At 38.2% G+C, this 72,089-nt stretch overlaps 1 protein-coding gene across 1 annotated transcript; it reads left to right on the plus strand.

Annotated features, from left to right (window-relative positions):
- Nucleotides 1–13,814: 13,814 nt before the first annotated feature.
- Nucleotides 13,815–53,464, plus strand: NAF1 (nuclear assembly factor 1 ribonucleoprotein). Its single transcript, XM_082641921.1, has 8 exons — nucleotides 13,815–14,206; nucleotides 16,618–16,786; nucleotides 31,372–31,465; nucleotides 34,516–34,598; nucleotides 39,777–39,937; nucleotides 42,874–42,925; nucleotides 46,047–46,149; nucleotides 52,592–53,464. Exons 1-8 carry the CDS (start codon nucleotides 13,953–13,955, stop codon nucleotides 53,047–53,049), a joined length of 1,374 nt encoding a protein of 457 aa, XP_082498047.1. The 5' UTR covers nucleotides 13,815–13,952; the 3' UTR covers nucleotides 53,050–53,464.
- Nucleotides 53,465–72,089: the final 18,625 nt, after the last annotated feature.

Raw genomic sequence — 72,089 nt, forward strand, 5'->3', positions numbered from 1 at the left:
CCTGAGTCTCCTGTTTCTTGAAAATAACAGCCTAGATTAATCCTCTGTCAAAGATACACATTTAGGGGTGGCAAATTGTGCTGCCCTGAAGTCTCATGTTTGAAACTTCTCCAAGAAGTCTCAGAGTCCAGAAGCTGAGTTGGTAGATTGTTCCATCCCCCCGAACCAGTCTCTTAGTCCTGACAGTAGGTCTTTCCAGTTAAATTCATTTCAGGAAGTGGTGATGGAGATGGGCTCTGAAAGCTAGGCCTTTAAGTTGTGAGAAATCAGGTCTTTATTAAATATTCTTCTTAAGAAGAATTTCTCTAGAAACAAGATAAAAACAAAGGTTAATGGTTGAAGCAAATTATAAACTCAGTATCTGAGTCCTGAGAGCTGCAAGTTGAGAAGATCTCTAGATGTCAGTGTCCAAGTACCTTTTGTAGTTTGAATGTCTCTGATGATGTCATCAGGTGTTCAGGTAAACTTCTGAGTGACCCACACAGCAACAGGCACAAGGATTGTCTAAACATGGACTATGGTGGTGATCTCTCTTAAGTTGAAATCAACTTCTTCAGCTTCAGTTTGCAGAGTTTCGGGAAAATAATAATTTTACTTCAAAAGTGGGAAAAAATGGATACATTAGTTTGTAGTCAAATATTAGAGGAAACTAGAAGAATTCAGGATCCAGTCCAGTTAACAGGTGGAAAAACAAAACTTCAAAGATGATTAACAGAACTAAAATCTAATATCCACAGCTGTGTATTATAGTGCTACTGAAACATATTTTTTCTCTAAAAGCACCCACATTTCTACAAAGATAAATTGAGGCTAATTTTTTTTTTGCAAAATAAGCTTAGTTTCATTAAACTTGAATTGATTATTTATGTAAGTCCAGCAAGAATAGTAAGTGACCTTACAGATTCTTTTAAATATGCTTTGCTAGAACTTTTCATAAGGAATCTCCAGATTGAACTTTGAATAGCATTTCAAGGTCAGGAAGCCATGCCAAGGAATTACCATCAGACTCACCTGTAATACCTATAGATTTGGGTTAATTCCTCTCTTCCTGAGGTCCCCCAAATATCCTGAGTTTCCTGCACCTGCCAGGAAGTGACCTTCCTTACTCACCTGGTAAGGCTGCTAGGAACCCTGTAAACAAGGTGCCAGGCTATTTTTTCAAGGGGCTTTATGGCTCCATAAAGTCAATCTTAGTTCCTTAAAGCTGTCTGGTCATACCTGAGGCCATACTTGTCTCTCTTAAAATATGATATGCTGGTCAAAGCCTTAGTAATATAACCAATGTTTCCAACTGTGTCCAGTTCCAAGGAGAACATATTCTTAGCGAACTTATGTAAATAATTATATTGCCATGAAAATAAGAACACTCACTAAGAGTTTCCAAATTCTGGAGGGATGAGGCAGGGAGAAAAATATAAATATTTCAATTCTGCTTATAAAGTTATAATTCAGCAAATTGCTGTAAATCTTAGTTAGCTTAAGAGAAGATGTTTCCTTATATCTGGAAAACAATGATTGAAAGGCAGTAATATTTCAGACAAAAGTCTTAAAAATTACAATCATATTCATCAGTTCATTCAGTCCTATGTAATTAATTCTTGTTGATCTTGATCTTTTATTAGAAGTTTTATGAAACCACTCATTTTTCTACCAGCGTTCTGTAATTTCTTACTTAGTTTAGTGATATGATCTGAAAGTTATCAAAAGCCCATATTTGTCAAAAAGTCCTTTCTATGAATCTTTTTTGAAGATGAAGCATTTTTGTAAAAGCATCAGAGTAAAACAATAGTTGTCTGTAAATGACAAAAGACATGGTTATAGATCTGATTATAATGCAATTGACAGGAAAATCTGGTTATTTCTGTGACATACAACAGTTTAAAATGATAACTAGAATTATGATTGATAACATTTTACCAGGACATATCAGATTTTGGGGAATTTCATATAATTTTTACAACACATATTACAAACATTCATCCATTCAATATAACCTAAGAAGGCTTGTCATCACTAATTTGATAATGCTTCCATGTAATTATTTAAAATGTTTATTTTATATTGGAGTAGAGTTAATTAACAATGCTGTGTTGGTTTCAGGTGTACAGCACCGTGATTCAGTTATACATATACATGTATCTATTCTTTTTCAAAACTTTTTCCCAGTTAGGTTATTACAGAGTACTGAGCAGAGTTCCCTGTGTTATACAGTAGGTCCTTGTTGGTTATCTATTTTAAATATAGCAGTGTGTACATGTCAATCCCAAACTCCCTACTATCCCTTCCCCCGATCTTTCCCCACTGGTAACCATAAGTTGGTTCTCTAAGTCTGTGGGTCTGTTTCTGTTTTGTAAGTAATTTCTTTGTATCATTTTTTTAGATTCTGCATATAAGTGATATCATATGATATTTGTCTTTGTCTGACTTACTTCATTTAGTATGATAATCTCCAGGTCCATCCATGTTGCTGCAAATGGCGTTATTTCATTCTTCTTAATGGCTGAGTAATATTCCATTGTATATCTGTACCACATCTTCTTTATCCATTTCTCTGTCAGTGGACACTTAGGTTGATTCCATGTCTTGGCTATTGTAAACAGTGCTGCAATGAACATTGGGGTGCATGTTTCCTTTCAAACCATGTTTTTTTCTGCATATATGCCCAGGAGTGGAATTGCTGGATCCTATGGTAGCTCTATTTCTAGTTTCTTAAGGATCCTCCATACTGTTCTCCATAGTGGCTGCACCAATTTACATTCCCACCAACAGTGTAGGAGGGTTCCCTTTCCTCCACACCCTTTCTAGCATTTATTGTTTGTAGACATTTTGATGATGGCCATTCTGGCTGGTGTGAAGCGACATCTCACTGTAGTTTTGATGTGCATTTCTCTAATAATTAGCAATGTTGAGCACATTTTCATGTGCCTCTTGGCCATCTGCATGTCTTCTTTGGAGAAATGTTAATTTAGGTCTTCTGCCTATGTTTTGATTGGGTTGTTTGTGTTTTTGGAATTGAGCTGCATGAGGTTTGCAAATTTTGGAGATTAATCCCATGTCAGTCACATTGTTTGCAGACATCTTCTCCCATTCTGTGGGTTGTCTTTTCGTTTTGTTTATGGTTTCCTTTGTTGTGCAAAAGCTTTTGAGTCTGATTAGGTCCCATTTGTTTATTTTGTTTTTATTTCCCTTACTCTGGGAGAGCACTGAGAAAGATAGTGCTGTGATTTATGTCAGAGAGTGTTCTGCCTATATTTTCCTCTAAGAGTTTTATAGTATCCAGTCTGACATTTTGGTCTTTGATCCATTTTGAGTTTATTTTTGTATATGGTATTAAAGAATGTTCTAATTTCATTTTTTTAAATGTAGCTGTTCAGTTTTCCCAGCACCATTTATTGAAGAGAGTATCTTTTCTCCATTGTGTAATCTTGCCTCCTTTGTTGTAGATTAATTGATCATAGGTGTGTGGGTTTAATCTCTGGGCTTTCTAACCTGTTCCATTGATCTCTGTGTTTGTTTTTGTGCCAGTACTATACTGTTTTGATGTCCATAGCTTTGTGATATAGTCTGAGGTCAGGAAGTCTGATTCCTCCAGCTCTGATTTTTTTGTTTGTTGTTTTGCTTTGTTTCTTGCTTTTTCCTCAAGATTGCTTTGGCTATTCAGGGCCTTCTGTGTATCCATACAAACTTTAAGATTTTATGTTCTAGTTCTGTGAAAAAGGCTGTCAGTAATTTGACAGGGATTGCATTGAATCTTCAGATTGCCTTGGGTAGTATAGTCATTTTGGCAATACTGATTCTTCCAATCTTAGAAAATGTTATATTTGTCCATCTGTTTGTGTCATCTGTGATTTCTTTCAACAGCATCTTATAGTTTTTGGAGTACAGATATTTTGCCTCCTTTGGTATGTTTATTCCTAGGTATTTTATTCTTTTTGATGTGATGGTAAATGGGAGTGTCTCTTTAATTTCTATTTCTGGTCTTTCATTATTAGTGTATAGAAATGCAAGAGATTTCTGTGTATTAATTTTGTATCCTTCAACTTTACCAAATTCATTGATGAGCTCTAGTAGTTTTCTGGTAGCATCTTTACAATTTTCTATGTATAGTATCATGTTATCTGCAAATAGTGACAGTTTTACTTCTTCTTTTCCAATTTGTATTCCTTTTAAGTGTTTTTCTTCTCTGATTGCTGTGGCTAGGACTTTCAAAAGTATGTTGAATTAAAGTGGCAAGAGTGGACATCCTTGTCTTGTTTCTGAGCTTAGAGGAAATGCTTTCAGCTTTTCACCATTGAGTATGATGTTAGCCGTAGGCTTGTCATATATGGCCTTTACTGTGTTGAGGTATGTTCCCTTCATGCCTGCTTTCTAGAGAGTTTTTATCATCAATTGATGTTGAAGTTTAGCAAAAGTTTTTCTGCATTTATTGAGATGATCATATGGTTTTTATTCTTCAATTTGTTTATGTGGTGTATCACACTGATTAATTTGTGGATATTGAAAAATCCTTGCATCCCTGAGGTAAATCCCACTTGATCATGGTGTATGATCCTTTTAGTGTATTGTTGGATTCAGTTTGCTAGTATTTTCTTGAAGATTTTTGCATCTATGTTCATTAGTGGTATTGGCCTGTAATTTTCTTTTTTGTGTGGTGTCTTTGTCTGGTTTTGGTATCAGGATGATGGGGGCCTCATAGAATGAGTTTTGAAGTGTTCCTTTCTCTGAGATTTTTTTGGAATAGTTTCAGAAGTATAGGTGTTAGCTCTTCCGTAAATGTTTGATAGAATTTGCCTGTGAAGCCATGTGTTCCTGGACTTCTGTTTGTTGTAAGTTTTTTAATCACAGTTTCAATTTCATTACTTGTGATTGGTCTATTGATATTTTCTATTTCTTCCTGGTTCATTCTTCAGAGATTGTACCTTTCTACTAATTTGTCCCTTTCTTCTAGGCTGTTCATTTTATTGGCACATAGTTCCTTGAAGTAGTCTCTTATAATCCTTTGTATTTCTGTGGTGTCCATTGTAACTTCTCCTTTTTTGTTTCTAATTTTATTGGTTTGAGCCCTTTCCCTCTTTTTGTTTTTGTTTTTTTGTTTGTTTGTTTTTTGCAGTACGTGGGCCTCTCACTGTTGTGGCCTCTCCCATTGTGAAGCACAGGCTCTGGACGCACAGGCTCAGCGGCCATGGCTCACGGGCCTAGCCGCTCCGCAGCATGTGGGAGCTTCCCAGACCAGGGCATGAACCCGTGTCCTCTGCATCGGCAGGCAGACTCTCAACCACTGCGCCACCAGGGAAGCCCTACACTAGTAATTTTTAACAAGAATTTGGTTATTAGAATGAAAGTTTTGTTACTTCAATTTACTATGTGAAGTTAAATAATTCACTTAATTATTTAATCAAATTTATTAGATTTGTAAGAGCTGTTTATGTAATCAGGCAGGATCTATTTGAAGACAACTGATGTACTTGAGGAGATAAACTACATTAAACTTGTAAATGCAACTTGAAATGTTGAAGGTGTTTGTCTAAGCAGTTCCAAATATTATTCAAAGATCTCTTAAAAATGATTATTAAAACTTACTAGTCTTACAAATGAATAATAAGATTATGAGGTGAAATTAATTGCTTAAGAAAGTATCAGGGTTTTAAAATTGTAAAGTTGACAGATTGAGTATACACAAGGTAAACTTCTGAAGTTTCTTTCCTATGTATAAAACTATCTGAGAGGACACCAAAAGAACTCACATCAACCGTACAAATATAGTACTTTGAATGATGCTTTTCAAGCAAAAGTGTAACTTTTCACATTAAACTCTGTATGTTCAGGTAATATCTATTTGGAAGATTGCTTTTTTTTGGATAGAACCACCATCTGTTGTCATAAAAAGAGGACTCTTTATAATACTTCAATTTATCTGGTGTAGTTCAATAGTTCATCATATTGCTACTGAATACAATAAACCAAGGAAACCTGCTTTAAAATAAAAACTACCAAAATGTAAATAAACAGAAACCATCAGCCGCTCTAAATATCATTTAGCAAAATGCACATTCTTCTTTAATTATCCATTATTATTTTCATCACTTTTAAGAAAGTTTTGAAGAGTAGGTAGAATGCAATGAATAAAAGAAAACATATTGCAATAGAAATAGTACCATGTTAATTAATGAATATTTTACCATGTTGAAAATATAGTTAGAATTTATTAAATGCTTCCCAAATTTCTACTTTTCCCAATTTACTCATATTTAGTGCATCTTTGCATTTTTCAATATGTAAACTACATGAAGGTAATAACTGCAATAGCTTATCATAATTCCAGAGAAAGAATAAATTATTGTGGAAATACTATAAACTGAGTCTGGCTCTGATTTAAGATATGCAAACCTTTGGAAACTATTTTAAGGACTGAAGGCAAATAATTGCCTGAACCACAGGCAATCTAATTCTTTGCTGACCTGAGTTACTTGTATTACTTGTTTTCTTAATATTGTTCTTTTTACTGTTTTTCTCCAATTAAAAATTTCCAGAATTTCAGAGGTGATTGCTTTGCTCTACTTGATGTTGGTAAGAACACATGTAGAATATTGTGCTAAGTTTGAGGAGAACATTGAAAATCTAGAGAATGCCCCCTGTTTTCATGCATTCATTCACTCATGTGTATATCAAGCACTTATTGAACATTTACATGGTCCAGGAAGCATAAAAGGCATAGTTAAGGTGGGGAACATCCTTCTTAGGAGTTTGGAATCTATTTAAGGCAACTTCAGAAAGCTTGCTCATTTCCCCCTGGAATGACCTCTAGAAGGTATACCATCAACAAAGGTATTATCAAAGTTTGTATAATCGTGAAATGGAACAAACTACCTGCAGAATCTTCAAGAGAAAACTGTCAGCTACAGAGCATGCTTAACCACACAATCCCCAGAGAGTTGTATTTAATGCCACAGACTAGCTTGCAGTTGCTATATGTCATAAAAAAAAAAAAAAAGTACATATACTATTTCTGGACCAGACGTTATTTGATACTTTGTTATGAGACCAAATTTTTAGATCACTAAGATACAGACGCAAAAAATAAATGTTTTGACTCTTTATGGTCCTATTGGAAAAAAAAAGTATTTTCAGTAATTCTAATCCTAAGAACAAGACATTCTGGACGAAAATAAAATGAAACAAAATAAAATCTATTTGAAGGCATAGGAAAGCTGCCAAATAGCAAATATTCGTGAGACCAAGATCCTGGAGAGAATTGAAGTTCAGAGAGGTGAGTCCAGTATTGTCAATTCCAAACATAATTATGTGGGCTGCAAACTGAGACTTTGATAGACCCAAGAAGTTCTGGTAACAAAAAACTGGGTTTTAGGGACTACAAAGTAGGAAGAAGCCTAGCAAATATTACAGGTTTTATGCTACTACCTTGGAGAGCTCCACCCTAGGAAACAAGGGTGAATCAGAAATAAGGCTCAAATTAGAATCATTTCAACCCCTGATTAGATTAAGATGACCTGGGATTCCTAGCACTTTAGTAGAAGAAAATTAAATTCCCTCTGTGGGAAAATATCATCCAGAGATTCAAGTTATCTATACTTTTTCATAAAAATGTCTGACATTAAAAGAAAAATCATCCAGTATAACAGAATCAAAAGAGAACAAATGAATCAAAATATAGGTCAGAGAAAACATCCAAACTGAAATATGAGAGACATAATGATGGAAAATACATAAAAGAGCACAAGAAACATGTAACATGGTTAAAGGGTCTATCACATGTGAAATTGGAGTCCCAGAAAGAGAAGACAGAGGGCATTTCGACAGTAGTAATATTTCAAAAGATAATGCCTGAGATTTTTTCCAAAACTGGTTCTCATGATGAAGAGCTGAGAAAAATCCCCTGTGGCTCAGACAGGGGCAAGGAAAGAGTAATTCTTGTGAAAAACACTGAGTGCGTTCTCCATAATAAAGACCTATTCTCTAGAGAAAAAAATCTCAGCAGAGCTTTATCTCAAGTGGGGGAAGGGCACTTATTTCACTGTAGTCCCCTCTAGAATTTCTGTCTCACATACAGGGGGAAGTTCTTGGGAAGGTAACCCGCCAAGGACACAGATCCACCTAAAGACTGAGATTTAATTTTAGGGTTATAGAATGCTTACCCTCCCCCACATCTTAGTACATACCATCAGGGGCTCCAATATAGCAACAGTGGATTAGGCTGGAAGAGCTGTGAGACACAGACTCTCTCTAAGGAGGACCACTACTTAGGAAAGCCTAAAGTCAACAGGGGAGAAAAAAATAAAAAGAGGATTTTAGAGAAATTTGAAGCTTCTGGTACTTACAGCACTGACAAAGACATTAAACACAAGTGAGTTCCTAGCCCGACTAATATAAAACCTCACCCTGAAGACTGCTTACCTGTCTTATTAACTGATATGTCATGTCCGGCTTTTAATAAAAATATTACAAGGCATGCTAAGAAGCCAGAAAGACCAGTGTGAAAAGGCAACGCAAGTATCGGAACCAGGCTTAGATATGACACAGATGTTGAAATTATGGGACAGGGAATTTAAAATACTATGCTGAATATGTTAAATGCTCTAATGGAAAAGGTAGACAACATGCAAGAACAGATGGGTAATATAGAGATGGAAAATCTAAGAAAGAATCAAAAGGAAACTCTAGAAATAAAATACACTTAGAAGTGAAGAATGCCTTTGATAAGCTCATCAGTAGACTGGACGTGAGATCAGTGAGCTTGAGATAGGTTCACAGAAAATTTCCCAACAAAATGCAAAGAAAAGAGTAAAAGAACAGAATAAAATATCAAAGAACTGTGGGACAATTTCAAAAGGTGTAACATATGTGTAATTGGCACACCAAACAGAGAAGAAAGAAAAAATGGAGCAGAAGAAATATTTAAAGTCATAATGACTAAGAACTTTCCAAAAGTACTGACAAATAGCAAATCACAGATCTAGAAAGCTCAGAGAACACTGACTGGGTATATTCACCCAAAGGGGGACATCTGACAATCCACTGAGTAGGAATAAATAAATCTTTAGAGCTTCCCTTTATATTTATTTTTTAATTGCAAGAATTTTGGAAAAAAATAAGCTTTATAAATATTGCCTATGGATTGACTCTGTTGTCCTCATTCTGTCTTTAGATTAGTGCTGATTTCTCTGTAATAAGAGAGGTATTATTTTTTTCAATTAATTTTTATTGGCGTATAGTTGCTTTACAATGTTGTTAGTTTCTGTTGTGCAGCAAAGTGAATCAGCCATACGTATACATATATACCCTCTTTTTTGGATTTCCTTCCCATTTAGGTCACCACAGAGCATTGAGTAGTGTTCCCTGTGCTACACAGTAGTCTCATTAGTTATCTGTTTTATACATAGTTGTGTATATATGTCAATCCCAATCTCCCAATTCACCCACCCCGCCTTCCCCCTTGGTATCCATACATTTGTTCTCTACGTCTGTGTCTCTATTTCTGCCTTGCAAATAAGTTCATCTGTATCCTAAGGGGAGGATGATGGTCCCCTAGCACAGGGGGCTTCATAGCAGAGTGCTCCCTGTCCTTTACTTGAAGTATATGGTAACACATTGAATTTTAAGTGTGACTTAAGTGGATTTATGGCTTACATATGGTTTTATGATATGTGATATATAATAGATGGTTTTAACTAAAGTAGCTCTCATGAAATAAGCAAGGATACTGGTAAAGCAGCAAGACAGCAGAGCTGAACATCTGTTTCTTAGTAAGAGCTCTTTTTATAGTTAAAAATACTGTATTATATAATTCAAAGCAGTTAAGAGACAAGATCTTAAATGTTTTCATCATAAAAAAGAAATGATAACTTTGTAAGATGATGGAGGTGTTAGCTAACCCATCATATTGCAATGTATAAAGGTACCAAATTGTTACCGAATCAGGTCCAGCTGCTCATCACTCAAAAATTAATACTTGAGAGAGAGACCAATGTTGGTAGAAAGTAAAGTTGCTTTTAATAAGAATGCCGGCAATCTGGGGAGATGGGGGACTCAGTGTCTCCCCAAAACCACCTCCAAAGATTCTGCTCAGCCATGAAAGTTTTTAAAGGAAAACAGGGAAGTAATCTCAGTTAATCATTGAGATAGGGGGTCAGATTCCTCATCATTCCCCACTTGTGCAGGCTTGTGTGTAGGTTCATCGATTTCTTGTGACTTATCTTTAGATGCTCTCTTGTCCACACAGTTTGTTCACGAGATTACTGAAGGGAAAGCTAGGGAAGAAATCTGGTCATCTGTTACTTACTTATTCTTCATTTCTACTTCTTTGATCTATGGAAAGAACCAACAGGCTAGGCAAGGTATTGTGTGATCAAAAGATTTGAAACGTGTGCTCGGGGCAGAAAATGAGTAGAGCATCAGGGTGCCTGGTTTAAGGTTAGTGACAAGACAAAAGGGGCCTCCTGTAAATCATTCTTTCCTGCCAAAAGCTGCTTACAAAATCAGCACATTGTACATCTTACACTCACACAATATCATATGTCAATTATATCTCAATAATTTTTTAAAAAGAGTTCTTTTGGCCAAGGTATTACAAGATGAAAGCAATGGCAGTCTAATTAGATTTTATAAAGTTGGGTTAAAATGTTCAAAATTATCAAGGAGACTCTTTGAAATATGCTTTCACATCCACTATATCATTCATAATTTAACTTACTCTAAATGTATAATGTACATTTTTTATATACTACGCTTTTGCAATGCTTCTGTTTCAGCTATCACAGTAATGAAATCAAGTACCAATATAATCGCAATTGGCTGTAAAAAACATAGTGCAGAAGTATGAATAGTGCCTACATATTTGACAATATTAAGGAATTTTTGTTAATTTTTTCCTGTGTTAATAATGTTGTGGTTTATGTAAAAAATACATATCTTTAGGGGCTTCCCTGGTAGCACAGTGGTTGGGAGTCTGCCTGCCAATGCAGGGGACACGGGTTCGAGCCCTGATCTGGGAAGATCCCACATGCCGCGGAGCAACTAGCCCCGTGAGCCACAATTACTGAGCCTGCGCGTCTGGAGCCTGTGCTCCACAACAAGAGAGGTCACGATAGTGAGAGGCCCGCGCACCACGATGAGGAGTGGCCCCCCCACTTGCCGCAACTAGAGAAAGCCCTCGTACAGAAACGAAGACCCAACACAGCCATAAATAAATAAAATAAAGAAAGAAAAATTAAAAAAAATACATATCTTTAAAAAGGCATGTATTGGAATATTTACAGATTAATTATATGGTACCGGGAATTTGTTTCAAAATAATCCAGGGCAGTGGTCAGGGGGAGTGTATAGATAAGCCAAACTTTCTATGAACTGATAAAGATTGAAATGGATGAAGAATACAGAGGGATTTGTTTTGGTATTCAGTCTATTTTTCTAACTATTAAAAATTCCGCATTTAAAAGGTTAAAAAGACTTCCCTGGCGGTCCAGTGGTTAAGACTCAGTGCTTCCACTGCAGGGGGCGCGGGTTCGATCCCTGGTTGGGGAACTAAGATTCCACATGCTTCATGGTGTGGCCAAAAAATAAAATAAAATAAGATAAAATGCTAAAAAACTTTAATTTAGAATCAATTTGTTGTATCACATAATGCCAACACTGTTAGGGAACCATTGACTGAAACCACCCACCTTGGCCAGGCATGATGATAACCGCTTGCCTGAGCTGTCTCACAATAGGGGGTCCCAATAAGGAACACGGTGCAGCTGCAGAAAACTAACCGGGAGAATCCGGGAGGGGCCGAAAGGAGGAGGAGGACACGATATGTCCTGCCAACCTCCCAGAAGCCCTCACGCTGGAATCCGTCTTGGCTGAGAGATGCATGCGCCACCAGGGAGGATCCTGAGTCAGACAAAATACGGGCCAAGGAAGATGATGGGCCAGAGACAACCTGGAAACTAACCCCAGTACCATGAAACCCGAGTCTGTGAGAGCCACATAACAGAGCAGTTCTCCTGGGGCCCCTTACTCGGCTGCTCTCCGCCCAGGGGGCTCTGTTCCAATAAAGTCTTTTGCTTTGTCAGCATGGTGAGTCTCCTAGGACAATTCATTTCCGAGTGTTAGACAAGAGTCTACACTCAGGCCTTGGAAGGGGTCCCTCTTCCTGCAACAACACAATACTTTTAAATAATAAAGCATATTCAGTAGCATTGCTTTCACTAAATTATTATTAAAGTTGACATGTATTCAAGAGAAGCAAAACTTCTTGTATGATTAATTTAAAAATTTGCACGCTTTTAAATTTGAATTATTTCAGTGTGCCTTATTTCATCTAAAGTATCATCTAAAATTCATCATTTTCTAATTCTATTTGAATGCACTTAATATTAATGTAGGGTATACATAAAATTTATAGGTAAATGAATATGCATATTTTAGGGGCACGTACTCCCAAATAATTTTCTGATGAGCTTCTGTATCAAAAATATTTAAAATTTTCTATACATTATGATGCTTTCACATCTTATAAAAACACCTTTTCTGGCTGGGGAGTGACGGCCCCTCCAGGGCTAGCCAGGCCTGGGAGAGAGCTCCCTGCTAGAAGTGTGTCTTGGAGGTGCAAACTCACCAGTCCAGAGCCAGACCTCCTCTGTCTGGCCACCCCCTGGGGGCAATATTCTTCAGTCTCAATCATTTCAGGGTCCACCCCTACAGTCTAACCCCACCTCCCCCAGACCCTCAAAGTAGCCCACTAAACTGGTCACCCAGCCCTGCCTTGCCTTCTCCATGGAAACCCCAGCCAAGGCTGTGGCTTGCATCTCCCCTCCCTCCTGTCTTCTGCCTCCTGATGCCCCTCCCCCAGCCCTGGAGATTTTCCCAGGTGGCTCCACATGACATGCCGTGCCTCCTGTCTCCAGGACCTGTGAGTATCATAAACTTTGCTGTTTTCTCACCCTCACCTCTGTGTCTTCTTACAGTGCACCTGTTTGGCAGTCTCAAAAGAACACAAAACAGGTACAGATACCAAAAAAAAAGAAGGTTGGAGATCCCTACCCTAGAAGTCGTCTAGTCTACCTTCAAGCTCAGTATAAGACTTTCTTCAATATTCTCTTAGCCTCTTCTTTAAATATTCCAGTATGGCTTTAAACTCACCACCTCTTGAAGCAGCTGACTACACTGTTGGGTCCTGCTGTGAGCAACAAACAACCTTTAATCTGGCCCTTGCAAGGTGAAAGGAGAAGACTGCATAGAGGTAGTAGGGCCGCTACTTGTATCTTAATGTACAATTCACAAGTGAGTCAGCCCCTAGTCCCTGAACATATAACATCAACCAGCAGCAACACTTTTTCCACGATTAGTGCTCTCTTTAAATTGGGAGCGCTTTGGAGGAAAAAAAAAAATGGAAGAGTTGTAATCGTTTTGAGATGGATGGTCATCGTGCTTGCTGTCTATCCACGGCTGGAACTCCATTTAACTTTAAGGAAGTCTACTAGAAGTGCCTGCTCAAGGATTCCTGGCTCAAGTTTCTGATGTGTACGGTCTCGGCCCATCAGGCATCTCCCTGTCCTGTCATCCCTCCTTCCCGTCTCCGCCTCCGCGGAATTGTCCCAGATCCTGCAGCAGCTGAAGCAGCAGCAGCAGCTGCAGGAAAGTCTCTCCATCCCTCTTTGCGGAGTGAGACTCACTTCCCAAGACGCAGGAAATTCGGCGGCTTTCGGGCCCCGCGGTCCACGTTGCAAAATGCCTGCGGCCCGCCCCGCCCCAGGGAACGCCGTCGCGTCGTGTTACGTCACGCGCTGCCGGAAGTGAAGCTGCGTGCACGGCGGGGGCGCGTCTCCGGACGGCTCCGTGTGTGGTTCCGCGTGCAGCTCCCCGAGCAGCGCGGGAAGCGGCCCAGCGCTTCGTTGTCGCTTCTGCCGCCGAGTTGGTGTGTCTCCCCGCGCGGGCGCCCCGAGCGCGGCGCCATGGAGGTGGTGGAGGCCGCCGCCGCTCAGCTGCAAACTCTGAAATTCGGTGGCGCCGGCGTCGGGGTTGACCAAGGTCTGGCCGTGCCGGCTCCGGACCCCGCTCCGGTCGCAGCGCCGCGGGCGGACGAGGGGGCCCCTGACCTTGCGGGGGAGCAGCCGCCTCAGCTCGCCCCGCCGTCGCTCCCGGAGCCGCCTCCCGGAGGGAGCAGTCTGGAGACGTCGGACTCGGACTCGGACTCCGACTCGGACAGGTCGGGCGCCCGGCGGTCCGGGGCGCTGGGCCCGGGGCGGGCTCGGGGAGCGGGAGGGCCCGGGGAGCCGGGGCGCGTTCCTCGCCGCCCCCTGTGGATCGCTCTTGGGGCCTGATCGTCGCCGTCAGGGTCCCTCGTCCCCGAAGTCTGGGGGTCTTGTGTACACCGTATCGTTTTCAGCTAGAATATAGAAAATCTGCGGATATAGGGTTGTTCCGTGACCAGTCGTGTGGCGTGTCCTTGGTGGTTATAGCTTACGGTTTGGGGCAGAGCCGACTTTTCCCCATCCAGTTTAGTGTGTGCGCTTGCTTGTGGAGCCAGATAAATGGAGCATCAGGTGAAGGATTTTATGTGTTTACAAGTTGGGTCCCGGCAGTTTTGTTCGTAGAAGCCTTGTGGTGAGGAATTATTAATGAAATTAGCGAAACATTGTTATTTTACTATTACTGCAGGCTCTCCGTAGGTTTTATGAGGCACCTCCCCTCTCCCTCGTGGTGTCTTTTAAATACGAAAGTTTTGTGGAGGGAGGGGACTTCGGCGTGACGTTACTACACCACGCTGCACATCGTCTACAAGTGTTTGTGTCTTGTGCGACGCGGTGAACAAAATAGACACTACCCCTGCCCTGCATTCTGATGAGACGGACGAAAAATAAAAGTAAACATACCCATCAGCCAATGAGTTGGTGAAAATTACCACGAAGGAACAAGCTAGGCACTGAGAAAGTAATTGGAGAACCCAACCCGGTCGGACCCTCTGGCCATGATAAAGTTTTAATTCTAAGAGGTGGAGAAACTATTGAAGAATTTTTGAGCAGATAATTGACATGCTCAGGTTAACGTTCTGATGTTTTGCTCCGTGGAGAAGGAATTGAACTGGGCTCAAGAGTGAAAGCAGAATGGGCAGGGTTAGTGTGGAAGCAGTTGGAAAGATGTTCCGTTAGTCCACGATGCGACCATGTTTGGATTGAATATTTTGACATCTCCCTGATCAGGGTCGCTAGTAAATGTTGTAGTGGCCGAGTCAGAGAGGCATCAGTTGGGTGGATGGGGGCTGTAGACCAATAAGAATGTTAACTTCGGACAGTTAATTTGAGGTTTCCATCACAACAAATTGGAGATGTCAGGTAAGCAGTAGGATGGTGAGTTTAGAGTTCAGAGGACAATTCTGGTATGGAGATGTAAATTCGAACATTGCAGATTACAGATAAAACTTACTTGAACTTTTTATTATGGATTTTTCAAACTCATACAAAGTACAGAGAGTAATACAATGAATGCACATATACTCATCACCAAACTTGACACTTTCCAATATTTTGCTAACTTTGTTTTATCTAACATTTTTTTTTAACCTGGTAGTGTTAAAACAAATTTCAGACAGCATGCCACCTTACCTGTAAATTCTTTACTATTCATCTCTGATAAAATACTTTTTACATGACCACCATGTCATTATCAATCATAGTAAAATGAACCCTAATTCCTTAATATCACCTAGTACACACTCTGTATTCAGGTTTTTCTAGCGGAATAGGAGTCACGTTTAACAGTTTTATCATTGACTGAGAATGCAATAGCTTGAAATGATTCCAATGTTTCTGCCTCTGATGACTGGATTGAGGACTAAACAATGAAATAAAAGTAGAAGCTCGAAGCAGAAGCAGATTTAGTAAGGAGAATGCACTTTTTTCTTTTAACTTGTGAGACATGTATAGGTCATTCATACCACAGTTGCTGGTAAGCAGCCAGAGATCAGGAGTGGAGCCTGGGGATATCAAGGCTGAAGATTTGGGAGTTATCTGCACATTGGTAATGATTGAGCTTATTGGAGTGGATGAGGTTATCCATGGAAAGAGTACCAGAGAAAGAAGAGAACATGAGGACAGGACTCTTAGAAACAGTACATACAAGGAGCTGAAGTGGGTACCAGCGAACAATTTAAGAGGAGAGTTACTGGCACTGAGAATTGCTGTGGAAGTCAAGGGCTACAGGAGATTTCAGAGAGTTGTGTTCAGTGTGGCTAGTAACTTTGAGGAGTTTCCAGGTTGAAGACTGAGAGTTTCTTCTAACTCTCTTGGCTTAGTTGTGATTTGGTCCTTGGTGACTAATAAGAGAGGTGCCTTTCCCAGAATTCTCTTCTGTCAGTGATTTGTCACATGCTTAATTATATTCAGACTGTGGCATGACACATGAGACAATTGTAATAAGAGGGTTTGGGTTATAGCAAAGATTTTGTGATCAGTGGATTAAAGACTGCCTTCCAAATACCATAGTCGGTTTCGAAATGCTAAGCTTTTGAACAGCAGCCATAAACATCTAGTAAAGTAGATATTTCCTAGTTGAATAATCGTATTTTGGTACCCTCATAATAATACTTTCGTACTGTTTTCAATTTTTTCTTCTTTACAGTGAAACAGATTCTGATAGTTCAAGTTCCTCTTCTTCCTCATCATCATCCTCATCGTCTTCGTCTCGTGTATCCCTCCCTGCAGTGCTGTCAGATGGAGAAGATGATTTACAAGTTGAGAAGGAAAATAAGAATTTTCCTCTTAAAACAAAAGATGAGTTACTTCTAAATGTAAGTACTTAGATTTGTTACTGAACTTAATTTGCATGTTCTAAAATATTTTATGGTACCAGTATTGATCTCATTTGGCCTATATCTGCTCCATAAATTTGAATACCTTTCTCAGATTTTATTGGTCATACCTTTGCCATGCCTTGGCTTTCTTAAGTAAAAGAAAGTATTGATCTGATAATTTCTCAGGTTGCTTCCAACGCTAACATTTGATAGTTGTGCTGGGCATCCAGTTTGGCTTGCTGCTTTTCATTTTTTATCTTCCCTTAAGAGTGTAAAGATTTTTTCTTTTTTTTGGTCTACAACTCAGGAAATTTTGCTAAGTAGCAATTGAAATTATTTTTTTAATCGACTGCATTTAGAGAAATAGTGACATTAGATCGGTTGCACTTTTTTTTTTTTTTTTTTTTTTTTTTTTTTTTTTTGCTGTACGCGGGCCTCTCACTGCTGTGGCCTCTCCCGTTGCGGAGCACAGGCTCCGGACACACAGGCTCCGCGGCCATGGCTCGCGGGCCCAGCCGCTCCGCGGCATGTGGGATCTTCCGGGATCGGGGCACGAACCCGTGTCCCCTGCATCGGCAGGCGGACTCTCAACCACTGCGCCACCAGGGAAGCCCAGGATCGGTTGCACTTTTGAGGATTTATATTTACTTGAAGTTTTTGCAGTGTTTTCATTATTACAGTTGGAAAAAACTTGTTTCTTGTGGATTGGTATTGACATTTGATAGGTCTGGTCTATAAATTTAACTCCTGTGTGGTTATTTCCTTCTAAGCTGTTACTAGGAGGTTGATGGTAGTCTGGTTGAATGAAACCTTATGATCCAAGAGGAAAGTCTTCTCAGAATTTCACAGGATATTGCCACGTTTCTTCTCCCCACTCCCACGTGTACTTTAGTTATTATTAAAGCTTTTAAAAACCTTAATGATCACTGACTGTAATATAATACTTAAATCAATGAAGTAGTAAAGCAAGATTTGAAAAAATTTTTTAAAGCCTAGAGTCATTCAGGCACCTTTTCATGACTGTATTCACTCGATATTATTTCCTTTTTCTCTACTTGTAATAAGAAATTTCCTATCTCACTTAACACCTCATGTATTGAGAACCCTTGGATTTGTATGCAAATTCATCATTGATTTATATTTTCCTACTATAGACATTGATCTCTCTCAGTGGTCCTTTTACACAAAGCCTCTCCCAACTTACGACTATTTTCTGAAAGTATTGGGAAATTTGATCTTTTCCCTGTATCTTGATCACCTTTCTATTTAAGTTCTCTCTTAGAGTATAAGAATCAACAAATAAAGGACCACAGTACTTTGATTTATGTATGTGTTTCATTTTCTTATTTATCTTACTAGACCTGGAATTTTTCCCTTGGAATTTAATGCAAAATATTAGTCAATATACTTAGGTATTTTTCTGGATAGAGTGCTCATATTTTCATCAGAAAATCAAAAAGGGTCTGTGTCCATAGAGGCCAGGAACCACGTTCTTGAGGACTGAGTTCAGACCTGATCTTCGCGGTTCCCTTAGTGCCCAGCAGAGTGCTTTTCGGATGTTGGGTTCTCAGTCAACGGTAATATGTGATTGTAGAATGGGTGAGTGAACAGGCGTCTTACATTCACCCACTTTTAAACTATTACAGCACACCTGCCATATGCCAAGTGCTGTAAACAAGACCCATCCCCTTTCTGCTCTCATAGTACCTACTGGAGAGAGAGAGATACTAAATGAAGCAGAGACAAATACAGTCAATTGCTGGAAGTGCTGTTGAATTGTGAGTGTATGCTTGGCTCATATCAGAAAATTGCATTTTTGCTGGGAAGGGAAGTATGTGAGCTTTTAAAGCTTGGAATAGTGTGTGCTGCTCTGTTCCTTTCTGTGCCAGTTCTGAAGGGTCTTTGGGAAGGATGGGAGGGGCAATTATAGTCTTTATTTTTAAAGTTTGGATTCTTAACTAGCTGTTTACTTTATATTTTCACGATTAGGAAATAAATGTACTAGAAGTTCCTAGTCTTTTAAGCCACTCTGGTGCCAGAGCTAGGTGCAGGAACGAGTTCTCTGGTCTGCCCTAAATCTTTTTGACTTAGGGTGTGAAAGAGTATCTGAGGACTCCTTCAGGACTTTAGCTCTGAAGTTCAAGGGAAGAGAATGACTTGACCCTGAACACCAAGGATGGCGTGGCTACAAGTACTCAGTATCTTTAGGACTCTGCTCTTTTTCTGTTGCTCAGTAGGTGTTTCTGCGCGGGGCTGGCGGCTTGGCCACTGATACTCCTGTATGAAAGCCATGGAGAGAACTTGTGCTGGTTTACCAGGGGCTCGGTACTCAGGCCTGAACAAATAATTGAGTCTAGTGAGATGGGTATTCGGATTGCCTGGACATGAGTTACCTAGTCACTGCTGTTCTTGTGGAGAGTGTGTAGGAAAGTGTGTGCTTGAGAGAAAGCACACGGGTGAGTGTGAGAGCCAGGTGACAGAAAGGAAGCGTGAGAGCTTGTGGATTTTGAGGAGGGCGGGAGCTGGGTGGGTGTTTTCAACCCCATGCAAACCACAGGGAATGGGTTCTCGGTCACAGGAAAGGGAGGCTTAGAACACTTCAGACGGGATTGCTGTTCTGTCAGTAATAGTATTTATCTTCTGTGGAGGGGAAGAGGGAAATAATAATACTTGGGAGCAGTTAATCACATGACTTACATTGGACTCTTGTGGCTGCAACAGAGACCCTCAAATTGCATCAAGAGAAGGGGGATTTGTTGGAAACTTACTTGGATAGGAAAGCCATCGGGAACCAAGCTAGCTCTTGTGGATGGCCATGCTGTTTCTTTCGTACGCTTCTTGGGACTCTCATCATTCTGAGTGTCATATTCTTGTTTCCTGACTCACTTCTTCTGTTTACCTGTAGATTCATCTTTTTTTAAATTTTTATTTCTTTGTGGTACGCGGGCCTCTCACTGCTGTGGCCTCTCCCATTGCGGAACACAGGCTCCGGACGTGCAGGCTCAGCGGCCATGGCCCACGGGCCCAGCTGCCCTGCGGCATGTGGGATCCTCCCAGACCGGGGCACGAACCCGTGTCCCCTGCATCGGCAGGCGGACTCTCAACCACTGCGCCACCAGGGAAGCCCCTAGATTCATCTTTTTAATTCTGGCTTACACATGCATTTCTCTTCGTGTTCCTGGCTGTACATTTGGTATCTTCTACTTTAAACTTCTCCACGAACTGGCTATTAGTGCCATATTCTTTCCTGACTTTTGGGACAGTCCTATGACTTAGCTTAGATTTGTCTTTTTTCAGAAGATGACAGTCCGCGCTTCCTGGGAAGCATCCCCTCCTTTGTTACAACTAGCTCTGGCTGGTATTGAATGTGCCATTTGTTCAGGTCTACTGGTGTGTGTCTTCTTAGGCAGCAGGGGTTGTGCAACAGAACTGTTTGCTCTGTGTAGTCTATTAATTTAATTTCCTAATGAAATTCTGAAGAAGATGAGAGAAATATTCTGTGTTGTCTTTGCCAAAAGGCATACATAAATTAAAATGGGCCAAACAGTTAATACCAGTTTCAGAGTTTGTGCTGGATCATTGAGATCTTTAGAACATAGACATGCCCAGTTTAGCCCGGTTTTATGTCCTACCTCTTTATGAAGTATCTCATGTTCTAGGCTGTTTGCTATTGTTGTTCAGGCATGCCGAGCTTAATTTTTACCTCCATTTAGCCTGTTTGTCAAACAGGAATGTTGCCTTCCTGGGTCTAGCTTTTTAAATCTTTTCCATTGTTGCAAAGGTAGGTCCTGGTGATCTACCTACTAGCTGTTGCGGATCTCTCATTGTAAGAATGTAGGAGCTACAGTGAGGTAACCTCGAGATTGTTCTTTTAGAATTAAACAGTTGCTTTTTAAAAAAATTTTAATTAATTAATTTTATTTTATTTATTTATTTTGGGCTGTGTTGGGTCTTCGTTGCTGTGTGCGGGCTTTCTCTAGTTGTGGCGAGCGGGGGCTACGCTTCATTGCGGTGCGCGGGCTTCTCATTGCGGTGGCTTCTCTTGTTGCGGAGCACAGGCTCTAGGCACGCGGGCTTCAGTAGTTGTGGCTCGCGGGCTCTAGGGTGCGGGCTCAGTAGTTGTGGCTCTAGAATTAAACAGTTGCAACAATCCTTTGGGATGACAAGATGTGGTTATAACTTGTTTTAAAAAAAGATGAGAGGAAGAGGAAAAACGAGGGATTGGTCAGCCATAGAGGCACTGGAAAGGAGAATAGACTTAATTGGCTCTTTTCTTAATGTCACAATTACATAATATATGGCTTAAAGTTAACCAAGTGGAATCATTCTTTTAGAACATAAACCCTTTAATGCTGAGAAGGTTTATATTAATATATAATCTATACAGTAAATGTAAAGCAGCATGCATATTACAGTTTTGGAACTACATTAAACCACATAGGGTTTATTCAGTGTTTCAGTGAATTGGAAAGTTAGGTTCTATTTGAAGAACTTTCTCATCAATTTATGCTCTTAACTGTTCTTTCAAATAAATCTGATGTAATTAAAATTTAGAATCATAAGGACATTTATGGGATTGTGACATTGCAAAGTCTTAATCAGAAATGAATTTTATAAATTAGTACCTATTGAAAACCTGAAGTTTTTACATAATATTTTAAAATTATGATCACAGTGCTTTTGGGGATAAAACATGGATAATACTGCAATATAGATAATGTGTATTTATACATGTAATATAAAATGACCAAGAAAAAAACTTAATGCTTGTAGGCAATTCTTGGTAAATTTACCTTCATAATTTAGAGATTGCCTATATTATATTGTATATATACCATATATATACACAATATATGGTATGTAATTTACAACATACAGTATATAGGCAATATACAAATGCAATATATGTATATATACAATATACAGTATAATATAGGTAACATACAAATGCAATATATGTATATATACAATATACAGTATAATATAGATAATATACAAATGCAATATAATTAGGTTGACCATTATAGTTGTAGTTAGGGTGAGTACACTTTTTCTGATTCTGGCAGTGCAGACCCTTGTCCTAACGTGAGGATATGGAAATACGTGGGCCACCTCAAGTGGTCAGAAGTTACAGTGGATTATTTCACATTTTTGACTTCCCACCATCTTGAAATTGTATTGCACCTTGTTCTACAGTTAATAATCGTTGATTGAATGTGGTGTTTTCAGGGCCCAACTTGGTTTATGAGTTTTGTCCTAAATGCAGGCCTTGTTCAACTTCAGCTTTTTATGACTTTAGTATATCTGGAATTATTATATCATATCTTAGGATACCGATGGCACTTATTAGCATTCTCAAAATACCTGATATTTAAGAAATGGCTTATATACTTGAAAGGAGATAGGTTTTCATTAATACTTGGTGCTTTTTAAAAACAGTGCTCAGATTTTTTAAAAAATTAAGATTTTGTGCTTCATTGCACAAAGTTATTTCAGTAAAGCTTGTATGAAGCACAAATAATCCTGAATAAATACTGATTTATTCAGTAGTGTATCCATATATACCCTGTGTATATACATGTATATGATCATTATTACACAGAAACATTCCATTTATTAGCTTTCTCCATCCCTAGTAGATTTAATAAGTGAGTTGTGATTGTTTTAGAGAATAAAGACAAATGTCTGTAGAGAAGACTCCAGCTAGAGAGTGAGCATACACACTTGGCTGAAAGCAGAGTAACAACAGAGCTAATGACTGAATGCCCAGTGAATTGTACCAAGTACAGGAAGCTGAAGGATTGAGTGGAAGGGGAGATGACTTGCAGTGCGGTGGTCAGGGAAGGCATCGTGGCTTGACCTTAGATTGAAAGGTGGATAGGATCTCCATAGAAATGGACAGGTGAGCAGAATAGGAAATTTCCCAGTGAAAGGACCAAGTTTGTCGCAGCGGAGTTGTGTCCCCAGTGTTGGTTACGCTGTAGGGGCTCAGGGAATGTTTCTTTGTTCACTCATCATCCATGGGAATGTTTTCAATTCTAAAATGGACACTTTTTAACCTTTTCACACTTCTGAAAAGTCGGGACTAATAATTGATGGCAGTGATTAGCTTCACAGTTTTTTGGCAGTGCTTTTAATTTTGTGGTATATAAAGTCAGTGTCTTAGATTCCGTGAGGTATGGACTCCTCAGTTAACATAAAAGATAATGCTTAGGGTTATTTTCATCATTGAAGGTTTTTTCTTATGGAGATGGATTATGATTTTATTTTACTTTTATATTTATGCCAGTTAACTTTCGAGAGTATTCTTATGAGCTTTGTTTTTGTGACAGTAATTTTAGAGAAAGATGGGATGAGAACATTGTAGTTTACTAAAAAAAGGAGAATATAAAGACATTTCAAAGTGTTCACTTTCAACTTTTAGATGAAAATATTTAATGGGCTAATGTGAATCTAGTGTCATGTATGATAGGGTAATTGATGAGGGTAAATTAATGCTAGTTGGTGATGGCTAAAGGAATAGCTGAGTTCCATGGAATGTTGTAAAAGTACTTTCTGTGGAGAAGTTGATGAATCCGACGAAATGTTATATGAGGTCCTAGTTGACTCACAGTGTAGAGACCTAATCCATTCTTTTTTCCAATATGTTTTACCAGTTATAGGAAAAAAAAGTTTACAATCATGGCTCTCAGTACTCCAGAGATTGGATCCTACTTTCCAACCATATCTGAAAAGGGAAGGCTCACCTAATAGCATCAGGTAATTGGCCTCCACATGCATGTCCTCTCTTCTTGGGTAACATGAAAAAGTGGTCAGATAACTTCATTCCACTTTCCTCACTTTTTAAAGTTCTCCCCAAACTGGCACCGAAAGGATTTGTTGCCATTTGGAATGTTTGATTCCTTTCCCACTGTCTGCTACCCTTTTTCTGTATTTGTGAGTGAAAACCAAAATCAAGGTTCTTTAGGTAATTTTACCTCAAAAGATCATAAGTTACTGATTTTTTCCCCCCACCCCAATGATGTCTTCATAGAGCTAGGGAAGTCAAGACCATTGTAAGGTATGACTGTCTTCTCGGAGGGCCATTTTTAATTAATTTATTTATTTTGCTGTGTTGGGTCTTCGTTTCTGTGCGAGGGCTTTCTCTAGTTGTGGCAAGCGGGGGCCACTCTTCATCGCGGTGCGCGGGCCTCTCACTATCGCGGCCTCTCTTGTTGCGGAGCACAGGCTCCAGACGCGCAGGCTCAGTAGTTGTGGCTCACGGGCCTAGTTGCTCCACGGCATGTGGGATCTTCCCAGACCAGGGCTCGAACCCGTGTCCCCTGCATTAGCAGGCAGATTCTCAACCACTGCACCACGAGGGAAGCCCCGGAGGGCCATTTTTGACCCATTAGCTCCTTCCGTTTTTGTGCTGGAAGTTTTAGGCACTGTTTTTGACTGGTGTGTCTACAGTTTAATTTTTATTAGGGTGGATTTTTAATGTTCATTGCTTCTCATTTCAATATTTTGTTTAACTGAGCAACCATGTAGGCCATAAAGATGTCCGAGAATCAGAATATAATCATATTCTTCTGATAGACAATGGTTGATCTTTCACGCCTGCTTGAGAAGTGTGGTTAGGACCTTGCATTTCTTTAATGCCATAGCTGTGAGCATCTGTCCTCCAGAATCAGAGTAACTTTGTTCAAGTCTGGTATGTAATTTCTGTATTAGTATTCTGTCTTTTTGATTGCATGCTGTTAAACATTTTTTAAAATTGTATTGTTAATCACTTTTTTGCTTAGTTTCTCACTATTTATAGGTAAGAAGCCTGAAGTAGTGAGTGGAGAGGAGCAGATTCACAACTAGCGTCGGGTGGATTCCAGTCAGCTCTGTTTTTAGTTACTACTGGGGAGGCCCGCTTAGCAGCATTGGAATTTGATCATTTGAACTTCCTGATTATTTGGTTTCTGAATAATATAGGATAATTTGTCATGGTAAAGGCTGATTGTGTCATCTAATTTACGCTTTCCTACATTACTGTAAGAAACCCTACATTGCCTTTTAGTAAAACCTTTGACTTGGAGGTGTAGAGTGTGTCAGAGTAGAGGACTGGATTTCTTTCGTATGTTGAATTTCAGGAGTTCATTTGTCAAATGCTGTGACTTCTTTTTTCTTTGCCTGATGATGTGAGTAGAATACTTTTCTTCCTTTCCTTGTCTACGCTTTGTTGTTACATTTGTCATTACATGTAGACATTTTGAATAAATATGTCCATAAAAACTGTTTTTACTTTTCTTTGATTTTGGATCAATAAAGATAATATTAATTTTGTTTAAATGAGTGCATAGATATTTATATCTAGTTGCAGATACTGTACATCCAAAACAGGTTGTTAGTTTGTTTTTAATTTTGGAAAATAACAAATAACACTGATGACAACAGGGATTTATCACACACCTTCCTTCCTGCCAGTGGAGTATTCAGGTTTGCATGAAGACCTAATGTGTGTGATGTTAATAGTATGGTCTTAAAATTATACTTGTACTAATGGCCGAAAATAGATTGGTCCTCCTTTACCTGCATATATATTTAGTAATGGAGGGCTTTTTTTTTTTTTTAAGCGGTACGCAGGCCTCTCACTGTTGTGGCCTCTCCCGTTGCGGAGCACAGGCTCCGGACGCGCAGGCTCAGCGGCCATGGCTCACGGGCCCAGCCGCTCCGCGGCATGTGGGATCTTCCCGGACCGGGGCACGAACCCGCGTCCCCTGCATCGGCAGGCGGACTCTCAACCACTGCGCCACCAGGGAAGCCCCTGGAGGGCTCTTTGATTGTGTGAGAGTGTAAAGGAGTGCTGTCCAGTAGATCTTCCTGCAGTGATGGAAATGTCCTATAGTGACCCTGTCTTCATACCATGGCTACAGAGCACTTGGCATGTGGCCAGTATGACTGAAGACTGCAGTGTAAATTTTATTTAATTTTAATTAATTAAATTTAAATAATCAGATGTAATTAGTGTTTTGTATTGGATAAGCAGAATAGAAGGAGTCTTTTCTACTCACTCATTAATCTTTCCATGGGGGTTGTAGGTAAACTAGGCTCATACTTTAATCTTCCTAACCGGCTGTAAACAGCCTTCTAGTCTTTTGTTTGCATTGCACTTGATTTTGTTTATATGATGAAGGGTCCAGATTTCCCTCATCAGCTCTTCCTTCAGTTTTTTAGTGTATCGTTACGCCTCTTATTTCTGATTCTTTATATCCTCTGTACTGTCAAGGCAGTAGTGTACTTTAATATGTGTTCTGGCCCCTTTGTTTTGGTTATTGGAGTGTGTCTGTGTTTCTCCTCGTTTCTGTCACACATACACATCCTCTCTCCGCTCGTGGAAAAGCAAAGTGCTTGATTTTTGTTTGAAGGAGATTATGAGACAGAGCAGATGCATTCATTGTCTTACCAGGGCAGCTTCTGTGTTACCAGGGGGCCAGGTGTTAATCTAATGGCTGTAGTAATGTTTGCCACTGCAAAGCTGAGGTATCTGTGCATCAGTCCTGGGCAGTGAAGCTTAATTGGAAGCCTGCCTTTTTTACTTTGTTTTTGAGAAGGTCAGGTTGAGGTCCTTTTCATTCCTTGAGGATTCTCTTTTGAACTTTAAGAATTGTATTTTCATTATCTAATTTCTGCTCTGGCTGAAAAAGTCTGCAACCTCTTCTGAGATTTTTTTTAGCTTGGACTGATGAGCTAAGCCAATTCATTTAATAAATTTACACTGAGCACCTACTGTATGCTGGTCATTGTTCCTACCATAGCAACAAGCAAGGCAGACCTGGTACCTAGTTGTTGATGGATTTATTTTCTAGTTAGGGAAAGACTTTAAGCAGGTAAACAAATAGTATGTTAGACAGTAATGTATTTACAAGAGAGCAAAGCCACAGGATAATTTGATGAAGAGTGACTAGGCTTGGTGGTGGTGTAGTTCTTTAGATTAGTAGTTCTTTAAATTAGTAGATAAGGTAACTTGTGACATATGCATATCAAGATCAGATCTTGTATTAATGGTCTGACATTGTAGTCCAGAAACTTACCCTTTGAACCTTCTAAAGTTCTGCCTTCAAACCTGCCAAAAATCTTCATGGAAAGCACATCCCTTGGATGAATTGTTGAGGGAGTTTGGGAGATTTTTTTCTCCCCCTTTGTCCTCCTCCTCTCCTAGCATGCTCGTTTAAGAGGAACTACTATCTCTTTTCTCCCTTGATTCAGTCCCCAAAATGCTATTTCCAAAGCAAATATACTGCTTGACTTAACTGGACTTTCAAAGGCTCCAGAACAGGCTCTTAACCTGGAATTATACAAGGCTGGTTTTACTTCTTGATCTCAACCTGGAATTGTACTAGGCTGATTTCACTTTTCTCTTAACAAGTTATATGTATAATATTTGGTTCTTTATATACCTTTTGTATTCTGCAGAGCATTTGGTATAGAGATTTCATGCATATCGCTTTTATAGGTAGGTAGGGTCTTTTACCATCAAGAAGCAATTTGATGCCTTCATTGGCCTTTTTTAGGAATCTCAGAAAACTGTGCATGCATTCCCACATTACAGAGTACTGGGGTCGCTGAATTGGAATTAGAAGTGCGGTGTCTGTGTTCTAAGTTTTGGTTCTACATGAGATCAGAGATCCGCCCCATTTGTAGGCAAAACTTTTTGTTCTGTTAGTACATAGGTTTGAAACAGGGTAGTAACAGGAGTTAAGGGAGCCTCCCAGACTGTGTTTTGACCACAGGTGTGAGTCCCTGCCTCACCACAGATATTCTGGCTTTGTTTACCTTCCCTTGTCTCCCTCATGCTGGATGTCTCATAGATGTCCTTAGAGCAGGACATCAGGACTCCATTAGACCCTGTAGTCTGACCTGCTCAACTTACAGTAAATTATGTGGTGATGATATCAAAAGATGATGAAAGGGCATTTGGTAAAGTTCAACAGTCATTTCTGATTTAAAAAAACCAAACACACACAAATAGGAATAGGTGAATACTTTTCTTAACCTTATAAAAAGTTCCAGTCAAAATGCATTATTATGCTTAACATTTAAAACATTCCTAATAGTCAGACATCAGGGTCACTATCATCACAATTGTATTGTGGTCATACCAACCAGTGTCGTTTGAAAAGTGAAAAATGCAATATACTAATATTGAAAAGGAGGAGGAGGACTTATTTTTTTTGAAAATATGGTAATACAGTGAATACACAAGAAAATCACTAGACATAAATTTCAGCATGATGTTTTCTTGTGTTCAGACAACTTTAAAATTTGAAACTAGAGAAGCAATGGAAGTATCAGTGAATTTTAAGCCATTTTAGTATAGGGAAGGTCTTTCTAAATGTGACACAAGTTTTAAAATCGAAAAAATGAAAAGATTGATGTATTTGGTGTAGTCAAATGCCAGAGTTTAGTAAACAACTTAAATGCTAAAAAACACGGTGAGAGGTAAGGGAGTGGATATTTGCTACGTAGTTGATAAAGAGCAAATGTTCTTAAAAACCCAAAGTTTTCTTATAAATTGATAAAAAGATAAACCTTCCAAAAGAAATGTGTATAAAGTATACAAGCAATTAATAAACACACTCAGGTGGCCAGGAAACATGTCGTCCTGATTAATGAAGAAATTCAAATTAAGGCAAGATACTGTTTTAGACCTATCAGACGGGCAAAGATTTAAAGTTTGCTTCTCAGTGATGGCAAGGAGGTAGGAAAACCTCTCATACATCATTCGTGGAAGTGTGAATTGATGTAATCTTTTTGAAAAGAAATTTAGCAGTATCTATCAAAATTAAAAATGTTTATACCTTTGGATCTAGCAGTTCCACTTAGAAGAATTTATCTATCATAGGAGTTACACAAAGATATGTTTTAAAGAACGTTCATGGTATCATTTTGTGTAATGATAAAAATTAAAACTGCAGATAAATGTTGTATCAGGTGATTGGTATACTAATTATAGGGCATCTATACAGTGGAACACTGTAAGTGTTTAAATAAAATAGATACTTATGTTTTGGTGTAGAAAGATGTGGAAGATATAATAGATAAAAAGGATAGCTTATATTACAATGTGGATATTTTATTTTATTTTTATTTTTATTTTTTATTTTTTTTTTATAGTGTTTATTTTTACTTGTTGACAGTTTGCTTTATTTATTTATTTATTTTTGGCTGTGTTGGGTCTTCGTTTCTGTGCAAGGGCTTTCTCTAGTTGTGGCGAGCGGGGGCCACTCTTCATCATGGTGCGCGGGCCTCTCATTATCGCGGCCTCTCTTGTTGCGGAGCACAGGCTCCAGACGCGCAGGCTCAGTAATTTTGGCTCACGGGCCCAGTTGCTCTGCAGCATGTGGGATCTTCCCAGACCGGGGCACGAACCCGTGTCCCCTGCATCGGCAAGCAGACTCTCAACCACTGCGCCACCAGGGAAGCCCCAATGTGGATATTTTAGTTAAGTGAAACATATCAAAGTTAAATGTTAAGTTTGTGTCCATCTAGTAAGTGTATTTGAAAGACTGTTAACAGCTATCTCTGGAGAGGAACTGGAAGGTTGAAAGGAATAGGGTGGGGGGAATCTTTGCTTTTTACTTCGTATCCTTCTATACTACTTCAGTTTTATTTTTAAAAAAACAGGGACATGTATAACTTTTGTACTCTTAAAGTTAAAAAAGATCAAAATAGTACCAGAGTTTAGGTTTGTACCAAAACATAATTATGTTGCATGGGCCTTAAATTCCTCCTAATAGAACACACAAAACAAGGAGCCTTCCATTTTGTGGTCAAAGAGCATTTATTTATTTGAGAATAGTGCTGATTTTGTGTCCTAAGTGTTAACGGCATACAATCTGCCCTCCTACCCAGTTCAGAGGTTTTCATAAAAGATCTAACAGCATTTCCTCTTTTCTTTCTTCCTCTACCTACACAATCCTGGCTTTACTTAACCAGCGGGCTTTATCACAGTCCAGAAGGAATAAAAGTGTTTGCTCTAGACCTTAACTATAATGTGGTGAGGCAGCGGGGCAGATTTCATCACTGCGCTGCAGCATTAGAAGGTGCCATTTGCCTCTTGTAGGAGCCACTACTCCCAGAGCCAGAGTCCTTGTGAGATGCCTGTCCCATTGCCCTCTATCATTAAAGCCTCCTGCCTGCAGCCCCCAGCATTATAGTCCTCCAGTCTCATCCTTCATAGGGTACGGGGTTTCTTTAGCTAAGAACTTCTTAAACAAGGCTGTTCCATGCCACATTTACCAGTTTGTTCTAACAACTGAACCCCCTTCTCTATTCTGATACACACATGGAACATTTTCAAACCATGGTCTTTGCCAAGAAAAGGCTTTTCATATTTAATATGATAAAACGACAAGCGGTCGTCCTCTCCTTAAAAGTACTCAGGAAAATTCCGACATATAAAACACAATCATTTCCTTCCACACAGGCCAGGCTAACCATACAGAGGTACGTCTTCTGCATTGAGTTGGCTGAGACCCTTAATGTGGCTTTTCATAACTACTCCTTGATCGGAAGGTAGCATCCGCCAAAGAAAGTTATGCTTTCGCTCTGGTTAAGTGATTTTGTTAAAAACCTCGATTTGAGTTCCCATAGAGGAAAATGATTACCCAAGATGTGCTCATCTGCAATGTACTGTATAATTTAGGTTTTCCTGTCTTTTCTAACATTTCTGCAAAAGTTATCTTTTGTCTCTGAAACTAACCCCAACATGCCATTAATAAGATCTTTGCACTTTGAAGCCCTTCTTAAGGAAAAACTTCCTTCGAAGAGTCAGTTGTGATGAAGAATAGAAATCTCTGTTTATTTACTTTAAAGCCTAAGGTCTGCTTTATTCTTAGATTTCTCTTCAACTTCATCTCTACTTCAATATCTAGTTTCTGTAGCAGCTGACATTCAGTTAGCAGCTGGGTCAGAAAAGAGAAATCTTGATTGGTTTTTAACCTAGACAGGGAAGATAATCAGGCAACACCTTCACAACTTTTTGGACTGAAGCTTACATTCTGTTTCCAGGAATTCTGTATTTTTTCTTGAAGAGGCCAGAAATTCATCTCTTTCACACAGCCCCAGAAAAGTTAGCTGTTTCTCTGTTCAGCTGTTTAACCACAGTCAAATTAATTAACCAGCCACATTAAGGCAGCTCAGAGAACTCTCCTTGTGTGGAGAAACTGGAAATATTTCTCTTCGAATGGAATGTCTCTGGGAGTTACTATGTGAGTTGTCTCTTTTCTTTACCTTGGATTCCTTAACAGCAGTTTTTGGGGGTAGGGCGAGGGTGGTTTCTTGTTCAGCTATGATTAGAAAAATCTAGAATGGTCTTCAGGCCTGTGTTCTTATGGGTTAGGCTGTAGACACTAGATCACTTGAGTCACTTAGGTAGGGAGATGTTGAAGGGGGGAGAAATGCTAGACACTGAAAAGGACAGCATCAAAGAGATGACAAGTACTTAATGTTATGTCTCAGAAATGGGTATAGCACTCTACATGGAAACTGTCCTTTTTTTAAAAGTTAACTTGTTGAAGCTGGAGGAAGGTTAATGCTTTTTTATATTTCAGGAACTACCTACTGTTGAAGAACTCACTATTGTTCTGCCTGAAGGTATTGAATTAAAGCCTCTTGGGATGGTTTCAAGTATTATTGAACAATTAGGTATGTAAATATTTTTATTAATAAAAATTATCATTTATATCCAAGCATGTACTAATAATGAAATCAAAGACTTTATGACTGGTAAATTTTCTCTGAAAGATGTAATAACACTTCATTTTACAGTCATTAGGTTTGAACAGATAAATTCAGTTTTTGCTTATACAAGTAATACATAAATACAGTGTCTTTATAAAAATTTAAAGTGTGCTTTTACTGACATACTTCTCCAGAATTTCTTTGATTTGGTATATTTTCTATTGCTGTTAAATTACTACAAATTTAGTGGCTTAAAACAACACATTTATTAGTTTACAGTTCTGTGGGCCAAAAGTGTGATATGGGTCCCGCTGGCTAAAATCAAGGGGTCCATCAGGCTGAGTTCCTCTCTGGAGGCTCTGAGGGAGAATCCTCATATTCCTGACCTTGTCAACATCTAGAGACTGCCCACCTTCCTTGGCTCATGGACCACTCCCTTCATTCTCAAAGCCCATGATGTAGCTTCTCTCTGACCTTCTTTCCTCATCACGTCTCCCTCTGACCGCAGCCTGGAAAACGTTCCCTGCTTTTAAGGACTCCTTAGTTGGGGTCTACCCACGTAATCCAGGATCATCTCCCGTTTCAAGGTCCTTGACCTTAATCACATCGGCAAAGTCTCCTTTTTAACATAAAGTAACATCCACAGGTTCAGGGATTAGGATGTGGATGTCTTTTTTTGTTTGTGGGGTGGTAGGTAGAGGACTGGTAATCTGCCTATTGCCTTTGCTTTTATCTTATAAACATGTAAATTAGAAAGTTCTGTGATTTAACACCGATATTAATATCATGGAATATGAACCCACTGGAATACATGGGAACTAGATTCTACAGATTTCTTTTAGCCCCAGGATGTGAACTATGTATAGGAGAGACTTTGAAATTAATGTCACTACCATTACCTCTCTAGTAATAGACACCTAAAAATAGGACTCAGAGTTGACAAAGTCATAGGATTTCTTAAGAAATATTTTATTTGTTTATTTATTTATGGCTGTGTCGGGTCTTAGTTGCGGCGTGCAGGATCTTTCGTTGCGGTGTGTGGGCTCTTCGTTGCTGCATGCTGGCTTCTCTCTAGTGTGGTGTGTAGGCTTCAGAGCGTGTGGGCTCTGTAATTTGCAGCACATGGGCCCAGTTGCCCCATGGCATGTGGGATCTTAGTTCCCCGACCAGGGATTGAACCCACATCCCCTGCATTGGAAGGTGGATCTTCTACCACTGGACCACCAGTGAAGTCCCAAAGTCGTAGGATTTTTGAACTGGGAAAAAGACCTAAATTGTCCACCAGTCCTTAGTTTAAGGAACATAGAAAAATTCAGGTCACTTGCTCTTGTGATCAGTCAATGGTAGAAATGGAAATCTGTCTTTTGATCTTTTTATGTGTCCATATCACTATTTTAAAAATTAATTCTTATATAATTTTGCAGTTTATTAATGAAAATTCCAATTAAAATGAAACTTTTTTACAAAAATCATAATTATTAAAACTCTTTACATCACTGTTGAGTCATTACATTTACTAGTTTTTGAATTATCTTATGGTATTTAGTATGTACAAATAAGTCAGACAGGAATTTATTGGACTTGATGTATATAGAAGACATTTAGGTCATAATGTTTATTCTCAAGGGAAAGAAGTGTAAACTATATGATACACATGGTCTAATGCTTTTCGAGGATACTGTTTTGAATAACACATCTTAATAGACTTAACAAAATTTTCAACCTGGTGGGAATAAAGAGTAATGAATCAAACAGCACATGTTCCTGTTCTATCAATACATGCTTGTTGCACACTCTGTTTGGAAAGCTTAAAACATCTAACATTATTTGGACCTTTTACAGAAAGGAGTGTACAATAAGTATTAGTCCACTAGGTTGTGGTGATAGTTCTGTCTGGATTTGACCATGTAATCATGTTAATCTCTTGAGTACTGTTTTCTTACCTTTCTATAAAATGAGGGTTTTGGATTAGGTGATTTTTAATTTTCATGTAATTTTTGACTCCTTGAGAGGGGGATTGGGAGGGAGAGAAGATTGAGAATAAATTCTGTCAGTGCTCACTATTATTACCTATCCTTGTCATCTTTATTCCAAGAGCAGATCTAACTCAAAAATTGTTGACCTGTGATCTGTTCCTTATGTGCATGTTCAGAATTTAGAAGCACTAGCTCTTGAAATTCATTGGGATACAATTGAAAATCTTTGAATGGATTTTAATAATCTGAACTAATATTTCAAGTGGATATTCAAGTGGAAATACTTCAATATTTCCACTAATTTTCCAAGTGGAGATGGCATTATCTGTTTAATGTGACAGAGTATTCTTGTTTGTTGCCTTAATTTTCTAAGAACCTATTATTGTGTGTGTGTGTCTGTTTGAGGTGTGTGTGTTTTCCTCTTTGCTGTGGTAGATTGGTTGTTTGACATTTGTGGCACTTACACGAATTGGAGGTTCTGCTAGACCAGTGGAATAATGCTTTTTGCCCTTTGAGAAGGGAAATGATAAAAATTACTGGGAGTTCTATCATTCTTACTTCAGTTGCTCAGAGGAAAATATATTTGTGAAATCTAACTTTTTCATATATCAGTAAGTAATCAGTGCTTTGCAGAAAAGAATTTCTAGGGTGAGAAAGAAGACTAATTTCTTCTAAAACAGGAGTTAGTGATTAAATGTGAGATTATTTTTTGGGTAAAAATTGCTTGAGAAAATGATCAGCTTGAATTTGTTGTCTTAATGGATGATTCCAATTTTCTGTGAGATTTTGTACTTTAATTTTTTTTTCTTAGAACTGTAGCTTTCATATAAAATAAAATAATGTAGAATTTATTTCCCTGTGCTACTTGGTAATAAATAGACTTTGTTTTTTTATCCAGGAGGAATAGTTACTGAGGTATATTATCCCACCTTAAATTTCATTTGAAATTATGTTGGAATTAAAGCCTAGATTCTCATTTAAATTCCACATTATCTTCTGATTAAATCTTGAAATAATCTGTTTTGTTTCATTTTTCAGTAATAATTGAATCTATGACTAACGTACCTCCAGTTAATGAGGAGACTGTAGTTTTTAAAAGTGATCGACAGGCAGCAGGAAAGGTTTGTAAAAAATATTCAGATCCTACTAATTATCCTGTTTCTTTGTTGATTGGTTTTTCTGACTTTCACTATCTTAAAAAGTTTATTAATTTTAGTACATGAGCAATCTAGAGCTCTCAAATTTTAGTACATTCCCGATTTTCTTCAATACTTCATGTCTGTCTGTACATTGGTTTAATACTGCTTATTATCCTTTGCTGTTTGTGTCATTAAATACACATGTATACAGTTTTTTCCTGATGTTTGTCAGGTTGTATGCCAGGCAATGGGTCTATGTATTGAATAAGATACAATTCCTCCAGGTACTCAGTTAGGTGCAGGAGACTTTCCACTGCATAGTTGTTCATAAACTTTTTTGGTTTGTGAGGCCCTTTGAATAGTGGCTCTCAAAACTTTTTAGGCTTTGCCTTCCTCAGGTGGAAACTGAGAGTGGAATTTTTCAAGTGGAAAAAGATTTCAGTGATAGCAGTAAAGTGTCACTGTAGGCACTTTCTGGGGAATTATGAATATGTGTATCATCGAAAGGTTGGGTCCCTTTTAACGGCTTACTAATGGAACAACCCCACATGCTGCATGTCCAACCTTAAGAGGGAGGAAAGACCCCACATTTTACCCAGCAAATAACAATTCAGAGCAGTCAGCAGAGGATGTAAAACCGTCCAAGATCAAGAATGTAAATACCAACCAGGTGTTCTTTTTCTGGTAGCAGGGATGGAGTTATATTCACCTCGGGACTCTCCACTGTGTGTAGTACAGTCCTTTGTAAATTATACATGCTGAGTAAATATGTATTGAGTTGAAAACAAACAGGTAAGAAACCAGCTGCTATCTTTGGAGAAGCAACTTTCTGGGTTTAGTTTTTCCTAGATAAGCAACAGTTGGTGTCTTTTTTTGTTCGGAGAGATATAGTTTGTGTTTAATCAGAAAAAAGCATGTATTTTGAACTATGTTATTAGGTCAACTCACATAACTTTCCCTTTTCTATATGCCTTTTCCTGTTGTTCCATTCTAACACAAATTAGAAAGGGGTCAGGCTTTTATCAGGGTCCTGCTACCCTGCACTACCTACTTTTTAGGTCACCAGACTAATTTACCAAAGAGAAATGAGTCTCTTATGATTGCAGAGCAGTCAGCAGCAGAATTAATTGGGGTCTAGAGCTAATACTTTTTGGCAATACTTGAGAAAGTTTGCAAAGAGAAGAAAGACTTTTTAATATTGAAGGATGGTGCTGTGCTTTTCTCCCTTTCAAATACCTAGGCTTAGTACTTTTGTTTCAAGTATGGATCTCAGTGCTTTTGATTCAGAGGAAGAAGTACTGCAATACAGAACAAACCCTATTTACTGCTGGTGCCTTTGTAAGGGATTAGAGAGATTCTAGGGGCTTAGCCTTGGAGGCTGCTGAGAGAGAGAGGAGTGGAAGTGGGTGGAGACTGCTGGGGAGGGAGCTCTTCATGCACAGGCAGGCTGCTGTGCCTCCTCAGGGGAGACCAGGTAGCAGAGGCAAGGGAAATGTACTTCCTGCTCTTCTTGACTGAATTGAAACTGATCATTTCCATGATTCCTTTTATTTATGATTTTCATGACACTTCCTTTTTCTTTAATAGCTAACTTAGACAATTTCAATTTCAGTATACTCAACACTTCGCTAATTTTGAAAACCTCTGGACTTACATCTCTTATATCCCACAGTACATTTGAATTTCAGTCCTGAATAATATTAATACTCAGCCCTTCTGTCATTTGACCTTGGAACAAGTCAGATGAAAATATATTTACATCTTTAACTTTAGCTATGCGGTATAAGTCTAGAAAGAAAAATCTCTCTCCAAATTTTACATAGAACGCTTTGTAAATTCAAGAAGTGAGAAGTCTTTCTAAAATATTTGATTATAAATCTAAGCACCTTGAAATAATCCCCAAGATAATGGTGGAGGTGTGGAGGGTTGAGAGTATCAGTTAAACAAACCAGTGATCAGAAAATGAAATTGAATCTCTTAGATATTTAGCATATTTTATCCAGACACTAAATTCGTTTTACCTTTAATGTTAAACCTTTGCACATCCTTCCTTTTCCCTCTCTTCAATAACAATAATGATCAGCTACAGTGTCAAATATTTTGTGTATATTTTAAAATTCACTGAAACTCTGTAAGGAAGTGGAATTATCCCCATTTATTCAAAAATCACAATAGCTAAAAAGGAACAAAGTGGAGTTTACAACCCAGGTGGTCTGATTTTTGTTCCCCTTCCACCTCCCTCCCCCTTTCCCACTGATTTAAAGAGGGCAACCTCAGATTGGAATTTCTACTTTTGCACTTTAATCCTAATAATGATTAGTTCCTCTTGATAATTAGTGAATGGAATTGTATTTTTAATGTTGAGTTCTTTAATATTAGGAGATTTTTAAAAAGTGACCAACCTATATCACCTGTTATATCTATATAACTTGAATTTCTTTGCATTTAGTTTTGAGCATTTGTTCAAGCAGGTTTTGTTTTTGTTATTTTTTGTTTTACTTTTTAACAAATGAGAACTTTAACAATCAAAAATCAGCAACCGAGGATGTAATAAGATAGGTACTTTTAATGCAGTTGGTTTAAATTGGTCTAAGGTATTTGGAAAGTTATTTAGTAACTTACATCAAGAGTTTTAATAATAATCATGCTTTTGGCTCCAATAATTCCATCCCTTACAAATCAGTTTTCAGGAAATCTGAAGTACAGAGGTTTACAGATAAAGGTGTTCATTATGGGGCATCAGTTCTTATATTGAACAGATTGGAAGCTGTCTCAGTGTTCTACAATATAAGACAAATTAAATAAATTCTGCTAAATGTATAAAAGAGTGTTAAATTGCCACAGAAATTATGCTTATGAAGAATACATTTAACATGGAAAAACTTAAAGAAACTTCAGGTTTTAAAAGGGAGCAATAGATCAGTGGAACAGGATAGAAAACCCCGAAATAAACTCACACACTTATGGTCAATTAATTTACAACAGAAGAGGCAAGCATATTACAATGGAGAAAAGACAGTCTCTTCATTAAGTGGTGCTGGGAAAACTGGACAGCTAAATGTAAAAGAGTGAAATTAGAACATTCTATAACACGATATTACAAAAATAAACTCAAAATGGATTAAAGAGTTAAATGTAAGACAGGATACTATAAAACTCCTAAAGGAAAACATAGGCAGAACACTCTGGCATAAATTGCAGCAATATTTTTTTAGATCCATCTCCTAGAGTAATGGAAATAAAGGCAGAAATAAGCAAATGAGACCTAATTAAACTTAAAAGCTTTTGCACAGCAGAGGAAACTATAAACAAAAGAAAAGACAACCTACAGACTGGGAGAAAATATTTGCAGATGATGCTACCGATGGGATTAATTTCCAAAATAAACAAATAGCTCATACAGGTTAATATCAAAAAAAAAAACCCAAATAAACAACCCAATCAAAAAATGGGCAGAAGACCTAAATAGGCATTTTTCCAAAGAAGACATACAGATGGCTAATAGGCACATGAAAAGATGCTCAATATCTCTAATTATTAGAGAAATGCAAGTCAAAACTACAATGGGGTATCATCTCACACCAGTCAGAATAGCCATCATTAGAAAGTCTACAGATAATAAATGCTGGAGAGGGTGTGGAGTAAAGGGAACCCTCCTACACTGTTGGTGGGAATGTAAACTGGTGCAGCCATTATGGAGAACAGTATGGAGGTTCCTCAGTAATCTGAAAGTAGAGTTAGCATATGATCCAGCAATCCCACTACTGGGCATATATCCAGAGAACACTGTAAAAGATGCATACTTCCCAGTGTTCATAGCAGCACTATATTTACAGTAGCCAGGACATGGAAGCAACTTACATGTCCATTGACAGATGACTGGATAAACATGTGGTATATACATAGAATGGAATATTACTCAGCCATGAAAAAGAATGAAATAATGCCATTTGCAGCAACATCGATGGACCTAGAGATTGTCATAGTGAGTGCAGTAAGTCAGAGAAAGATAACTTGTATGATATTACTTACATGTGGAATCTAAAACAATGATATAAATGAGCTTATTTACAAAACAGAAATAGACTCGCAGACATAGAAAACAAATTTATGGTTACCAAAGGGGATAGTGGGGTGGGGCGAGATAAATTAGGAGTTTGGGATTAGCAGATACACAGTACTACTATATATAAAATAAACAAGGACCTACGGTATAGCACAGGGAACTGTACTCAACATCTTGTAATAATCTAATGGAAAAGAATCTGAAAAAGAGTACACACACACACACGTGTATTACTGAATAACTTTAATGTACACCTGAAACTAACACATTGTAAATTAACTATGCTTCAATTTTAAAAAATAGTTAAAACGGAGCAACATACAAAAGTATGATAGAGTCTCAAAAGAAAAAAAATATTAATAGGAAAAAGACTGGAAAAATCTACACTGATACCGATCATGGTCTAGTTTCTATAATGTACATTTGTTATCAGAAACATATTTAAAAACTCAGGCATATATATTGGGAAGAGTTTGAAATCAAGAGGCTCCCATTCATCATTTATAAAACATTTTCAAAATAAAATAATAGATATGCTAAAAGCAGTTCCTTTACATAAAAGTTAAAGGCTGTATGGTATCTTTGGTTTTTGAGAAATAAACAATTTCAAGTTCAAATCTACTTTACTACTTTTTGAATTAAAAAATGTCATTTAATATTATAAAAATGTTAACAACTCTATGGAAACAGAAGTGACTGAATCTAAAAGAATCTAAAAGTTCCATTTCATAAGATTTAAAATGACATTTTATTTCTCAAACGTTACCAACTGTAATTCTTTTGTTCATATCTTATAACTTAAATGAGCAATAACAAAAACAAAAATTTATTATTCGCGTCTAGTTGGTAGTTGGTACCACCAAAATGACTTAAATTTAGCAAGGAACAAACTTGTCACAGTTATTTTAGATTCATAGAAAGGAAATCTGGAATAAGCTAATGCATTTATGATCAAAATATGAAGGCTTTATGAGTACGCAGAAATGACTTAAACTTTTATTGGTTTTATATTGACAGCATTACCTTTGAAAACGTTTATCGGGTTTCTTTATTTTTCAGTGAAAGGAGAACTTTATGTTTCTTCTCTTTCATAGATATTTGAGATATTTGGACCTGTTGCGCATCCATTTTATGTGTTACGGTTTAATTCTTCAGAGCACGTTGAGAATAACGGTATTAAAATAAAGGACACTATGTATTTTGCTCCATCAATGAAAGACTTCACCCAGTATATATTCACAGAAAATCTTAAACAGTAAGTACTTTATTGGCATGCTATTTCTTTGCTTATCTAATGTTTATGTTTTAGGAGTAATTCTCAGTGATATAGTTTCTTGTAGTTAAAATGGTATCTATCTAACAAAGAGTTCATTTGTCTTCCTGGTAACATCTCTGAAACCTACAATTGTTATCAGACTTTATAGGTCGAGATCATTTGTATCTTTTGCCCAAAATGACATGATCAACTAGTGTGAGCATGTTTGGGCCATATGCATTTTGTCAATTTTAATTCATTATTTTTTCCATTATATACCTTCTTTCATATATATGCTACTTTACTATTAGTATTATAATTTTTTTAAAAAATACTTTTCCATTTTAAATAAAAATTTCTTTGGATTACATTCATAGGCTTCACTATTTAATGAAACTATAATTCTTAAGAAGAAAAAAGCAAATGAGTAAATTTCAGGTTGCTTATAAATTGTAAACTTAATAGAAGAGAGAACTAAAATGTGTGTTGTGTATCAAGCCATGGTTAACAGGGTTGACTTCACCAGCAAACCAATGGTCTCCCTTCTGTCTGGATGCTATATGAAATATGCTATATGATGCCTGTGGCATGTGTCTGATAATATTTCTGTTCCCACCGATGAGCTGTATATTTGCCAGCTGTAAACTATGTTGCCAGGTGTTAGCTGTAGGGCTATTTATATCAGTTAGGTTTTTTATTATAATTAAATAATTAAAATTTGCACAAACCAGTGACATATGAATTCAAGTAGAATAGTGTTTTCTATAAACATAAGTTAAATGCTTTGGAAAGATGTAATGAATATGAGCCAATAAAAGTATTGCCCAGTTAGGGGCGGAAGAAAAGACCTCAAGGGATTGGCAGAGAGTAGATCTTAAATCTGAAAAGACTTTGCACTCAGTTTGTCACAAAGGTCCCTTTGAAATCTAGCTGTCTTTCAGTTGGAAACTTGAAATACAGGTGAAGCATTAGGGGTGTGGTTTTTGCAGGAGCTAACAGTGAGTAGTAACCCTGGTGCTTGTCAAACCCTGGTGCCAGTCCCAGCTGCAGGCCACGAGAAGGCCTCTCTACCACCTACATATTAAATCCAGTCTGAGTTTCAGTTATTGGAAATAATCTCTGAAATGAGATGAACATTTTATTCCTGATAATTGATTAAACTCATGTTTAAGAATCCACACGATTATCTGAAGGAACTTAAAGTGTTCTTCAGGTTGCATAAGGTTAGTTTTTCTAAACGTTGACAAGAAAGGTGAATTAAATAGACAACAAAGTCATAAAGGTTTTAGTATGTTTTAAAATCATGCCTTAAATAATTATCATTTCATTCTGTTTGAATATTAGGCTCTTGCTCTGGATGTGCCATATATTTAGCTTTTAACAGATAAAATATTTTAGCTAAAAATAGATAGGTTGAAAAGATTTTCTGAAGATGTTTTTACATAGATTTAGAAGCAGTCTTTGTACTGATTTGCAAACAAGAATTTTGTCCTAGAAAGAAAGAACAAGAAACTAAAGAATTGGGAAATTGAGCCCACCCTGCAGAAACCCAGCCTGACAAAGACTTCTGTTCTAGACTGCATTTTTTGCGTCAGTCATGGGGACTCCTTTGCCTTTGAGGTGCAGAAGTTTAGCTTCTCTCCAGCTTACCTTTTTCTAGTAAGGCTATTTTAATCTTAGCTTCCCATGAACTTAGTCTTTTGTTAAAGATGCTGTTTGAAATGTTGCTTGATCTTTTCTATAGTAGATTTTGATTTTCTGTGGTGATACCCTTCTTGGGGAGCTTTTACCATTTACATCTTTAAGATTCCACACTAAGGGCACTGCAGGCCATCAGATGGTATCCATACAAAAAGGAGTTCTGGAGCTATGATAAATGCATGGGTGTAAGATGATAATTAAAAGCAGAAAAATCATTGATATAAATTGTATATAATGTCAAAATTCTGAATTAAAATTTTAGAGCAAACTTAATGATTTCATGTCGTGCCAGCCCACAGACATCTATAAATTGATTTTAATGGATGGTGGATTAATGGATTAATTATTTTAATGAATTAATTCCTGAGAATCTTCCATTTATTTTTGAGATTTGGTTTCAAGCAGGGAGGACAAAATCTACTCCCAATACCTTGTAATATTTTAATGTAATTGAATAACAAATATTGTCAAACTCTGAAAGCAAGAAGATTAACCAGATAAGAGTAAAAATGAGGTTTCAGAAATTATAATTGTACTTATAATAGATGTACGTGCTTTTGTTGGTCATAGAGTGTAAAACTTTCCACCAAAAGTAGTTAATGCTTGTGATGATACTGTCCTCAGGGTCTCCAAAGCTCCTCCTCCTCCCCAGACTAGACGCCCTTTGTCTCACCCTCTCTTCTTTGAGAGTCAGTCTTAGAGCAAGCCTTGGTTACTCAGGGAGGATCGCTGATATTCCTCAGGTAAATCGAGGAAGAAGAATCTCATGTTGTGATCTCTGTTGTTGAACCTGTAAAGTCTTAGGCAAGGGAATGCCTCATATTCATTTTTGTGTCCTTGGCACCTGGAACAGCATTTTGACCTTGTGGTACTGGTTAAGCATCTGTTGAAGGAAGTTTATGAGCTGAGCTCAGGTATCATGAAACTATCAGTCAAAGTCAGAGCATCTGGAGCTACTTAGGAACTGCAGAACCACTTTGCCGTGCACAACACAGCCTCGGCTTCTCATTCTGATTCCCCACTCCTAATATTTACATGTGCCTTTCCCACATCTTCTTAAATGAGGTAAAGAACACAAAAATGAGCCTTTATTCTTTGCTCTTATTTTCATATATATTGCAAATTAAGATTAAGCTTAGGTCTTCTACTTTATTATTTTCCATACTATTAGGTTATAAGCACTTAACAAAATCTTAGTAAGTACCTTGACCCTTTGACCTTTGTTTTCCCCCTAGGGATAGGGGATCAGATGCATCATGGAAGAATGATCAAGAACCACCACCAGAGGTACACGTATAAGTCTTTTTACACAGTATTTGAGAGAGGAAGGTAGGACTCGATCTTATAAATCCGTCATTCTTGGCCTGAAGGAGGTCCTCAAGGCTGCTCACCAGTCACACTGCCTTTTGCCAGCCTATGTGCTTTCCCCTGTCCCAGATGGCTTTTATACCGCCCAGCGTTTGTGATCATTTCAGGAAAAAATGTTTTCAGTCACATTTTAATAATTATCAGCATATCATTTTCCTTAAAATGTCCTATTTTTATCAATTTCGTTGAGGCCTGGCAAAGGCAGACTTGTCATTATTAAAAAAAAGTTTTTTTCTTTAGTAAGTTCACCATATGGGACGTGATTATACACCATCACATTTACTGATGGTGCTTTTAATAAGCTGCCTTTCTTTTGGAGGTACAAAATCATTACAGTCTACCTACTTCTCCATCTTTTACAGTATAATTACCTCCCTAAAAAGAGTGTTCTTGTATTTCTTTCTTAAATCCATGCCAGCAAGACTATTTTTATGTCTCAAAGTAGCTTGATATATATGGTCTTCAAGTTATTAAAATACGAAAATTACAGCAGTGAGTTATACATTTATTAAAATAGTGTGAATTTATACAGTATAAAAGAAAAATGTAATTATTATAAGTGGGAGTTTTTAAATGTGCTCAGTAGTTCTGATGAAGTTGCTCAGTTTTGTAAATTCTTGGTATTTTAGATTCAATTTTGGTCATTTTAGATGGTCTCAAACAGTGCTGAAGGTTCATGGTCTATGTTAATTTCTGATTTTGCTGGAGCATGAGTCAGGGAGTGCCCACTTACATAGTCACTTAATCAGTGAGCAGTCCTAGTTTAGTATCCACACTGCCATGGGATTATGTTTTCTGATTTGTGTCATGTGTACATGTGATTTCCACTAAGACCCTGAAGATTCACTTAATGTTCTTAGTTATGTTCAGGACATCTTAAAAGTATTTGGGGATTCACAAAGGTCTTGAAACATATTTCTTGTGAAATCCAGATATTCTAATACATCCCTGTTGTTTTAGACCTAAGCATTAAAGTTGTTAATTATGGAATTGTTAATAGTTTATAAAATTGGTTTGATTGGGTTAATTTTAAAATTAAATCACAACATAGTTCATGGGAATTGTTTTCTCCAAGTAGTCGACTGGATGTCTCTATTTCCGTAATATGAGAAACTCTGCGATTCTAAATTTTATAATGATCAGATTTTGTAGTATAGGATTATTGCCTGGTCTTAATTGTAGACTAGAATTTGGAATTTGCGGGGTTTGAACTTAAAAAAAAAAATCGTGCCCTGAAAATAGGAAATACTGAACTGGGATAAAGGAGCATAATAGTGAATACATCTTACTCATCTCCACATCCGTTTCTAACATGAATACATAATTTGAGTTGAATAAATGTGTTCAGTGAATGCAAATTTAATTTATAAGAAAAATGTGAATTTTTCTCTGATTTTGTGAGGTGGTAGCAAAATATTGCCAAAGTAGTCGCTCTAAAATAAACTATTGCCAGCTAAGATCCTTTAATACCTCCCTCCTGCTTTTTTTTTTTCTTAACATCTTTATTAGAGTATAATTGCTTTACAATGGTGTCCTCCTGCTTTTTAGGATAATGCCTAAATTATCCTATTATTTAAACTGGCCCCATAAGGGTCTTTATTAACTTCTCCACTTTCATCATCTCAAAGTTTGCTGTGTAAGAAGCTTTCGCTTTGCCTTAGAGAACCATTTGTACTTCTCTAATATATGGTGCTTTTGCACGTATCCCCCACCCACCAAAAGCTTCCTTCCCCTTGTTCATTGCTGACTCATCATCAGAGATTCATCCTGGGTCTCCTGTATCAAGTCTTCCTTGCCCTCTTTCCTCTTTCTGTAGCCCCATAATCCCAGAGCACTGTCATAGCACTTGTTTATTGGCTTATTTATCTGTTTTCTCATTTGAACCGTTTCAGAGAAAGCAGTGTCTTCCATCTGATCTCAGTACTTTCTAGTGTCTGGCTCAATACCAAATCTAACGTGAGCTTAAAATTTTTAGTACATTAAAGATCAGTAATAGAAGATCATGTGTTTCAAGGTACTAAAATTAGTTGATGTTTTTGAATTTGATTATAGATTCTGAGGCAGATCAGCTCTTGGTTCATGGAAGATTCAATCTAGAATATATTTCAGCAAGATCATGCTGAAAATCCCATACAGAACCTTTCTTATGTATTTTATTTCTTCCTTTTAATTAGGGACGACATGTATACACAGTGACCCTGCTTTTGTATTTTTTAACAAAACATAGTAATTATTTTCTGAAATTAATAAGATAGTAAAATACCTGAATTCCAAGAAATCATAGAAGTTATACATAGCTAACAGGTCTTGGTTTTTGGTAGGCTGTAACAGTGGATCCCAATTCTTAGTGACATCTGAATTTTCCCTCTTGTAATTTAAAATGATTTCTTCTTGGAAGTTGAGTCATTCATGTATCTACTTATCAAAGACTTTTCCTACGGTCCTATCCAAAGAGCATCCTAGTGATTTTCCCCACCCTTACTTTGCCTTATTATTTATTTATATCCCTTACTATACCTCACATTGTATTATTAAAATAATTAATCTCTATAAAGTGTTTAAAACAGTGCCTGGCATATAATGGGTGTGTGTAAATTTTTGAATGATGAAGGGTATAACATTCACTTCCATTTTTATATTAGATCTGATAATTTATGTATTTGCTTATTCCTCACTACTCCTGTCTTTCGAATTGGTTGGCAGCTGGCACTCTGATGAATCGTGACTCTAAGCTGGCAGTCAGATTTCTAGCTAGGGAATACTCGTATCTGAAGGGTGTTTAAGATCAGCATTTTAAAGTTACCTATCTGAAACTTCCTAGGAATTCAAAACAAAACAATATAAAAAAATCTTCAGTACTCATCTTCTGTGTTAGAGTCATTAGGCATTTATCAGAAAATATTTTTCTATCATATCTGATTTGAATATTACTGGTAAATATTAAGTATTGAAAAGGGTAACTTTTCTGTCAGGGTCACTGTTAAATATATACCATTGAATTGGTAAATGCATGTGACATAAATCTATTTTTCTGTGCAAGGCCTTAGATTTCAGTGATGATGAAAAGGAAAAAGAAGCCAAACAGAGAAAAAAATCTCAGATTCAAGGCCGCAAGAAATTCAGATCTGAATTTAATGAACCAGGTGAGTTAAATGTAATATATAGTCATTTTTTCATCTTCATTTACATCTATATAAGTTCCTCAGTAATAAAACTGAGGGAAACATCTGGGGGTCTTCTCTTTATGCTCTGGCATCTGGCTAACATTGGAGGCATTACACACAGCATGCGATGTGGTGGGAGAGTCACAGGGGATATTCATCGGTGGTTTTTCAGGCTCATGGATGTAAAAATGGCTCCTAGGGGTAAAAGGCAAACTAAGCCTTGGTAGAATCATTTGTACTCATCAGTACTTTTTTTCTTTTCTTTTTTTTTTTTTAGAAAGCTGTTTGCTTCCATTTTTAGAATTAAATGATGTGGTGCTTAAGCTAAAGTCAAGGTGTTTTATTTCCTGTTGACATAATGCAATCACAGAAGAAAGTCTTCATGTTGCCTTTTTATATCCACATCCACTTCCCTCTTCCTCAGCTCCTGACAGCCACTGATCTGTGGGCCATTTCTGTGATATATTTTGGCCTGTCAAGGATGGTTATATAAATTAGTGATTGGGTTTTGTCACTGAGCACCATTTTCTGGAAATCATCTAGATTGTTGTATGTATCAAGTTTCTTTTCATTCCAGGGTAATATTCTGTGGTGTGAATATACCACAGGTGGTTTAACCATGCATCCAGTGAAAGACATTTGGGTTGTTTACAGTTTGGGGTTTTATGAAGAAAGCTGCTTTATACGTTTGTGCACAGATTTTTATGTGAACACAGATTTTCACATTTTTCTGGGATAAATGTCCAAGAGTACAGTTGGGTTATATGGTACCGTTGCAAGTGGACAACTTTGGGGTCAGGGGCACTGACACACACACACCCCAATGTAGTTGAAAATCTGTGTATAACTTATAGTTGGTCCTCTGTATCCGCAGTTATGCATCTGTGGATTCAGCCAACCCTGGATAGTATAGTATGTATTTATTGAGAAAAATCTGCTTATAAGTGGACCTGTGCAGCTCAAACACATGTTATTTAAAGGGTCCACTGTAGTTGCATGTTTAGTTTCTTGAGAAACTGCCATACTGTTTTTCGTGTGGCTTTACCACTTTATGTTCCTATCACCAGTGTATGTATGAGTGGCCCAGTTTGTCTGCATTCTCACTAGCATTTGGTATTGTCATTATTTTTTATTTTAGCCATTCTGATAGGTATGTAATGATATGTAATTGTGATTTTTAACTTGTATTTTCCTAATGGCTAATGATATTGAACAGCTTTCCATGAGCTCATTTGCTATCTGTGTATCTCTTCAATGATGTATTTGTTCATGTCTTTTGCCCATTTTCTAATTGTATTTCTGTGTTTTACTCTTGAGTTATGAAAGTTTGTACATAATTTCTTCCAGTCTATAGCTTGTGTTTTCATCCTCATAAAAGGATCTTTTGAAGAACAAAAATTTTTTATTTTGATGAAGCCCAGTTTATCTGCTTTGCTTTTATAGAGTCTGAGAATTTCTTTCCTAGACCTACATCCTAAAGATTTTCTCTTTTTTTTTCTGAAACTTTTCAAAATTATTTTAGCTATTTTAGTTCCTTTGCCTTTCCATATGAATTTGAGAATAAACTTCCCTATATTGACAAAGTCTTGCCAGGATTTTGATAGGAATTGGGTTAAACCTGTATGTTGGTTTGGAGAGAATTGACATCTTAACTGTATTGAGTCTTCCATTCCACAAACATGGTATACATCACCATTAATTTAGATCTCTTTAATTTCTTTCACCAACATTATGTAGTTTTCAGAATGCGAGTCCTGTACATTTTTTTGTTAGATATACACCTGAGTATTTCATTTTTTGGGAATCATTATAAATGGTGTTGCATTTTTAAATTCGTGTTCGTGTGTTCATTTCTAGAATACAGAAATACAATTACTGTTTGTATGTTTAGCTTGTGTCTTGTGAGCTTGCTGAACTCACTAGTTCTAGGGGTTTCTCCCTTGAGATTTTCAATGTAGACAATTATGTCAATGGCAGATAAGAACAATGCCCCCCCCAAGTCTGTATGCATATTTAGCTCTGTTTCTCACCATTACTATCTATAACTTGTGGCACTATATTGAGTAAATATGTTTTGTTCCTGATCATAGAAGAAAACATTCAGTCTTTCACTATTAAGTATAATGTTAGGTGTAGGGGTACTGTAGATGTCCTTTATCAAGTTGAGGAAGTTTCTGTCCAGTTCTGTTTTCCCTGAGCTTTTTTTCATAATCATGAATTTTGTCAAAATTTTAAATTCTGACAATTGTTTTTCTGCATTGATAAGATCACATGACCTTTTCATTACCTTGTTAATAAAGTAGATTACATTGGTTTTAGAATATTGAATGAGCATCATGGGAATAAACCGTGCTTTGTATATGTTGTTGCATTTTGCTCATATTTTGATAAGGATTTTTATGTTTATATTCATGAGGAATATTGGTCTTTCTTTCTCTTTCTTCCTTCCTTCCTTTTCTTTCTTTCTTTCTTTTCTTTTTTTCTTTCTTTCTTTCCTTCTTTCTTACTTTCTTTTTCTCCCTCTCTCTCTCTCTCTCCTTCTCTCTCTCTCTCTCTCTCTCTCTCTCTCTCTGTCCCTCTCATTTTTTTTTTACCTGGTTTTGATGTCAGCAGAAGATTTCTACTAGCTTCATAAAATGACTTGGGAATTTTTTTTATTATTATTTTTTTGAAAACATTTTGTAGATTTGGTGTTAATTGTTTAAATGTTTGGTAAAAAGTCTCCAGTGAATCACCTCAGCCTGGAGTTATCTTTTTTTGGGAGACTTTTAATTACAAGTTCAATTTCCTTAATAGTGATATCTTTTTCACATTGGATAGATTATAGTAGGTTGTGTTTTTCAAGGAATTGGTCCATTTCATCTAATTTGTCAAGTAATATGTGTAGAGTTGTTTACAATATTGCCTTAACATCCTTTTGATGTCTTTCCTGATATTGATCGTTTGTGTCTTCTATTTCTTTGTCAGTTTTGCCTAGAGGATTGCCAATTATGTTGCTTTTTCACAGAGCCGGTTCTTTATGTCATTTAATTTTCTTTATTTTTCTATTTGCAGTTTCATTCTTTCAGCTCTTTATCATTAACTTTCTGCTGCTTGCTTTGGGTTTATTTTGTTCTGGTTTTTCTAGGTTCTTGAGGTGGGAGCTTATTTATTTAAGACTTTACTGCTTAAACTTGTTCCACAGATTTTGGTGTGTTTTATTTATTGTGATTTAGCTTAATGTTCCTTTGTTTTTATTTACCTTGCGACATCCTCTTTGACCAATGGATTATTTAGAAGAGTATTATTTACTTTCCAAGTGTTTGGAGATTTTTCTGTAATCTTTCTGTTATTGATTTCTATTTTTGATTCCATTGTGGGTTGAGAACACAATCTGTATGATTTCAATTCTACATTTTTAAAAAAGTTTTATTGAATATGCTCTATCTAGGAATATGATTTTGGGCAGTTGAAAGTAATGTGTATTTTGCTGTTGTGTGGTGGAGTGTTCTATAAATGTCAATTAGATCTTGTTAGTTGATGGTGGTATTGAAATTTTCTCTAGCCTTAGTGATTTTCTGTATAGCTGTTTTGTCAGTTGTTGAGAGAGAGAATGTGGTTGGGGCATGCATATTTAGGATTACTATATTTTCTTGGTAGATGACCCCTTTATCATTATAAAATGTCCCAGTCTTTGCTCTGAAGCCTGTTTTATCTGCTATTAATGTATATAATCCTTCTTTCTTTTGATTAATGTTTGCATATTGTAGCTTGTTCCATCCTTTTACTTTCAACATGACTGGATCATCTGAAATGTTTCTTGTAGATTGTAGTTATGTTTTGTAATCCACTCTGTCAACTTCTGTGTTTTAATTGGTATATTTAGACCATTTATATTTAATGTAATTATTGATATGTTAGGGCCTTAAATCTGTGTTTTTCTGTATTCTCTCTAGTTTTTATTTCTCTGTTGTCTTTTTTCTGCCTGCTTGTGGTTACTGTAACATTTTTTAGAATTCCATTTGCATTTATCTGTGGTGTGGATTGTATCAGTTAGTATGGTTTTCTTTCAATGGTTGCTTTAGGTCTTAAATTTTATATACATAAGTTATCACAATCTGCTGTTGTCATTTTACCAGTCTGAGTGCAGTGTAGAAACCTTGCCTCTCTATATGTCCCTTTATTTTCCCTTGTTAATAATATAAATTGCTTTAATGTTTCCTATACAGTAAGAATCACATTAGTGGTTATAATTTTTGTTCCAGCCATCAAACAAAATTTAGAAGACTCAGTCACAGAAGGAAATTCTCTTGTATTTACTCCTGTTTTTGCTTACTGTGTTCTTCTTTCCTTCCGGATGTCTTACGGTCTTTTCTTTTATTGTTTCTGTTTAGAGAACTTGCTTTAGTCATTCTATTAGGGTAGGTCTGCTGGAGATAAATTCTTAGCTTTTCTTCGTCTGAGAAAGTCTTTGATTTCCCTTTTTCCTGAGGATGTTTTCACTCAGTATAGAATTCTAGATTGCCAGTTTTCTTTTAGCACTTGAAAAATGTTGTGCCACTTCTTTCTGGCCTCCATGGTTTCTGATGAGACATCTACTGTCATTCAAATTGTTTTTTTCATGTGGGTAAGGTATCATTTCTCTCTTCCTCTGCTTTCATCTTCTTTCTTTGTTTTTAGTTTTTAAAAGTTTGTGATGTTTCTTGGTGTAGACTTCTTTGGGTTTATCCTGACTGAGATCCATTTAGCTTTTTGAATCTGTGGGTTTATGTCTTTTTCCAAATTTGAGAAGTGTTCAGTCATTATTTCTTGAAGTACATCTTCTCCCTCATTTTTCTTCTCCTTTCCTTTTAGGATTCTGAAGATGTAAATATTAGTTATTTTGTTATAGTCCCACAGATCCCTGAAGCTCTCTCTTCATTTTTCCCCAGTTTATTTCCTTTCTTCTTTTCAGACTAGATACTTTTTGTTGTTCTATCTTCTTTCTTCTGTCCCTTCATTCTACTGTTGAACGCTCCCTTCAGTTTTTAATTTTGATTATTAAATTTTCAGTTCTGAAATTTATTTTTCTTCTTTGTATTTTTTTTTTTTTTTTTGCTGAGGCTTTCTATTTTTTACTTGTTTCAGTGTGTTCCTAATTTTTTATTGAAGTGTTTTTATGATGACTACTTAAAAACATTTCTCTGATATTTCTAACATCTATCTTTGTCTTCTTGATGTTGGCCTCAATTAGTTTCCCTTTTTCATTGAGTTTCAAATCTTTGTGGTTCTAGGTATGATGAGTGGTTTTTAATTGAAACGTGGACATATTAGTTATTATGCTGTTTTTGTTTTTAAAACTGTTCTGGCGGGGAAAGGAGGGAGGTTGCGTTATTATTATTACTACCAGGTGGGGATAGGAGTTAAGCTTTTGTTTATAACTTCTGTTGACATCTGAAGCCAGGGGTGAATCATTACTGCTGCATACGGGCAGGCCTCCTCTTGTGTCTGGTGGGGGTAAGAGTGCTTCCGGGCAGGCCTCCTTTTGTGTCTGGTGGGGGTAAGAGTGCCACGTTACTGCTCCTGACACCATGGGGGATGGCCTCGTTATGCTGGGCACTGATGAAAGTCCTGGCTCTCCTAGGTTTTCTCTGACTCCACCCCAAGTACAGGAAGTGGAGGAACACTGTGTTACTGCTCTTGGAAATGCAAGTCCAGGTTCCCCATGAGGTCTCCACTGTCTTTGAGGGGAGGCTGGGAACTGGCTCCCTGCTCAGCCTCTTCTGACCACCCTGGTTGGGAGGGCTAGCCAGGCCCCTTACTCAGCCTTTGAGAGTGTGAGTGAGGTTCCTGTCCAGTTTTCTCTGTGGTGTTTGGCTGAAATCAACTGGTTATTGTCTCAAAGTTTTGTCTTGCTTTCCGTTTCCTGATCTCTAGCCTTTTGGATTCATTTAAAATTGATAATTTTAAGCCTTATAAAACTGTAATTACTGTAAGGTATACTGGAAGTTAAAGAAGACATTATTGAAATTTTAAACAGTGTTTTTTTGTTCTTTCTTACTAGGGGCATAGAAGCCTCTAGCGGTATTCTTTTATTATTTATTTTTTAATTTATTTTTATATTTTATTTTTTGGCTGCGTTGGGTCTTCATTTCTGTGCGAGGGCTTTCTCTAGTTGCAGCAAGCGGGGACCGCTCTTCATTGCGGTGCGTGGGCCTCTTCACTATCGCGGCCTCTCTTGTTGCGGAGCACAGGCTCCAGACGCGCGGGCTTAGTAGTTGCGGCTCATGGGCCCAGTTGCTCTGCAGCATGTGGGACCTTCCCAGACCAGGGCTCGAACCCGTGTCCCCTGCATTAGCAGGCAGATTCTCAACCACTGTGCCACCAGGGAAGCCCCTAAACAGTGTTTTTTGATATATTAAAGTTAATTTTAATTTTGTTTTTATGCTTTTTTTCCCCAAAGGTGAAGAGTTTGCAGAAGTACATCAGAATTGGAATGTTCATAACTCTGCTTCAGAGCCTTCAAAAGGATATCACAGCAGAGAATTCACACGAGGGTTTTCCTGGGGCAGATATCCTCGGTCTTGTCCTGGCAGGCCCCCACCTCCACAGTTTTATAACTCAGAGCACATGGTATCTCAGGAGACTTCAGGATTTCCACCCCAGAGACAGGATGGCCCTATGATGCCACAGTATCCCTTCCCTCCTCCCGGGTTTGACATGCGTAACTTCTCACTCCCTCCCCCTCCACCACCCCCGCTGCCTGCACCTGCAAACATGGGCTGGGCTGCCCCTACTGTGGCGCCTCACCAGTTAATTCCCCTACCGTACTCCCTCCCCCCACCTCCGCCCCCCCCACCTCTGCCTCCCCCCTCCTCTTCTATAGATAGTAATGCTTCTCATTTTGGTCCTTACTATTAGGTGGATGTATGCATTTCCTGAGAAATGTGGACTTTATATATATATATACACACACGCACACACACATATATATAGGAAGGATTTTTTTTTTAAAGAGATTATGTAGCTAGATTTTTAAAACATTGTAAATTATTAAATGGTTCCTTCAGTTGTAAGTTGATATATATTGTAATCTTTGTGAAATTGTATTCATGAAAATTTAACATTAAACTTGGGGGGATCCAATTATGTGTTATTAAAACTTTGAACACCACCCAGTTAAACAGTATGTGTAGATCTAATAATAATAGATCTGGAGCAACTTTCATCATGGATTAAAATGTACTGAGCATATTGATTATGTTTTTGGTATATCTGAAAATAAGATGTTAAGTCCTATTGAGAGTCTTTAAAATAAACTATTTTTATAAACTTATACTTTGAAAATTGATTTTCATTGTAAATGCAGTTTACTAATAAACGTAAATGTCCTAACTTTTTTTTTTTTTTAAGTAAGTGAAGGGTACAAAGAAGAAAAGCCTTACCTCTTGGCAGAAGCCATGTCTATAATTAAAGTTAATATTTATTTATTTTGCACAGGCAGGCTTTCCATTATCTATGCAAATTTCCATTATTTGGGCATGATCCAGTAGGCTTTACTGTTTAACCACGTAAAGAGACACAAGGATTATTCACAATAAAATATGTTATTTATTCACAGTAACATGTATTTACTGCCACACTAGGAGACTGTGTCTTCCATATCTGTTTCCCAGATTCTCGGATGCCTGGCACAGACTAAGTACTTAATAAATATCTATTGAACGACAGACTGAATTTAGAGTTTTTAATTAAATGACCAGTGAGTATTATTTTACATGATTCATGTACTCATGAAACATAAACGTAAGGAAATTAGAGAATTTGAGAGATAGAAGAGGCCTTGGGAATAGCCAAAACTAGTCCTAATTTAATAAGTATGGAGCAACCTGACTAGGGACTCCAGGGAAGTTAAGTCACTAAGGTTGCCAGTGAGGTGGCAAGGAGTTAAACCTAGTTCTCATCCTCAGACCAGCACTTTCTACTAAATTGGTGTTTTTCAATCTTTTGTTCCTTGACACTCTTACAAAATAGTACTTGTATGCACATTGGGGTAATCTGCTAATGTATCACAAGCCCCTGTACTCTGGTTGCACTGAGACCCCACTTCGCCTCCCTGTGGGCTGAGGAGACTCTTTTCAGGGTTACTGGGTAATAAGATGAGAGGTTCTTGCTCTGGTAGTACCTTGGCTTTATCATGTTGTGCTTTATATTTCTTTCTTGAAACATTACTGCAGCTTCTCTTTAGGAGTTGCCTTCATAGATTATGGCACAGTCTTCTGGTTGGTGGAATATTGTAAGAGTTACGTGAGATTATATCTAAGAACACTAAGAAAACCCCAAAACTTCTTTATAAAAATGGGAAGAGTGAGATGTTGCCATCCAGTTACAGCAAATCAGTAAGCTGTTATAATCACCATGGCATTTAGAAAATCTTTAGACCTCTGTCCAAAAGTAGTCAGTAGATATTTGACAGTAGTTATTTAATATCTGAAGAAACTTAGAGCTGAACCATACCATTTGATTTCTGGTTTCAATTAAGCTGCTACCTTAAACACTTAGATCCAACTTGCCTTCCTCTCTATACTTAATTCAAGGCTTTTGAAACTTCAAAAATCACTTGAGTTTTGGATGGTTTGTTAAAAGTGCACATTCTTGGACTTTATCCCCAGATTCAAATTCAGTATATCTGAGATGAGACCTAGGAAACCACTTGTAACAGGTACCTGCAGGTGATGAATCTCAGGATTTCCTCTGTATAGATTTCAGGGTAGATGTATCTACTCCAGCTTCTCGGCCCTTCACTCAGGGACTAAAGGGAGTTCTGTTTGGGGTGGTGGTGAGGGTGTGGGGAGTTGATAGGGAAGAAGAGAGAGAGAAAACTGGCTACTTAAATTGTATCCTTGGCATCTTACTTGGTTCTCAGAGTTGTATTTTTTCAGCTGTATGCATCTTTGGAGTTTAAGAGGAGGAACCAAGTTGTCTCTTTCATTTGGAAGAGAGAAATATTACAGCCTTCATCATCCCAAGCTTAATCTTGCAGTGCTGCTTTTAAAATCATGTGGCCCTAGATCAACTACTAGCTGATCTAAAGGTAAATACTTAATGTTCTTCACACACCGTTTCTCACCTCAAATAGAGAATTTTTTATGTAAGACTTTTCCTATAACAAAGTATATTGACAGTCACATGATTGACTATAGATAATGTTTTTGCATGTCTACAGTTGTAAATATGGCAAAATGAAATTTAAATTATGGCCTAGGCTAGTATATTTATTAAGGTGAGTAACTCTTCTCTTTTTTTTCTTTAATGGAAAAGATAGGTCCATGGTCATTGGATGACTTGTCCAATATTAGAAATAAATATTGAAAGAACTGGGTTAAGGTTGCCTAGACCTAGAAGAGGAGGTACAGTTTCAAAACTTAGCAAAACACATTTCTCAAAAGCCTTGTGGTCAAGTCATAAAGTTAAATCCTAAAATGTACCCATCTCTGCTGTGTAGCTGATTAGTAGACCTTATTATCAGTACTAGTTGAATGCACTGGCAGGGCCCTGTGTGCAAGGGTCTCCACTCTTGTGGGCGTTGACTTCAGGATGCTTCCTTTTCCCTCTTTCTCTTCCCCTCTTCCCTCCCATTCTGATTTGTTACTCCCTGCCCTCCACCTCACTCCCTTTGTGCTATTTTTCCTTGCTTGGAGTTGGTGAAACTAAGTATATTAAAATTTCAAGACATTTGATGAATAAGAAATGAGTAGAATCTGAGTTCCAATCTACTATAATTTTAAACTATTTGATAAAAAAAGAAGTGGTATTTAATATCCCCAGGTGTGAAAAATCTTAGTGTATTTTTTACAGACTAGTTTTCTTAATGATTTGGGGAGAGAGAAAATCTCAGACATACTGTGTCATTTATATATATTCTATTTCAACAATAATTGGCATTTGCATTCAATATTATGAATTTAAACATTTTAAGGCAATATGATTAACTGGCTTAATGCTTTCTACCAGTTATTTTACACAACATCCGTTGTTGATTTCTATTGTGGAAAAAGGCAATCCTTCCCCACTCCAGATGATGACCCAAGTCAGGGAACATAGCAGAGGAAGAGAAATAATTTGTTACGTGTTTACCTCTCACCCCCACTGCTTGGCTGGGGTACCTGAGAAAACACTTAGCACCACTATCTTCACAAGCTCATCAGAATAAATAGTCTTGTACTTCTGTATTTATGTGCTAGGGAAAATAAGTAATGCTAAATACTAGGTCTTTTTAAGAAAAGAATTAAAAACTAGATTAACGTTTTGTAGAGTGAATTACTTTGTATGTTCACACAATTTGCGTTCATAAAATCTTCATTCTGACGTTGCATATTTAATTCCAATACTAATCTCTCAGGTGTAACTTTAAAACTAGATACTTTTAATAGAATGCAAGCTGGAAAATAAAAAAAATGAGAAATCATTGTCAGGTTATGTTGCAGATACACTATGATTTAATACAGTCTGCACTATATTTATGATTTAATACATTCAGGGTAAAACAACAGTACACATTTGTGTCCTTCACTGCAGATAAATTGCCAGTATTCCGAAAGCCATTCTCTACTTGACATTCTGACCTAGTCAGATCCTACATTTATGTAGCATTTATGTTCCATCCCCCAAAAAACCCTATGGAAACAATTACTATACTGCGCCTGAGATTAAAGTTGAGAAATATCTTCTTAATACCACCTATGAGGCCAAAGTACTTGTTTTGAGCTACTAGCAGCAATGAAATTACATCTCATCTTTTTTTTTTTTTTTTGCGATACGTGGGCCTCTCACTGCTGTGGCCTCTCCCGTTGCGGAGCACAGGCTCCGGATGCGCAGGCTCAGCGGCCATGGCTCACGGGCCCAGCCGCTCCGCGGCATGTGGGATCCTCCCGGACCGGGGCACGAACCCGTGTCCCCTGCATCGGCAGGCGGACTCTCAACCACTGCGCCACCAGGGAAGCCCTGCATCTCATCTTTGACTGTGTATTCTGTACCTAACTTGTTATCATTGGTGGATTAGACACGATCAATTACTGAGTGTCCTGGAAATGAGGTACACAGTTGTGTATCAAATGGTAAAATAATGAAAATAGCCAATGAGGAAAAATTTTCTTCCACATGTTCAATAAAAAAATACGAATAATTATATATATATTATATGTATACTTATATATATATATTTGAAGGCTAGTACAAAAAGCCTGATTGATATGCATAGTATAGTTGCTCAGTACCTGTTATTTCTATTCATAAGGTTGATGAAATGGGAATAAATATTACATTGGCTTATTTCATAGTTATTGCATTACACCAGCCCCCAAAGAGAACAAACTGACTTTATATGGTAAAAGCTTTTTATTTAAATTGAGCATAAACATTATCTCTAACGAGAGATATGACCCAAACAGTAATAAAACAAATACAAAGGAATAAAATCTATTAGCATAGAATCCTTATTAAAATGTGATATATAGATGGTGGTGGTCTGTAATGTTTGGATGGTAGACATGAACTTCTAATATGCTCTCACTATCCATAGCCACTGCGACGTGCAAAACCATCGCCGCAGCTATTGAAAACTTTCACGTGTTGTCCCGTGACACACAGGAGGGTGCTCTCCAAATGCCTACCCGACCTTGCGTCACTTGCAGTACTCCATCTCAGCACGTGGCACTGTCAGCCCCAGGTATGCCAGCTGTCTTAGTGGCCAGTTCATTCAAAGCAAATGATTAATTTTCTTTAACACCAGCTTGCTTTTTGACCAACTAATTCCTGGTATATTTATTGGCAGCACCATGAGTTCAAAATAAATTCTGTTTAGCAAAATTCTGGTGGAAAAATATTTAAGGGCAGAAAAAAATAACTGTAGGCATTAACTCTATTAATACATTCTGATACCGTTTGACCCCTATGAAATTGCCTAGAAAATGGCAATTTCATGTGGTTCAATCTAAAATATGGACTCCATAATGCATTACTTCCTACACATATTTTTCTTCAGTGAACCTCTCCCTGTTCCATTATTCTACAGGTCACATTTTGGAAACAGTGTCATAGATAATAGCGGGAAGAAATTCATGGTGGGGCACATTTCTCAGAGATACCTGGTCTTGCTAAGAAGACAATTTATTAGAAGATCCTGGGGCCTGGAAGTAATGTTAAATATTTTGTATTAGGTTAGGAAACCACTGTTCTTTAGTATAGACTCTGTAGTTCTTAACCTGGTTTCCCTCCCTTCCCAAACCACCCCTGCCCCCTGCAGTGTACTAGAGCCTACTAAAAACCTGTGAGATGTACATTTTTCTAGGAAGGGGGAGAACTGAGGGTCCGTGGCTTTCCTCCTGTTTTTAAAGAGAGAAAAAGAAAGGGGCTGGAGAGAGTCTCTCTCAAGGTTTTCCCTTCTTTGGAGCATGTATAACACAAATCTTTTTCAAATCTGATAATGCACAAACCCTTTAAAAAAAATAGTTGTGAACCCCCAAGACTGTACTCACAGACCACATGGGGAGACACTGAATTATGAAACTAAAATTTCATTCTATAAAAATGCCTCTTTGATGTCTTACAGAATTTTTATACCTGCAAGAATATATCTATGGATACATTCAATTTAAAAAAATTTGGCCTTAAACAATTGGATTTCAAATGGTTTTATAGGCAAAAGTTCCAAATAATTACAGCCAGGAGGAGAAGAAATATTTAATGGTCTTAGACATTTAGAAAATGTCTTCCCATTGTTTCTGCCCAATAAGGAGTTTATTTATAATTTAGACCATGAACAGGAAATCACTCTTACACTAAAAGAAAGGGGAACTATCTTCACCTTAACAAATTTAGTTGTCAGTCTCCATTTTACAAAGCTCTCTCCAGGCATACTATGATGAGGAGTGAAACCTGGGTAAGTTTGAAAAGTCTAAAAACATTCTACAAAGACAAAAATTGCCGGTACACAAGAGCAACAGAACAATAGTCCATGATATGTGGTAACTAAACAGCTGGTGTCTAGGGAAGACAAAGTTTTAACTGATCAAGTAGCTGCTGACAGAAAACATTACTGTGGAAATAAAGAAGAAGGACTTTGCATTAGGTGATTCTTCTACGTTGATTGGAGAGATTGGAGAAAAAAAGAGTTGAGTCCAGGGCTTTAAATTCTAATCCTACAACCTGGGTAAGGACCAAGGAAACTTCTATGTTTATCCTGAAATAAACAGACAGTGGCAACTGCCTTCACAAAACTATCTCCTGTTAGCTGCGGGGTTGGAATTTCCAAAAACCAAACCTATGTCTGATCCTGTGGTTGCCTGAACACTGTGAATGACCCTCAGATGAACACTGTGAATGAACCTCAAAAACATAATGTAGAGCAAAACTGCCAGGCACAAAAAGGGTATATTGTTTGATTCCATTTATGAAAAGATGAAAAAAGAAATGTAAAAACCAGTTAACCTAACCTTTAGTTTTTAGGGATACACACTTTGATAGCACAAATATTAAAAATGAAAAAAAAATAGCAAGAAAGGAGTTAACTATAAATGTCAAGAGAGTAAATGGATTAACAGTGAGGAAGAATAATAATTGGGAAAGGGCAAAAGGGGGCCCTTCTGCAGTTCTGGCCACACCCCAGATACAGTTATATGGGTGACCACTTTGTGATAATTTATTAGGCTGTACATTTATGTTCTAAGCAAATCCATATGTGTATATTATTCTTCAAAGTCAAAAGGATTAAGATAAACAACACTTGTATGGCTTCCCATCCCACTCAGAGAAAAAAGATAAGGCCCTTAAGTGGCCTGCAAGTCCCTCAGTGATCTGGCCCCTATTAACTGATTTCTCAATTCTCCTTCCTCTAAAGACCTAAATAGACATTTCTCCAAAGAAGACATACAGATGGCCAACAAACACATGAAAAGATGCGCAACATTACTAATGATTAGAGAGATGCAAATCAAAACCATAATGAGGTATCACCTCATACCAGTCAGAATGGGCATCATCAAAAAATCTAGAAACAATAAATGCTGGAGAGGGTGTGGGAAAAAGGGAACCCTCTTGCACTGCTGGTGGGAATGTAAATTGGTACAGCCACTATGGAGAACAGTATGGAGTTTCCTTAAAAAACTAAAAATAGAACTACCATACGACCCAGCAATCCCACTACTGGGCATATACCCTGAGAAAACCATAATTCAAAAAAAGTCATGTACCACAATGTTCATTGCAGCTCTATTTACAATAGCCAGGACATGGAAACAACCTAAGGGTCCATCGACAGATGAATGGATAAAGAAGATGTGGTACATATATACAATGGAATATTACTCAGCCATAAAAAGGAGTGAAATTGGGTCACTTGTAGTGATGTGGATGAACCTAGAGTCTGTTATACAGAGTGAAGTAAGTCAGAAAGAGAAAAACAAATATTGTATATTGACACATATATATGGAATCTAGAAAAATGGTACAAATGAACCTACTTCCAGGGCAGGAGTAGAAATGCAGGCATAGAGAACAGACATGTGGACGTGGTGGAGGTGGGGTGGGAAGGAGAGGGTGGGACGAACTGAGAGAGTGGCATGGACATATATACACTACCATGTGTAAAATAGATAGCTAGTGGGAAGCAGCCACATAGCACAGGGAGATCAGCTCGGTGCTCTGTGACCACCTAGAGGGGTGGGATGGAGGGTGGGAAGGAGACACAAGAGGGAGGGGATATGGGGATATATGTATACGTATAGCTGATTGGTTTTGTTCTACAGCAGAAACTAACAACATTGTAAAACAATTATACTCTGATTAAAAAGAAAAATTCTCCTTCCTCTTTCTCATTCTGTTCCTGCAGTTGCACATTTATACTTGAACATGACTGGAGAAAACCAAACCACCATGCTGTCTGGATCACTTGAAAGTCCTCAGCACTTCCCCTAAAAATGCACCCTTAGGGCTGCCTGGAAGTGCACCATATTTCGCTAGACCGTTCACTAGTCTCCACCTAGGTGACAATTTCATGCCTCTCCTCTATCTCCAAGCCCTCCACTTCCCCCACCTGCTATTTCACTATCCTTCCTCTCCTGGGTATTTTGCCTGCCTCTTTGTTCTGAGAAAATGGAAAGGATTCTATCTGTTGGACATAGAGGTGTATCACCCCTTCAAGAAAAAAGCCATTACCCCAGCTGTTGGGAGAGCTGTCAGATATATGCCCGAAATCAGCTCCTAGCAAAAGCCCAAGCGTAGACCCTTCAGAGGAACCCAATCCAATGTCAGTTTAGAGGGAAGAGGGTGGCAGCAGCATAAAGACACCAAGGGACAAATCCAAATCTGTCTTTGGAGTTGGTTAAGGCTTTGCCAGGCATGAACTGTACTTTGAAATTTTCTTCCAAACAATCCTGTTTCCTCCCTCTCCCTTCTGTAAGTGTTGATCCCTAGTATTCAGCATTCCAAACTCCAGCTTAATTTTGCTTCCAGAACTCATTCTGTGACACCTCATAGAGGATCCAGATTCACATCGCCATGTCCATCTACCAACCTGCTTCTGTTCCAAAGTCCTATGACTGTCTCCTCTAGGTAGAGCTCCTATTTAAAGCAATCACTTCATTCGTGTACTGTGTTTGCTTACTCAAAGACTTCACTCTAGCAATTCTCTCCTCTCCCCTGACTTCACCAATCTTTCCTTGTTGGAAAAATTTCCATTATTTGTCCCATCCTATAATTAGAAAAAAAATAATTCTTTTGGCCCACTTCACCAGTTACTGCCCTGTTTCTCTGCTCTCTTTTGCAAAAAAAAAAAAAGACTTTAAAAATGATCTATGATCCCAGTCCCCAATTCCTCTTCTCCCAACTCTCTTTAGTTTATTCTAATCAGGATTTTTCTCCCACTAATGGGTGAGAACCACTTTTGTCTAAGTCATTCCGTGCGTCCTACAATGCCAACTACGATGGTCTGGTCTCAGCCTTCATCATATTTCTCTATTTTCATGGCTGATACTTTTCTACTCTTTGAAACTTTTTCCGCTTGGCTTATAGGATGTCAAGCTCTCTTGTTTTTCTACCTCACTGGTCACACTTTCTCAGACCAGCCACAGGTCTCAGTGGCACTATTAAACAAAAATATGCCCAGGTCCCTGGAGATGTGCCGTGAGGGGCATTGCTGTCAGTCTCCTTTCCTGGTTTGCTCTTTGCTCTGCCTCTTAGGGAGCACAGTCACAGGGCTCTGTGCTCAGTGCACTTCTGTTTTCCAATTACACTCATCTCTACCCCAGACTTTGCTCAGAGTTGGAACTCCACAGACCACCTGATGTTTCACTTCGATGACTAATCCATACCTCAACATGTCCACCACTCAGTTCTAAGCTCTTACTCCACACTTGCTCCACCAGAAGTGTCTGCTCTCTCAGTGGTGACAACTCCGTCCTTGCAGTTGCTCAAGCCTCAGATACCTGCCTCAAAGCAAAACAAATGGAAAATCAATAAGGACTGTATATTTTACTTTATGCTCAGGGATGGAGATGGGAGAGTGGTGGTTAAAGTAGAGAAGTAACCTACTTTCCAGTTTTCTAGTAGTCTGGATTTAAATGCTCCACATGGGTTGATGACTTGACAAGACCAAAGGGATTAACTCTTCTCCCTCCCTTTCTACCAATAATCATTCCTGCCTCCATTGAGTAGGATGTTACCAAATTCAGGTCCAGCTGCTGGCCTCTTGAAAATCAATACGAGAGAGAGAGAGACATGTTGGTAGAAAGTAAAGTTGCTTTTAATCAGAATACTGGCCTTCTGGGGAGAAGGTGGACTCAGTGTCCCCAGTAACCATCTCTGAAGATTCTGCTCGGCCATGAAAGTTTTTAAAGGGGAACAGGGAAGTCATTTCAGTTAATCATTGAGGTGGGGTGGTGGTCAGCATCCTCACCATCCCTCACTGTGTGCAGGCTTGTCGACTCCTTGGAATCTTTCTTTAGATGATCTCTTGTTCACACAGCTTGTTTATGAGAGTACTGAAGGGGAAGCTAGGGAAGAGATCTGTTAATTACTTATTCTTCATTTCTACTTCTTTGATCCATGGAAAGAACCAAGAGTTTAGGCAAGGTATTGGGTGATCAAAAGATTTGAAAGTCGTGCTAGGGCTGGAATGAGTAGAGCATGGGGTGCCTGGTTTAAGGATAGTGAAAAGACAAAGGGGCCTCCTGCATAGAGCTGCTTACAAGGATATTCATCTATTTGTTTAACATCAAGTCAGTCTTTCAGCTTTATATCTAGAAGAAGATATCCTACCCCTGTCACTGGGAAAAGCAGCAAAGGGTAGATATGCAATGGCCAGAGTCACATCCAGAAAGGAGTTTTACCAGATTCACTTAGATAAAGTATTTCCTGAGGAGCCTTTGAAGAGTAATTCCTGGACTTAATTAGTTATTATAGTTATTGTAAAAGGGAGAAGCAAGCTCAGGCAGCTCTATCAGTTTTCATTCAGGCCTTTAATCCATTTTCTAAATACAACTAAATCAGGGATTATGGTTCCTGGTCCCTGGGACCACAAATATAAATATCTGTGTGGTTGGAGCTCATCAACGGTGGGTTCAAAAATATCCATACTAGAGTTCAACTTGATGGAAACAAAAAGAGAAAAAAACACATATATGTGAAATCATATGGTATTTGTCTTTCTGTTTCTGACTGACTTCACTTAGTATGATCATCTCCAGAATATGACACAAATGAACTTGTCTATGAAACAGAAACAGACTCACAGAGAGAACAGACTGGTGGTTGCCAAGGCAGAGGTGGGGAGGGTGAGCGAGAGATTACAGTTAAGAGCCTGCCACTCACGCACGGAGTCTGGCAGTGACTTCTAAACAGATGACGTGTGTGAGTGATCCCAGCCAACAGCTTTCTGTGTCAATTGATGTCAGGTTTCCACTCCCCATGGAGAAGCTCTGTCCTTCTAACAGTGGATCTTGCTGTTGTCACAGAGCAAGCTGTGGCAGGGTTTTCTCGGCTCTGTGAGGTCGGTCATTATGTCATCGTCCCCACGTTACACCTGTGTTCTTTCTCTGGGTCCCTAAAGGTTACTTCCCTTCTTCACTCACTCATAGGAAAATACTGTAAACAAACATTAGCCTCACAATAAGAGGAGTTTTTTCTTCCTAGACAAATTGAAATGTCTTAGACAGTAGAAATAAAGGAATTTTAATGAATACAGAGTGAAAACTTTCTTCTTTTTTCTCCTTTCCCAGAATGAATAAGTGACAATTGTAGGCCAACATTTTAGAAGAACCTAGCCAGGGCGTATAAGCTTTTTAAGTATGAAATTATTTTAAGCACTTCATTTATGGCATAAATTGTGACTTTTATATTGGGATGGGGCATATGAGGGTAGGGGGTAATGGAGGGAGAAGAAGGACATGTTCTTGAATTGTATTTGAAAGAAGTGATTTCCTCTAGCTGTCTTCTCTCAGCCCTTGCAAGGTCAAGTCTCTACTTGGGCAAAAAAGGAGATGGAAGGACAACACCAAAACCTTGTCCCGTGGAGCTGTTTTAATGAAAAGCTTGTTTCTGCCCCAAGCAGAAATACCTTGGAATGTGAGAGGTACAGATGGAGAGTTCTAAAGAAGTTATTGTCAACATGTAGTGATGATTTGGGGAGAAAAAGGAGGAAATGGGGAACTATTTCCTCTGCATGAACCTAATTTCATTAAGGAGCTGTAACCCAAGGGAAAGACACAAAGCCCTCCACTTGTGAGGCTCTCTCCTGAGAAGAAAGGAGCTCCAAACACGAGCAGGATGGTCACTGGGCACCAGCTCCTTTAGACGCACGTGTTTCCTCAAGCACGTGGTATCCACAGGGAATGTTTGTTGAATGAATGAATGAAGGAATAATTCAAAGAGTATATTTTTGCCTATTATTTTAATGAAATACATTTTAAGAACACTATCTTATTACACTTTAAAATCTCATATTGCTTTTTATTATTACTAGTGTGAAGCATAACAAAGGAAAATATAAACAAAATGCCTTACCTGTTGCCTTAATTATAAAGATTCGTTGATTCATCAACTAATATGAAGGAGGAAAGTTTGACTAAATGAAAAAAAATACAGATTAGTGTAACTTTTAACAATCATTATATTAAAGTATAACTGACTTTCTCATATTGAATTCAGTGCTCAACATTTGAATATTATTTTCTCTTTTAGGAAATTGTAAAGGATTTTATTAACTGAGAATGGGGAAATAAGAGATGCTTTCCAAGTGCTAACCTATTAAGTTAGGAAATTTCAAAAGAGACAGAGTAAGCTATTCGATAATGAGTTTGAATAAACAGCTACTGGGAAATAAAAAAAATGTGCTATTATCTAAGTATCTTCATCTATTTCTTCCCCTCCTTCAATACCCTTACCCAATCTTCCCCTTCCTATAAGCAGTTACAGGAAAATGGAGTAGAATGACCTAAGATCTCCAAGGTCAAGGTCTAGTGACTTCAGAAACTGTGATTTCTCAGAAAGCCCAGAGAGGTCATCTCCTCACTAACCTACTGATGAAGGCAAAGAGAATGTACACAGGAAGAAAGGAATATTTTCCGAATCCTGACGCTCAAGTGAGCTATAATCTTTGAAATATATGCACAAGTCACTGCAACATAGATAAAGAATCTAGGAAATAGTACCTATTTCCTATATTTCAATTCCTGTTTATCAGGCATTATCAAGGGAGCTATATCGTCTCCAAGGAGATAAAACTTAATTCTTAGAAAGTGAAAAATTCTTACTCTTTTTCTTTTTCTGTACACAGCAGATACACATACAGTAATTATGTATTAGATATATAATTATAATTAGATATACAGTATATCTGAGGTATTAAAATTTCATGCTGGGAAGATTAGTTAAAAATGCCTAAAAAGCAGGAATTCCCTGGTGGTCCAGTGCTTAGGACTCACGCTTTCACTGCTGTGGCCCGGGTTCAGTCCCTGCTTGGGGAACTAAGATCCCACAAGCTGCTAGGTGCATCCCAAAAAAACCAAAAAGCAAAAACCGAAAAACAGTATTGTGCATTGGGCTTTTTGTTTACTAAAAGTTTTTATTCTCTGCCCAGTTCTGGCTAATGGAGCAAATGGTAGAGAATTATGGAAACCAATTTTTTAAATAGTTGAGCCAATACAGGACTTTCAGGTAAAAGATTGTTTTTAGAATATGCCTAGATCTGAGACTGGACTGAGGTCACTCTTGTCTGAATTGAAGTCGTTTCATTCCTGCAAGATGGTCTAAACTTTTTGTTTGTTTGTCTTTGTTGTTGTTGTTTTTTGCAGTACGCGGGCCTTTCACTGTTGTGGCCTCTCCCGTTGCGGAGCACAGGCTCCGGAGGCGCAGGCTCAGTGGCCACGGCTCACGGGCCCAGCCGTTCCACGGCATGTGGGATCTTCCCAGACCGGGGCACGAACCCGTGTCCCCTGCATCGGCAGGCGGTCTCTCGATCACTGCGCCACCAGGGAAGCCCTATAATAGAGTATTATTAGCTGTAATCACCATGTTGTACAGTAGATCCCCAGAACCCGTTAATCTTAAAATGTCAAGTTTTTACCCTGTGACCAATGTCTCCCCATTTCCCCTCCACCCCAACCCCTGGTAACCACCACTCTACTGTCTGTGCCTCTGAGTTTGGTGTTTTTAGATTCCACATATAAGTGAGAACGTAAAGTATTTGTCTTTCTCTGTCTGACTTATTTCATTTAGCATAATGCCCTCAAGTTCCAACCATATTGTAAAGAACAAGATTTCTTTCTTTCCCATGGCTGAATAGTATTCCATTATACACACACACACACACACACACACACACACACACACACATATGTGTGTGTATGTATCACATCATCTTCTTTATCCATTTATCCTTTGATGGACAATTCAGTTGCTTCCATATATCTTTGCTATTGTGAATAATGCTGCTATGAACATGGGATGCAAATACTCTATGAGAGCCTGATTTCAATTCTTTTGGATATATACCCAGGAGTGGGATTGCTGGGTCATATGGTAGTTCTATTTTTAAGTTTTTGAAGAATCTTTATACTGTTCACTCTAGTGGCTGCACCAATTGACATTCCCACCAACAGTGCCCAAGGGTTCCCTTTTCTCCACACTCTCTCCAGCACTTGTTATCTCTAAAAGCAAGTATGTTGGAAAGAGTTAAGTAAGTATTGTATTTTATAGGCATGACATTTTGCTTATAATAAAATGAAAATGTTCTCCAACATGTTTATTACCTTCAGAAATTATCATTCCCAAAACAATTTTACAACTATTGTAAAAATTATCTTCTAAAATCTAGATATGGCACGGGAGAGAATATTCACATTAATTGCTCAAATATTAAATAGCTAACTTTTTATGTTAAGAATCATAATAGGTTCAAAAGTATAAGTTTCAGCTTGTGATTGTTTCCCTTGTTTTCCTCCAGTTTTCACTTTGTGATCTAATTACAGGTAATATTTACTAAGCATTTAAAAGTATATGCCAGGCATCATGTTAAATGCTGAGTTTTTAGATGTTATCTCACTTAATGCTTATAACAATGCTATTATATAAGAGCTATTATTGTCTGAATTATTCCATGGAGCAAACCACCCCTCACGATGCTTAACTTGCACACCAAGGTGCCACAGATAGCAAATTGCAGAGCTGAGACTTGCATTGGGCCCTGCCTCATTCAGAGCCCAGGGTTCACATCTTAACCTCAGCACCAACTGCCTCTTAAAAATTTTCCAATACACACAGGCCAGGAACAAAAATAGGGACTCTAAACTAGTGATTACGGAGGAGGGCCTGCTGAGATCTTGGTGTAACACTGTGAGTCTGACTTGTGATTGCATCAAGGATGAAAGATTTGTAGTGAGTCTACTACAACTTCAAGTGCTGTTTTTTGGGGTTTTTTTTGTTTTTAAACTTCAAATGTCCTAATGCACGGAGAGGCACGGAACAAATTGTTGAGTCGTGGCTATAATTAAGTTGGGTTTATCTTACGCACAAATAGTAGCTTTCCTGATTGTTTATACTAAATCGTTAGGAATTTCACCAGATGTCACTACTGAGGTTGGAAAAATACTCTACTGGAATTCTCATAGAACCACTGCCCTGATGTTTTTCAGAAAGTGAAGCTTATCATTTCCGATGCTTTGTAAGTTGTTCCTCAGTGAGCATTCATTATGACTCTGGTTAATAAATTAATGAGCTTAGAGACTGGGATAGATGTGTCTCAAATATAAATGTTCATTCTTGCTACTTTAATACAGATGAGTAATTTCAGACATAAAAAAATCTATATCTTTGTATGTCCGTGTTTTGTTATATTCAGTAAAACTAGGAACAAAAAGAAATCACATGTATGAAATATAACAGAAAGAGTCCAAAATTAACTATATTTTTATGAACATCTCTATAATAGCATCTGTTTCTTTCACTACGTAGGTATATTCAATTTTATTAAAAGCCCATTTTTATAAAATGCTAGGTGCACCAAATATGGCACAAACAGAAACTGCAGTCTTAACCACATGTTCATTTACACAGGTGTCCAAGGAGCTAATGAAATCACCCAGTCAGTGTATTGTTGAAGCAGAGTAGCTGGGCCAAATGGCTACCTAGAAGATATTTTCCAAATCTGCAACAAGCTGACAATCTGTTTCTAACCAAAAGAAACAAATGTCTAAGAAACAATCAGAAAAATTCCAAGTCAATGTATTAACAACTCAAACTTTGACAATCATAACTTGGGTGGCTCAATTGAAATGCAGCGGTGCTGCAGCCGTTCTTTTAATAATACAGCACTCGACCAAGACTCAAGTGAACTGAAATATTGAATAAGAGAAAAAAAACACATGAGCTTCCGAGGAGCCGCAAGTCATTTTGAAAGGTGGGAGAACAGGCCTGGCAGCTTTGGCCTTTCGTGCCAAAACAGAACCTGAGATGATTCCTTTTCTCTCCCTCCCCTTTTCCCTGCCTCACACTGAAGGGGACACATGGGGAGGGGCAGTCGGGAAGGAGATTTCTCTTCTTCGTAGTCTGTCCTCTGCCAGATGAAAGAGGAGGAGCCCGAGTTTGAAGTCACAGCCGCAGGAAACAGAGACTGGAGGAGTTTCCTCCAAAAGAAGTTGCAGGGTTCAGTGCTGCTGAAGTCTGGATGTCTCAGAACTGAAACATGCCAATGGACAGTGTCTCTCTGAAGCCAGAAAGAAGTGTTGGATAAATAACGAGAGCCACAAACAGAAGCTTCATGAGAATGGCACCAATGTTCACTTAGGTTTTTCGTTAGCTTAGGCTTCTCCTATAAGATGATACACTTGCCTGTTAAATGTTTATGCTGACTTGGTTTAGTAAAGGTTTAGTTTTGAAAACTGGAGAAGGTCTGCTTATCCTTTATGGAGATCAACCATTACAGCAGCAAGATAGCTGAGGTGCACATCAGAGGAATGATTTCAGTGAGCCCAGACTCTTGCTTCTTCCCATACTTAGAAAAGTGCTAAATTCCTTAATTGAGATGTCTGGTTTTCTTTAATTGACAATAATATTTTGACGTTCAGATCACCTGCCCTTTGCTGCAAAGCTCCTACATAACCTGGCTCCCCAGCTCGCCTCCTTGGAGCAGTTCTCTCAGGGTTACTGAAGATGCTGTCTTCCAGGCTTGAAGTCCTAAAAATTCCCGCTGCATAAAACATAACTCTCAACTTCTGGGTTGTGAATATTTTTTTAGTTGACAAGCAAAATATCTTGAAAGCTTGTACTGAATGATTCAGGAAAACTCAACTTCAGCGCATCTGTATGAATCTGCTCAGGCTGCCGTAACCAAATACCACCTGCGCGGCTTAAACAACAAACATTTATGTTCTCATAGTTCTGGAGGCTGGAAGGTCAAGGTCAGGGTGCTGGTAGATTTGGTGTTTGGTGAGACCTCTCTTCCTGGCTCGCAGCCAGCTGCCACCTTGCTGTGTCCTCACACGGCCTTTCCTCTGTGCACACTGGGGAGAGAGCGGGGTCTCTGCTGTCTCCCCCTCTTCTTTTTTTTTTTTTTTTTTTGCGGTACGCGGCCCTCTCACTGTTGTGGCCTCTCCCGTTGCGGAGCACAGGCTCTGGACGCGCAGGCTCAGCGGCCATGGCTCACGGGCCCAGCCGCTCCGCGGCATGTGGGATCTTCCTGTACCGGGACACGAACCCGTGTCCCCTGCATCGGCAGGCGGACTCCCAACCACTGCTCCACCAGGGAAGCCCTCCCCCTCTTCTTAAAGGACACCAGCCCTGTTGGATTAAGGCCCACAGGGCCTCATTTAACCTTAATTCCCTCCTTAAACATCCTATGTCCCCATGCAGCCACACTGGGGGTTAGGGCTTCAACATTTGAATTTTGGGGGAAATAGAAATTTGGGGGGATGTTTAGCCCATAACCTCCTCCATCTACTTGATGACACTGTGCTGTTGGTAACTAAAAAAAAAAAAAAGCATAACCTAAAAGCTGAGAATTTTGTTTTATTCAGCAGAGTTGCTGAGGACTTCAAGGCTGGGGGCCAGCATCTCAGACAGCTCTGAGGGACTGCTCCAAAGAGGTAAGGGAGCAGCCAGGCTACATAGGTGTTTTTGCAACAAAAAGGCCAGGTAGTCGGAACATCAAAAGGTGACTGTTAAAGAAAACCAGACATCTCAAGTTAACAGCTTTTCTTTATATGGGAAGATGCAAGAGTCTGGGCTCACTAAAGTCATTCCTTTGATAGGCACCTCCGCTCTCCAGCACCAGTATCCTGTTCTTTCCCATCCTGAGTCCCCTCAGGTGCACCACTGGGGACAACTGAAGTGGCTGAGAGCTTGGCAGTGGGCAGCCCATTTGTCTCCATCCTGAATCCCCTCAGGGCTCACTGTTAGGGGAGCTATAGTGGCTTGATGGCTGCAACATCCTGCGTTTATCAATATGGCAGTTGGCATTTTTCATTCACACTGCCAAGTTTATTTTGACATGGCTTTTGCCCAGGTAGATATGGGCAGATGGACAACTTGTGGACACAGCTGCTTCCTCCTAGTGCCCTCTCTTTCCTTGGTCTCTCTCTCTCTTTCTCCCTAGAGAACCTAAAATTGGACACACATATGAGCACCTCACTATTCTTCTGTCTCTCTGTCCTCCCCACAATCCTGGTAAAAAGATTTTCTTTACAGCATCTCTTCTGATTTTGTCTTCTCCTCTTTCTGACTCTAGCTAAAATTTAATATAGATAGCAGTTCCTTCTCTACACTATAAAAATATCTGTGAGCTACATTCTTCAAAATTGTTTGTTGATCTGCTACTGGGAAGAAAAAAAATTAATTTTTAAAATTGTCAGGCTTCCCTGGTGGCGCAGTGGTTAACAATCCGCCTGCCAATTCAGGGACACGGGTTCGAGCCCTGGTACGGGAAGATCCCAAATGCCGCGGAGCAATGAAGCCCGCACGCCACAAATACTCAGCCCGCGCGCCACAACTACTGAGCCCACGCACCTAGAGCCCATGCTCCACAACAAGAGAAGCCACTGCAGTGAGAAGCCTGCGCACCGCAACAAAGAGTAGCCTCACTCGCCGCAACTAGAGAAAGCCCGCGTGCAGCAAGGAAGACTCAACGCAGCCCAAAATAAATAAATACATAAATACATAAATAAATTTAAAATTGTCTTTCTAGTCTGTCAATGGAGTTATTATCTTGGTGTGTATTTAGCAATAATAAATTTAAGATTACTTCGGTAATATACATTTATGTGATTCATTTTATATGTGTGACTAGAAAAAAGCAATCACAAGAAGAAATAGAACTTTTTATATGTGTACAAAGTAAAGTAGAACTTGCAATGCAAGTCATTCTATTTACTGTAACAAGAAGAGAAATGTTTTTCATTTAGGTTCTTAAGCTCCCT

The sequence above is a fragment of the Mesoplodon mirus genome, assembly GCF_964341445.2.
Source record: "Mesoplodon mirus genome assembly, chromosome: 2".
Lineage (NCBI taxonomy): Eukaryota > Metazoa > Chordata > Mammalia > Artiodactyla > Ziphiidae > Mesoplodon > Mesoplodon mirus.

Excerpts from the sequence above, each read along its gene's own strand:
- NAF1 (XM_082641921.1), top strand. The coding sequence starts at position 13,953 with ATGGAGGTGGTGGAGGCCGCCGCCGCTCAGCTGCAAACTCTGAAATTC. Across the intron at positions 14,207-16,617 it reads TCGGACTCCGACTCGGACAG|TGAAACAGATTCTGATAGTT; the intron begins GTCGGGCGCCCG and ends TCTTCTTTACAG. Across the intron at positions 42,926-46,046 it reads ATCAAGAACCACCACCAGAG|GCCTTAGATTTCAGTGATGA; the intron begins GTACACGTATAA and ends TTTCTGTGCAAG.